Raw genomic sequence first — 72089 nt, 5'->3', positions numbered from 1 at the left:
AAAAACCATCATACAAGTAGTTTCGGATTACCAATGGTACGTGCACACAAGATACAAACTTTCGTAATTTTCATGTTCTAACATGACCCCCATAATATACATGGTGGAATGTACGAGTTTCTAGTTTCATCACTGCCCACTGAAAAGCCAAACTTCTGCACAGACATGTAATTTTTCACTGTCCTCCCCGCGTCACATTATCATCTTATCTCAGACATCTGTGATTTTTTTTCTTATGTAAAATAAATATACTAAGTAGGATCAGTGTTTGGCCCTTGTGTCAGTTTTTTATCAGCAGAGTTGATCAGTGATTTTTGTGTATGCAACAAATAAATTACAAAGCTTATCCTATTCATTGCAATATTAAAAATGGGCAGCACACACATTACACATGGATGGTCGGTTCTAAAGAAGCAGGATTCCCGATGCGGCCCTTAAAAAAGGATGACAAATATGCGCTTGGTTTCTCTTCCATCCTGATGAGCCTGAGAAGGGTTGTGTTGCTGCCTGATTAACTTCTAGCTCTGGATGAGATTGTTCTATTTCTTAAATACAATCTGACATTTGATAAAGCTGGCCATCAAGTGTCCTGGTGTATATCGATGTGCTTGACTGAATGGTTACCTCTCACTCATCTTAATGCTATGAGGGATTCACTTTATATACAAAAATAATTTTAGCATCTCATGGCATAGTAACGTACATGTTTTCTCACCTGATATCACAACCCGGGAGTATTTATGTGTTTGTGTGGCTGGACTTTTAGTGAATAATTTTAATTGCTAGATTAAAGGTTATATTTTAATAATCCCATATTTGCTATTCCTATATCATTTTCAGTTTTTCATATTTGAAAACTGAATTGCTATATTTAATTTTATTGGAACAAGACAAAATAACATAAATAACTGCAATCAATCGCTTCCTCTAACCATCTACACCTCTCAACTGGAATTTTGGACCACTCTTCGTTTGCAAACTGCTTTGAGGTCTGGGGTAGATTCGACTACTCTCCTTCATGTGATATTAACATTTATCAACAGTAACCGCAAACAAGGTACTAAGTTTCACAGTTGTCATGTTCTAACATGACCCTCAGAATTTTTGGGATGGAATTTACTGGTTTCTAGTTTCATCATCGTCAACTGGTAAAGTAACCTGCTACATAGACATGTCATTTCACTGTTCCTCCTGCTTCGTATCATCAACCAATCACAGACTAACTTTATACATGGACTATGTGACTTCACTCCTCTCATTCTGTGACATCATCATCATCATCCAGTTATAAACTAAAGCCTTATTCAATTTTTCAGTTATGTGGAAAAATGGACTGATTTTATCAATCTTTGGTCAACGTGTCAGTTTTTACTATTTATTATTATTATTATTATTATTATTTTTATTTATTATTATAGCGCCATTTATTCCATGGCGCTTTACATGTGAGAAGGGGTATACATAATAAAAACAAGTACAGTAATCTTGAACAATACAAGTCACAACTGGTACAGGAGGAGAGAGGACCCTGCCCGCGAAGGCTCACAATCTACAAGGGATGGGTGAGGATACAGTAGGTGAGGATAGAGCTGGTTTGGTCGATCGGTGGTTACTGCAGGTTGTAGGCTTGCCGGAAGAGGTAGGTCTTCAGGTTCTTTTTTAAGGTTTCGATGGTAGGTGAGAGTCTGATGTGTTGTGGTAGAGAGTTCCAGAGTAGGGGCGATGCGCAAGAGAAATTTTGTATGCGATTGTGGGAAGAGGAGATAAGAGGGGAGTAGAGAAGGAGGTCTTGTGAGGATCGGAGGTTGCGTGCAGGAAAGTATCGGGAGACGAGGTCACAGATGTATGGAGGAGACAGGTTGTGGATAACTTTGTACGTCATGGTTAGGGTTTTGTACTGGAGTCTCTGGGTAATGGGGAGCCAATGAAGGGATTGACAGAGGGTAGAGGCCGGGGAATAGCGGGGGGACAGGTGGGTTAGTCAGGCAGCTGAGTTTAGAATAGATTGGAGGGGTGTGAGAGTGTTAGAGGGGAGGCCACAGAGCAGGAGGTTACAGTAGTCGTGGCGGGAGATGATGAGGGCATGGACTAGGGTTTTTGCAGATTCTTGGTTTAGGAATGTACGGATCCATGAAATATTTTTGAGTTGAAGGTGGCAGGAAGTGGAAAGGGCTTGGATATGTGGTTTGAAGGAGGTTAATAAGTCATTGGTGACCTTAGCTAGGGCAGTTTCAGTGGAGTGGTGTGACCAGAAGCCTGAATGTTTCATCAATGATTTTCTTGTATGCAAAAAAACAAGCAAAAATGAGAGCTTCTTCTACCCATTACAGCACATGGATTACACACAGATGACATCCAGGCACTGTCCAAGATTTCCACTGATCCGTAGACTTGTAAGGGTAATCTTGATTTGTGACTTGGATCAAAAATGGATATGTCTGCATGATTTTTTTTACAAGCACACAGTCTTCAAAAAAACATAGATATGTGAACAACTTAATAAACTGTGGGTGACTTTTCTACCTGTGCTAAGATTTCAGATGCGAAACATGATAATTTCCACTTCAACCAAGAAGGGGACAACAGAGATTCTTCTCTGTAGGTGGTTCCTTTTTCTTCTCTAAGATGTTGCCCAATCACAACATTGCAGCGTCATATAGGGGGAAAAAAGCAAATGCCACCTGTAAAAGTGAAAGCAGAAATTTTCAGTGTGATCTGGTGAAATTGACCATGCTAAGAAACTCTTCACTACTGTCGCTTCCTGCTATTATAGCACCAGGAGAAGAGGAGAGTTGCAGCAGAGCATTGAAGATCATCATGGGAGCAGGCTGGGAGCTGCGTTTATCACAACTCTCTGTAACTATGACACATAATAGGGAATAAGAAGGTTGGTGTGCCCCCATACTTGTAGTGCATCCAGAGCATTGTATATGACAAATGCTGCTCCCAAGATGATCTTTTCTGCTCCACACTGCTGCCCTCCTTCTCTCGCTATATTCGCTGGAAGCAATCGGTGTGAGAAGTTGTCAGTGTGGTCAAGTGAATACATCAAGTCTCATTAGATCACACTGAAAATCATTGTTTTGACCTTCTCTTAGGCATTAAACTAAGAGTAGGGCATTAGCTTTTTTCTCCCTTGTATGAAGCTGCCTTCCTATAACTGGGCAAAATCAAAGAGAGGAAAACGTAAATACCCCTAGAAGAGAATCTCTGTTAACGCCCCTTTGGTTGAAGGGGAAATATGTATAGATCCATATCTCCATAATACAATGGAAGAAAAATTAATACTTTGTCAGCTCTTTTGCCCCCTTTTAGTGATATATACAGTTTAAGAGATAGTGAAAGGTCCTCTATGACGAAAAGCACACATATGCAACACGAATGATACCTGTCTGGTATATCAAGGACGCATTCTGTTTTTTTTCACTGACAGCACACAGAGCCATTATATTTTATGGGGCTGTTCACTTGTCTTCACGCTGACTAACTGACTGCATAAAAAAGGAGACATAGCCTATTATGGTCTGTTTCATGGGTGACTTTTACCCATTCAAGTGAAAAGATTCTGATAAAAATGGAACGGACAACACATGGATGTCATTCTTGTTGCATTCTAGTCGTCTGATTTTTACTGAATGTTTGCTAGGACAAGCTTAGGAATGCTTGTGTTATCCCAGGGCCCTCCCACCCTTTCTAACCTCAAACCCTGCGCCTTTTTCTCTAAAAAATTCTCTGACTGAGAGAAATTATGATGTCGACAACAAGGAATTGTTGGCGGTTAAGTTGGCCTTCGAAGAATGGAGGCATTTTTTGGAGGGGGCCTTCCATCCTTTTACGGTCATCACGGATGATAAAAATTTGGCCTATATCGAGTCCGCTAAAAGATTGACCCCCTGACAGGCTCGGTGGGCACTTTTTAAAATTCATTTTATCATTACTTTACGTTCCGACCAGGGTCTAAAAATGTAAAGGCGGATGCCTTATCCTGAATTTTTGATTCTGTGTCCCCTCCAGAACCTCCTTCTTCTATTCTTCAACCGGAAGTGGTTGTGGCAGAAGTCTCATCTGAGTTACAGAGAGAGATTCTGTAAGCACAAGTTCGAGCTTCCAGGAATAACCATCTCCCTGTAAATTGTTTGTACCCGAACATTTCCATCTCACACTCCTGCAGGAGTTTCATGATGTTGTGTTAAGTGCACACCCTGGGATTGCAGCTACTCGGGGGGCAGTGGCTAAGGATTTTTGGTGGCCCTCTATGGTTGCTGATATCAAAATGTTTGTGAGTACTTGTGGGGTTTGTGCTCGCTGTAAATGCGCTCAGTTCTGGAGAATTGGTGCCTTTGCCAATTCCGGATAAGCCATGGACGCATCGGTCCATGGACTTTATCACTAATCTTTCTCCTTCCAAAGGCAACTCAGTGGTATGGGTGGTGCTTGATAGGTTTTCTAATCAAGCCCATTTTGTACCGTTACCGGCTACTGAAACCGTGGCCCACTTATTTATACAGCACATAGTTCGGTTGCATGGGGTACTGATGAATGTGGTGTCGGACAGGGGTGTGCAATTTGTGGCCAGGTATTGGAGAACGTTTTGTAAGAAGTTGGGAGTCACGTTATCGCTCTCCTCTGCTCATTTTTTCCTTGCAGATTTGCAGCAGATTAAAATCTGCATAATGTCAATTCTTGCAGTGTACTTCACCTGTACTAATGAGGAAAAATACATAACAAAGGCATGGAAAAAAAATAAATATTTTATCCAACTTTTTTCCTGCCAACACATTAGGATATGCAGCAGAATTTTCTCCTGCAAATAGTGTTGAGCATTCCGATACCGCAAGTATCGGGTATTGGCCGATACTTGCGGTATCGGAATTCCGATACCGAGTTCCGATACTTTTGTGGTATCAGGAATCGGTATCGGAACCATATTAATGTGTAAAATAAAGAATTAACATAAAAAATATTGATATACTCACCTGTCCGGCGGCCCCTGCAACTTACCGAGGGAACCGGCAGCCTGCTTTGCTTAAAATGAGCGCGTTCAGGGCCTTCCATGATGTCACGGCTTCTGATTGGTCGCGTGCCGCTCATGTGACCGCCACGCGACCAATCACAAGCCGCGACGTCATTCTCAGGCCCTAAACTCCTCATTCTAGGAATTTAGGACCTGAGAATGACGTCGCGGCTTGTGATTGGTCGCGTGGCGGCCACATGAGCGGCACGCGACCAATCAGAAGCCGTGACGTCATGGAAGGCCCTGAACACGCTCATTTTAAGTAAAGCAGGCTGCCGGTTCCCTCGGTAAGTTGCAGGGGCCGCCGGACAGGTGAGTATATCAATATTTTTTATTTTAATTCTTTATTTTACACATTAATATGGATCCCAGGGCCTGAAGGAGAGTTTCCTTTCCTTCAGACCCTGGGAACCATCAGGATACCTTCCGATACTTGGTGTCCCATTGACTTGTATTGGTATCGGGTATCGGTATCGGCGATATCCGATACTTTTCGGGTATCGGCCAATACTATCCGATACCGATACTTTCAAGTATCGGACGGTATCGCTCAACACTACCTGCAAATCATGAAGTGTGCACATAGCCTTAGTCCCTGTCCTGTGTCCCCATCATTCACTATAATTACTTGATAGCATCATTATAAATTTGGGGGTGAGAAGATGCTATCAGGTGCTGAGCATCCTCCACCAACTCCCAATTCATTACAAGTCCCTGCCAGCGTCTTCTCTCACCTTTCAGTTCATTATGCAGGGTGGGCCATTTATATGGATACACCTAAATAAAATGGGAATGGTTGGTGATATCAACTTCCTGTTTGTGGCACATGAGTATATGGGAGGGGGAAAACTTTTTAAGATGGATGGTGACCATGGTGGCCATTTTGAAGTCGGACATTTTGGATCCAACTTTATTTTTTCCAATGGGAAGAGGGTCATGTGACACATCAAGCTTATTGAGAATTTCACAAGAAAAACAATGGTGTGCTTGGTTTTATCTTAACGTTATTCTTTCATGAGTTATTTACAAGTTTATGACCACTTATAAAATGTGTTCAAAGTGCTGCACATTGTGTTGGATTGTCATTGCAACCCTTTTCTCACACTCTTGACACACTGATAGCAACACTGCAGAAGAAATGCTAGCACATGCTTCCAGTATCCGTTGTTTCAGATGCTGCACATCTCGTATCTTCACGGCATAGACAATTGCCTTCAGATGTCCCCAAAGATAAAAGTTTAAGGGGGTCAGAAGGAGGCCTTGGTTAGTCATTCGACTGGCCCACGACGACCATTCCACTTTCCAGGAAACTGTTCATGTAGGAATTCTCGGACCTGACACCCATAATGTGGTGGTGCACCATCTTGCTGGAAAAACTCATGGAACTTGCCATCTTCAGTGCATAAAGAGGGCAACACATCATCATGTAGCAATTTCAGATATCCAGTGTCATTTGAGGTTTCCATGGATGAAGAATGGCCTCACTATCTTTGTACCCTTTATACCACACCATACCATCAATTTTTGTGTTCCAAGAGTCTGGGATGGATCTATCCACTGCGGGTTAGTGTCAGACCAATAGCGATGCATTTGTTTGTTAACTTCACCATTCACAAAAAGTTTGCCTCATCACTGAACATAATGTTCTGTTTAAACTGAAGGTCCTGTTCCAATTTTTGTTTTGCCCATTCTGCAAATTCAGCACGCCAATCTGGGTCATCCTCGTTGAGATGCTGCAGCAGCTGGATTTTGTAAGGGTGCAATTTGTGAGTATCTAATATCCACCGAAGGGATGTTTGACTGATGCCACTCTCCAGTGACATTTGGTGAGTGCTATGCTGTGGGCTCTTGCTGAATGAAGCTAGGACAGCAACTTTGATGTTTCTTCATTAGTGACAGTTTTCTTGACTCCACATTTTGGCAAATCCAACACTGAACCTGTTTCACGAAATTTGGCAAGCAGTTTGCTAACTGTAGCATGGGAGATGGGTGGTCTCGTAAGGTGTCTTGCATTGAAATCTGCTGCAATGACACGGGCACTGCGTTCACCAGACATCAACACAATTTCTATCTGCTCCTCACGTGTTAACCTCAGCGACATGTCAATGGCAGTAAACAAAGAGAAACTTGTAAATAACTCATAAAAGAATAAAGTTATGTTAAAACCAAGCACACCATTGTTTTTCTTGTGAAATTCTCAATAAGTTTGATTTGTCACATGACCCTCTTCCCATTGAGAAAAATAAAGTTGGATCCAAAATGGACGACTTCAAAATGGCCACCATAGTCACCACCCATCTTGAAAAGTTTTCCCCCTCCCATATACTCATGTGCCACAAACAGGAAGTTGATATCACCAACCATTCCCATTTTATTTAGGTGTATCCATATAAGTGGCCCACCCTGTAAAGGGTCCTATGCACCTTATCGCCTCCTCTCCCACTCCCCAATAAATTTTAAGTCCCCGATAGCATCACAATGAATTGTGAGATGGAGAAGGACACTATCAGGAGCTTTGCACTCTCCTCCACCACCCAATTCATATTACATCCAAATCTAACGTCCTCCTCCCCTGCCCCTGTTCATAAGTTTCTTGCAACGTATTTCACCCATACTAATGAGGAAAAATACGTAACAAAAGCATGTAAAAAAATGGAAAAAATAAATGTTTTTATCCAATTTTCTTCCTGCCAACACATTAGGATATGCAGCAGAATCCTCTCCTGCAAATCCTGAACTGTGCACATAGCCTTAGTCCCTGTCCTGTGTCCCTATCATTCACTATAATTACATAGTTACATAGTTACATAGTTATTAAGGTTGAAGGAAGACTGTAAGTCCATCTAGTTCAACCCATAGCCTAACCTAACATGCCCTAACATGTTGATCCAGGGGAAGGCAAAAAAACCCCATGTGGCAAAGAGTAACTCCACCATGGGGAAAAAAATTCCTTCCCGACTCCACATACGGCAATCAGACTAGTTCCCTGGATCAACGCCTTATCAAGGAATCTAATATATATACCCTGTAATATTATACTTTTCCAGAAAGGTATCCAGTCCCCTCTTAAATTGAAGCAATGAGTCACTCATTACAACATCATACGGCAGAGAGTTCCATAGTCTCACTGCTCTTACAGTAAAGAATCCGCGTCTGTTATTATGCTTAAACCTTCTTTCCTCCAGACGTAGAGGATGCCCCCTTGTCCCTGTCTCAGGTCTATGATTAAAAAGATCATCAGAAAGGTCTTTGTACTGTCCCCTCATATATTTATACATTAAAATAAGATCACCCCTTAGTCTTCGTTTTTCCAAACTAAATAGCCCCAAGTGTAATAACCTATCTTGGTATGGCAGACCCTCCAGTCCTCTAATAACCTTGGTCGCTCTTCTCTGCACCCGCTCCAGTTCAGCTATGTCTTTCTTATACACCGGAGACCAGAACTGTGCACAGTATTCTAAGTGTGGTCGAACTAGTGACTTGTATAGAGGTAAAATTATGTTCTCCTCATGAGCATCTATGCCTCTTTTAATACATCCCATTATTTTATTTGCCTTTGTAGCAGCTGCCTGACACTGGCCACTGAATATGAGTTTGTCATCCACCCATACACCCAGGTCTTTTTCATTGACGGTTTTGCCCAGAGTTTTAGAATTAAGCACATAGTTATACATCTTATTACTTCTACCCAAGTGCATGACCTTACATTTATCCCCATTAAAGCTCATTTGCCATTTATCAGCCCAAGCTTCTAGTTTACATAAATCATCCTGTAATATAAAATTGTCCTCCCCTGTATTGATTACCCTGCAGAGTTTAGTGTCATCTGCAAATATTGAAATTCTACTCTGAATGCCCCCTACAAGGTCATTAATAAATATGTTAAAAAGAAGAGGGCCCAATACTGACCCCTGTGGTACCCCACTGCTAACCGTGACCCAGTCCGAGTGTGCTCCATTAATAACCACCCTTTGTTTCCTATCCCTGAGCCAGCTCTCAACCCACTTACACATATTTTCCCCTATCCCCATTACTCTCATTTTATGTAACAACCTTTTGTGTGGCACCGTATCAAAAGCTTTGGAAAAGTTCATATATACTACGTCCACTGGGTTCCCTTGGTCCAGTCCGGAACTTACCTCTTCATAGAAGCTGATCAGCACTTGATAGCATCATTATGAATTTGGGGGTGAGAAGATGCTATCAGGTACTATGCATCCTCCGCCACCTCCCAATTCATTACAAGTCCTTGACAGCATCTTCGCCCACCTTTCAGTTCATTATAAAGGGTCCTATGCACCTTATCGCCTACTCTCCCACTCCCCAATAAATTTTAAGTCCCCGATAGCATCACAATGAATTGTGAGATGGAGGAGGACATTATCAGGGGCTTAGCACTCTCCTCCACCATTCAATTCATTTTACATCCAAATCTAACGTACTCCTCCCCTCCCCCTGTACGTAAGTCTATTATAAGTCCCCCTTCCTCCCATCCCAGTCCCACACCCCGCATTGTCCTCTCCCCCCGCATCCCATCATTGCCCTTTCCATCATTGCCTTCTCCACCACCCCCATCATTGCCCTCTCCATTACCCCATCATTGCCCTCTCCACCACCTCCATCATTGCCTTCTCCACCACCCCAATCATTGCTCTCCCCCATCAACTCCATTATTACCCTCTCCACCACCTCCATCATTACTCTCTCCACCACCTCCATCATTGTTCTCCCCCTCCACCCCATCATTGCCTTTTCCACCACCCATTATTGCCCTTTCCACCACTTCCTTCATTGTCTTTTCCCCACTACCCCCATCATTTCCCTTTCCACCACCTCTATCATTGCTTTCTCCCCCACCACCCCATCATTGCCCTTTCCATCACCTCCATCATTGCATTCTCCCCACCACCCCCATCACCTCTATTATTGCCCTCTCCATCACTTCTATCATTGCTTTCTCCCCCACCACCCATCATTGCCCTCTCCATCAACTCCATCATTGCCTTCTCCCCCACCACCCTCATCATTGCCCTTTCCACCACCTCCATCATTGCCTTCTCCCCCAACACCCCATCATTAACCTCTATATCACCTCCATCATTGCCCTCTCCATCACCTCCATCATTGCCTTCTCCCCCACCACCCCACCATTGCCCTCTCCATCACCTCCATCATTGCCTTCTCCCCCACGACCCCATCATTACCCTCCATATCACCTCCATCATTGCCCTCTCCATCACCTCCATCATTGCCTTCTCCAACACCACCCCATTATTGCCTTTTCCACCACCTCCATTATTGCCTTCTCCCCACCACCGCCATCATTGCCCTCTCCATCAATTCCATCACTGCCTTCTCCCCCACCATCCCAATCAATGCCCTCTCCATCACCTCCATCACTGCCTTCTCCCCCACCACCCCATCATTGCCCTCTCCATCACCTCCATCATTGCCTTCTCCCCACCACCTCCATCATTGCCCTCTTCATCAATTCCATCACTGCCTTCTCCCCCACCACCCCCATCATTGCCCATTCCACCACCTCCATCATTGTCTTCTCCCCCACCACCCCATCATTGCCCTCTATATCACCCCATCATTGCTCCCTCCACCACCTACACACTTACACACACACATCTCTCTGAAAGTTCCCCTGCAGACACACACACACCACTCACATCTCTGCATGTTCCCCAAAAGCTGCATACTCACCTCTCCGTATGTTCCGCGCAGCCTGCGGCAGCATTCTATCTAACACAGGTGCGTGCTGAATGCTTACGTCATCCAGCCACGCTGCTGTGTCAGACAGGAAGCACTGCCAGGAAGCAGAGGATGGATCCCTGCAGCTCTGCTGCCATTTTCTCCTCCTGTATGCAGGGGAGGTGCAGGGATCGCTCCCTGCCCCCTGCACATGAGGGCAATCTGGCCAGGGGCCACTCGGGGCCAGATAAACAGGCCAGATTGCCCTCAGTGTTAACCGCCCTGCAGGGGCCCCCTCCACTTCTGGGCCCAGGTGCATTCGCACTGGCTGCATATGTGGTATGTCTGCCCCTGTTCTACAGTCTCACCCACACACAGCATGATGCTCCCACATTCCCAACACATAGTATGATGCACCCACAGTTCCACACACTGTATAATGCCCCCACAGTTTGACCCACACAATAATGTCCCCCACAGTTCCACCTACACAGTTATGACTCCTCTCATTTTATGGAGTCTGGGCAATGCTCTGTTATATTTCACTGCACTGATACACTGTAGCAAAGTATTAGGACAGTTGGGAGATTTTTGCTTTGTGGAAGTCTAAAAGTAGATGTCAACATTTAAGGGCAATTCTGCCTAAAATACAGTCATCTAAACCTCCAGGTGGTGCAGTCACTTAGGGGTATGTCTACTTTAGGGAATTGGTGTGACAAACAACTGGGGTTCCTGGCATCATTAAAAAGTTGGCTTGATTACATTGCCTATTCAGCTAATCAAAAATTATATCCCCCAGTATGTCTTAACAGAGTCTGCTCCCTGTCACTCTTGGGAAACTACAACCTTGGCATTCCTTGACTATTATTCAGGGAATATTGGGAGTTATAGCTAGGAAACCACAGGTTGTTGCCCAATGACATGCACTAGTGCCAGGGGTTTCAAACACTCTGCCTTGGGGCACGTGAAGGAGTTTGTATGTTATCCAAAGGAGGAGCTTGTAGTATAGTTCTTCTGATTTGCTATGTCACTTACCCCATGTGCAGAGCATTGCAGTAACTTAAGTATCCATGGTTACAAACAATCATATAGTGACAGTTTGTTAGATGTTAGTGTTAGTAACCATGGATACCTAAGCTACTGCAATGCTCTGCTAATGGAGTAAGCGACATAGTGAATCAGAAGAACTATACTTAATTTTTAATTGTAGGTATTTGCTAATATTATTATTGTTACACCTACTACATATTGGGATAGGTTCATGGAGATGGGAATACCCCTTTAACCCCTTTTTTGAAGTTGGGAGTAATAATACGCCCATGTCGGAATGACCTCCTTTCATGTTGGCTCCGCGTTGAGCTCACATCTTTCCCGGCACATGCCAGCTGTTTTGAACAGCTGACATGTGCCTCTAACAGCCGCGGGTGGAATTGCAGAGTCATTACAGAGTAATCTATTTCACGTGTTTGTTTCTGTTTATGTTGATGATTATGGCTTACAGCCAATGAAAACCCAAAAGTCATTATCTCAGTAAATTAGAATAATTTATAACACCAGCTTGAAAAAATATTTAAAATCCAAAATGTATGTTCAGTAAATGCACTCAATACTTGGTCGGGGCTCCTTTGGCATCAATTACTGCATCAATGCAGTGTGGCATGGAGGCGATCAGCCTGTGGCACTGCTGAGGGGTTATGGAAGCCCAGGTTGCTTTGATAGCAGCCTTGAGCTCGTCTGTATTGTTGGGTCTGGTGTCTCATCTTCCTCTTGACAATACTCCATAGATTCTCTATGGGGTTAAGGTCAGGAGAGTTTGCTGCCAATCAAGCCCAGTGATACTGTTGTTTGTAAGCCAGGTATTGGTACTTTTGGCAGTGTGGACAGGTGCCTAGTCCTGTTGGAGAATAAAATTTCCATTTCCAAAAAACTGCCCACTAGACCTCAAGCAGCTTGGATTGTGTCTCTCCACTCTTCCTCCAGAATCTGGGACCTTGATTTCCAAATGAAATGAAAAATTTACTTTCATCTGAAAATAACACCTTGGACCATTGAGCACCAGTCCAGTTCTTTTCCTCCTTGGTCCAGATAAGACGCTTCTGGCGTTGTCTATTGGTCATGAGTGGCTTAACACAAAGAATGTGACACTTGTACCCCATGTCCTGGATATGTCTGTGTGTGGTGGCTCTTGAAGCCATAACTCCAGCAGCAGTCCACTCCTTGTGAATCTCCCCCAAATTTTTGAATGGCCTTTTCTTAACAATCCTTTCAAGGCTGCGGTTATCCCGGTTGCTTGTGCACCTTTTTCTACCATACTTTTTCCTTCCACTGAACTTTCCATTAATATGCTTGGATACAGCTCTCTGTGAACAGCCAGCTTCTTTAGCAATGACCTTTTGTGGCTTTCCCTCCTTGTGGAGTGTGTCAATGGCTGCCTCCTGGACATCAGTCAGCCATCTTCCCCACGATTGCGGAGCCTACTGAAACAGACTAAGGGACCTTTTTAAATGCTTAGGATGCCTTTGCAGATATTTTTTGTTAATTGTTCTAATTTACTGAGATAATGACTTGTGGGTTTTCATTGGCTTTAAGCCATAATCATCAACATTAACAGAAATAAACACTTGAAATAGATCACTCTGTGTGTAATGACTATATAATATATGCGTCTCACTTTTAAATAAAATTTTAAATAAATTCACTTTTTGATGATATTCTAATTTTGTGAGAAGCACCTGTAAAAACATAAATGGTATCACCAAAAACATTATCTCAGTGCGCAAGGAATACGACCCATCAACTTAAATATTTTTTCTACATGAGGTGATATTTACCTGGCCAAGATTGCGACCCTTGTATAATGTGGGAAAGTCTTAGGAAACGAGCGTAAGACACATAGAAATGTTGCTGCACATTTTTTCGACTGGAGCCTGCAAAGAGCAAAAACCACTAAATAATGTAAGACAAGAGTTATATAATGGCCAGAAATAGAGTTATTTCTTATGTATATACATGACAGCTGATTCCAAAAAAGTCACCTTAAAGTGCAATTACACTTTAATGATCTCACTGCCCTGCAGCTATCTGTATCCTGAATGTCAATCCTATATTGATGCAAATAGCAACTTGCATAGTGCTGTGCAAAAGTTTTAGGCAGATGTGGAAAAAATGCTGCAAAGTAAGACTGTTTAAAAAATAGAATTGTTAATAGTTTATTTTTCATCACAAAATGCAAAGTGAAAGAAAATAAAATAAAAATCTAATTGAAATCAACATTTGGTGACAGCCTTTTGCCTTCAAAACAGTATCAAATTTCCTAGATACGCTTGTACAAAGTCGGTTATTTTGTCGGAATATTGTCAGGTGTATGATTAACCAATTATACCAAACAGATGATTATGATCTTCATTTGAATATATAGATTGAATCAAGTAAATTAACAGAAACAGCTGCTTAGACTTAAAACTGGGTGAGAAATAGACAAACTCTACTATAAAGGTGAGGTTTCGGAAGACAGTTTAATGTCACAGGTCATACACCATGGCAAGACCGAGCACAGCTATATGACACAGGAATTATACTGCCTCAGCAATGTTTATACCAGGTAAATATTTTAAAGCAGACTCAGGTTTCCAGATGTGCCGTTCATGCTCTTGAGAAACCATCGAAAAACGCTCTACGTTGTGAACCAGAGACGTAGTGGTCAACCAAGTGCAGCAGATAAAAGATTCATCATGCTTCATTTCCTTCGCAATCAGAAGATGCCCAGCAGTGCCATCAGCTCAGAACTGGCAGTAATCAGTGGGACCCAGCTATACCCATCTAGTGTTCGTAGAAATCTGGATAGTTCAATTGGTGTTTGGGGGCAATTTTTAAAGACCATTTTGATGGCCAAAAGATGTAAAGGCCACTGATATCTGTTTTAAATGTGTCAAATCTTTAGTTCCAACTCTTTAAATATAGTAGCCATGGCTGAATGAGGGAGGCTATGTGTCATGTATACAACGCGTAGATGTTATGAGGAACATGGAGGCTGAATGCCTGCCCAACGAAACGGGCCCCAGCTTTGGTTGGTCATATCCTATTTTCTCATGGATGGTGTGAATCTCTGCACTTGAGCTTTTTCCAAAAGAGTGAAGATCAAACTGCCCAGCTGGAAGGTTAGCTGAGGCATAGCCTCAGAGATTGCAGGGGTAGCTTTTGTAACTTGGTCCTGGCACCTGAGGCCTTTCTGACACCAGCATTATAAATAGTACTTTGTCGTTGAAGAGCCAGGATGGGTGGTGACGGTGGAGGGTTTCCCTCTCTTCCATATATCCCACATCCTGCGTTCAAATAAAAAGTAAAAATGAAGTAAACATCTCAGTCATAAAATCTCTTCTGTTGAAATGTTCCTGATTGCACATTTATAATTTATTACAGTACAGAAGGTAAAATATGCGAAGAGATGACAATCAACCACCTTCTAAGATTTCATCTTTATTGGGATTCTGGACTCTTCCAGGACAAGGGATGACTGGGGTGATGGTGAACACCCAGACAAGCAAAGGTAAAGTGCTCCAGATACTTGATGTGTGCACTGTATGTGCAGCTGTGGGTGGGGAGAGGAGTGCCTGTCTGCAGAGGATGGGAGGTGTCCGGCTCCAAACTTATAAGCTCACACACGACATACCACACACTCATATTCACTACTCAGCCCGCAGCATCTCAGCTCGCCACTGACCCAGAAGCTCAGCAGCATGGGGCGCCAAAAGGAGCTTCTCAACCGCATGTCTGAAATGCTGCGCATCAGGAACAAGCTGCTCCGCCAGGCGCTGTCCGAATGTCTAGGCACCCTCATCCTAGTCGTAAGTCACTTATATACTTGTGCATTTCTAACCATTATTAGCATTATTACGTATTCATTTATTATCATTTTTGTTATTGCACACATTAATATTTTTTACTTTTATTGCTTTTAAGTTTATTTTATTATATTTTAGATCTATTTTTATGCTTTATATAGTTTTATTTTCTGCTATTATTGCATATTGTATGTAGGTATTATGTTTTATGCATTATTAGATTTTTTAATTATTATTATTATGAAATGTTGCCCCATTGGTTCCTTCTCCTAATGATCATATTAATGGTTCTAAAGATCCACTCTCTCTTCTATGGGGTTGAGACCTAATATTTATACAGTGAAACCTCTTCAAAAGACCACCTCTTTGAGGAAGACCACTCTCTCACCCTGACCAGATTTTCAGTTCCACCACATATTATGTATACTTTACATCTTCTTCGAGAAGATCACCCCCTCACCCAGACCAGATTTTCAGTTCCACCATATATTATGTATTCTGGACATCTTCTTTGAGACACATCAGAATCCCTCCATTTGATGTGGGCTCTGGACATCTGTCAAGACAGCAGTCTTCCCCATGATTGTGGAGCCTAACTGAAACAGACCTTTTAAACGCTTAGGAAGTCTTTGCAGGTGGTTTTTTTGTTAATTATCCTAATTTACTGAGATACGAATACTGGACATCTTCTTTGAGAAGACCACCCTCTCTCCCAGACCATATTTTCAGTTCCGCCATATATTGTGAATATTGGAGATCTTCTTTGAGAAGATCACCAGGACACCCAGACCAGATTTTAAGTTCCACTATATATTATGAATACTGGACATCTTCTTTGAAGAGACCACCCTGTCACCCAGACCAGATTTTCAGTTCCGCCATATATAATATTTACTGGACATCTTCATTGAGAAGACCACATCCCCACAAGCCCACTTTTTAATGCAATTTTTGGGTGGTCATCTCAAAGACATATGGGAAGGTGGTTGGAAAATGCATTAGACCGGACCATTATTTTTTACCAGGCTTCTTGATATTTGGTTGCTTTAACTCTTGGTGTCCCCCAGCTAAAAATGAAGCTGTTCTTACAGTTTACCTTTGGCACATCCGATCATTTGGTTTAAATATGCAAAAGACTAATGTCCTTTTTGGCAGTCCCCAAGTCAGGTGTATTGGCCATGTTGAATTTTTCTGCGGCTGAATGAGGGACGAGCGGTGCCAGAGGCGCCTGCCAGCTGTTTTACCTCTCATTGTATCTACACCACAGAACATAATGGCCGTGTTATTAGAGGGATTACAATTATTGGCCGGATGTTATCTAAAGTGATAGTGATTTCACCACATCGTGCCTTGTAATATTGGCGGTAGTGCGCACAGATCACTCTGCATTTTTTTACTTTGAAACTCTCAGTCCAAGCAGGATGTGTGAAATTGATACAGAAGTGCATGCTGAGACTTGTAGTTCGTCCACATCTACACGAAAGGGTCAGATGTGATAACTAAACATCACAACTTTTTTTTATGTGTGGTCTGCTACCTGTGGCTCTCCAGCTACTCAAAAACTACAACTCCCAGCATGTCCACCTGCGCTAGGAGTTGTAGCTACCCAATATATTGGAGTTATGTAGCAAACTGTACAAAGTGAGTCCCAAATAGAAATGTGGGAACAATTTCTTCTCTACAAAGTTTGCTACATTTCTGTTTGGGATCTACTATCTAGGGTAACTTTTCTACAACTGCAATCCCAAATGTTGGCATAGAGGCCAGCAGATTGCCCGCAGGGTGCCCCCGTACCCACAACGCTGCTGGGAGCTATTAACAGCAGTCTATAGACCGTGACTGACAATGGTGGCATAGATTCCTGCAGGGGGCGGCTCAGTGGGTAGCACTGTGGTCCGGGGGCCCTGTATTCATGTAGTGTGCATGTCCTCCTCGTGTCCTTCTGCCGCACTCCAAAAATAGACCCGTGGATTCCTATACAATGGTTCCTAGTCTGTGCATATGTGAGAGGTAATCCGTTCCCGGGGAGAAGAATGATACATTGCAGATTAGATTGTCAGCTCTTGGGGACAAAGACGATGCATTAGGAGAAATGGTGAGGTTGGATTGTGAATTCCTGGGGTCATCGATGGCTATAGTGATACCTTGTGTATGGTATGAATGTTAAATTGTGATCTCTTGGCTCAGGGATGGCGGGTGTGTAAGATATTAGGATTAGATAGTAAGCTTATCATTTGGGGCATGATGGGAGTGATACATTGTGCAAAATATAGAGATTAGATTGTAAACTGGGTGGGTCAGGGTTGATGAGAGTAATACATTGTGTGGGGTTAGATTGTGAGCTTGTGGGTCAGGGATGATGAGAGTAATACATTGTGTATGGTTAGATTGTGAGCTCCTGGGTCAGGGATGATGAGAGTAATACATTGTGTATGGTTAGATTGTGAGCTCCTGGGTCAGGGATGATGAGAGTAATACATTGTGTGGGGTTAGATTGTGAGCTCCTGGGTCAGGGATCATGAGAGTAATACATTGTGTGGGGTTAGATTGTGAGCTCCTGGGTCAGGGATGATGAGAGTAATACATTGTGTATGGTTAGATTGTGAGCTCCTGGGTCAGGGATCATGAGAGTAATACATTGTGTGGGGTTAGATTGTGAGCTCCTTGGGCTTATACTGTGACCTCTTTAGGTCTGGGATGATGGGTGTGATGCAGTAACATGTTATTTAGGCAGATACACAGTGTATTCTGCATGCCCCCAGCATGCAGCTCGCCCCCCAGGCTCGCACTTTATCCCTACGTCACCATATGTAGCCTATTCTACATCACAGGCTGCTGCGGTCATGTACTGTAGCATTAGCACAAAGGGCTCCCTGATGGGATAACACCAGTGATTTAAATGGGAACCCCGAGAGAATAAGTCTGCAGTGTTCTACAAAAAACCTCTCCGCCTCGAGACACGTGCGCCATTCACAACCAGGGCTGGACGCTGACCCCGCTGCATAAACAGGAAGCCACAAAAATAACATGATGATGGGGAAAGCATGACAGTGAGTATAACACCATGATGGGGAGAATAATCTCTGTATAACACCATGACTGGAGCAAATAATACTGTGCGTAACATTACAATGGGGGAGAATAATACTGAGCATAACACCGTGATAGGGGGAATAATACTGTGTGTAACACTACTAATAATACTGAGTATAACACTATGATGCAACGAGAGGTGGTGAGTTCTCCTTCAATGGAAGCCTTCCAACAGAGGCTGGTCAGACATCTGAGATGGTTTAGTGACTCCTGCTTTGAGCAGGGGTCGGACACGAGGACCCTGGAGGTCCTTTCCAACTCTATCATTCTATGATTCTATGGGGGGGGATAATACTCTATTTAATAACATGATGGTGGAGAATAATAGTGTGCATTAAACTATGATGGGGTAAAAAAAACCTGTATATCACACCATGATGGGGGGAGGAATAATACTGTTTATCACATATATCATTAATAGCAAGTGCGACTCATTCTGAAAATTTGGGCAGATGCTGCTGATTATTATGTGTAATTATATAAAGCAGTTCCTTTAAGCTCCGGAGGTTCATATATTGTATATTTGATATGCTGCTAATAGACCGCTCCCACCTGTTCTAAACAGATAAATGCAGGCCGGGCACCACCTGGTGTGGTCTCCGAGACATCAGCTGGTATGTAGTTTATCTACATGCCTATGAATACTTATAATCAGTAACAGAGGACTGTCACATACATCATTTAAGGTGCCATTCACATTTATGGGCATAGTGAAAATTTGGACATTAGTGGTCAACCATCCATTGAGCACTAAAAATGCATTTTGGCTATAATTAGGGTATGTGCCAACGATCCGGAACTGGCAGCGATTTGTAGGCAGCACATATCAGCAGCATCCAAAGCGCTGCCGTCTATTGGACGCAGGTGAATCCGCATGTGATCACTGAACCGTGCAGATTCACCGAGTCCAATACATTGTATAGGTGAGATTTATCTTGTGGAGACTCACGTCTCTGCAAGAGAAATTGGCATGCTGCAGTCTGGAGAGACGCGCCGCATGTCCATCTCCACGAGTGAGCCACGGTTGTCGGTGCATGCATACTGGATATGGGATTTCTTGAATTCCCATCCAATATGCTGTAACATCTGGACGCTATGGGTTGAACGCTGCACAAGTACACAGCGTCCAATCCTCAGCATTTACTGATCGTGTGCAAATACGGTTAGAATGCTATGGGCACATGGAATTTGATGCTTTGGGGCCCAGATCTGCTTCATCTGCTGTCATTATACTTAAGGTCTAGTTAGATTTCTGCTCTGCTAAAGGGGTATTCCAAAAAGAACAATGTGTTCATATAATATTGTACACATATATTTATTAATTTGTGCCTATATAACAATTTTTTTCTGCCTCGTTTTGCAAATGTCACCACCTAAGGATGCCCCTAGGACTCTATTTACCCTTCAGTTGCCATTGGAATCATCTTGCAGTTCCATGGGCCCAGGATGATCCCGCACAGTGTCCCTTAGCCACATCCTACCAGCATAGCTCTGAGATGTTCAGGGCCGTGGTTGGCGTATATGGATCGCCCCCATGGGGCCATGGACTACTCGGTACCGGGTCCTGCAGTTCACAGGGGGATGTCAAGGTGGCTGACACGGTCCGTGGCCCTGGGACGTCTGTGTAAAAGGGGAAAGGTCTTTAAGGGGAATGTTCGCGACGCCACCTGTGGTATTCGGTCAGGGTGACCAACGCTGCTTTAAGGGGTCCGCTGGGGTGATGTTATGGCAGCTAAATGGTATACCTTCCCACAGGGCTCTCCGGTGTGTGTCTGTCCCCAGGGCTCTCCGGTGTGTAGATGGTGGTATGGTGAGAGGCGCAGCGAAGAACGAGGACACAAGGTTGCATTCTCTTTACCTTTACTGAAGACTTCAGCATCCACAGTCCAGGACACCAGATCACAGGGCAGGCAGCGTTCGGCCGGTTTGGAGGCAAGTCCAGAGTTCCCTTGTCCAGGTGGAAACCAGTAGCTTTCCCTTGCGCTGCAGTGGTGTAGTCTCTTACTGCCTATGGCTTCACATAAGGGTCTCACAGATGTAATGTCTTTCTCTCTGTCCCCCATATAGGATAGGACAAACCTGTACAACTGGTGGCTTGAGGCTGTTTATAGGGACTCTAGCACACCCTGGCCTCCATGGGTTGCCACCATGCCTCCTGGGTGTAGGGCGGACAGGTAACTTGCAATTAGCTGTCCTGCCGGTCTCTGGAGAAAAGCATAAAGGTCCTTACTCCCTCGGTGTACCGGCTACCGGGCTTCTACGCCTCAGAAGGAGGCAGCCTGTGTAGGGCTGGTCCCCTTCTGGTATCATCTCCTTTGCTACGACTTCCTTCACACTCGCTGCAATACAGTTCTGCCTTTCAATGTCTGTTTCTAGGAGCTGCAGCTCTGAGGGCATGCACAGCTCCGTATCCTTTCTCCTTCATTCACTGACAGGATCCCACCCCTGTCAGGGACCAACTAACTGAGCTGAGCTCAGCCAGCAACTAACTTTCCCTACAGGCGACCAGTTTTACCTATGTGGGGAGTGACCTAATAAATAGGAGCAGAAGCTCCCCCTGGTGGTCTGGAGTGTCAAATGTGTTGCATGTTTGTGGTACCTGGATGCAGTTATCCTTCTTTGCCTCCAAACGTAATATCACTCTCCCCGGGAGGAAAGTGACACTACTGCGATGACCAGGACCCTGGGGCGCTGCACTCCCCCCCCCCCCCCCCCCCCACCGTTAAATCCAGTACTCCCAGACTGGGAAAAGAAAAACAACAGTTACAAGTTTGCAAAAAGACATGCAAATTTTTGAAATGCTATAAAACAAATTAATATAAACTGATGCTTCCCTTTATGGGAGGTGAGGACACTTGAACGTTGCAAAAACAAGTTTATAAAGGTTCATATGGTACTGTCTTTGGTCAGATGAAGCAAACAAGGTTCTACCCATGCCAGCAAAGTGGGCAGAACCAGGGTGCACCTTAGAGGTGCCAAACTATTTACAAGAAAAGTCTTTGGGTAAGCTTTGTCCATTACGGCAATGTCCATTTTTAAACCTGTAACAAAGATAAGCAAACAATTCAAACATGTAACATTTTTAATCCCTGTAATGAGCTGGGATTTGACCTTTGGCACTGAGGTAGTGCAAACAATACTCTAGTCACTTGTTAACTTTAAAACAGCAGCAATAATAACTTTCATGAAGCAGTCTCTTCAAAAGCTTCTCTTGTAAAACCAGTAGGAAGCACCTTTAAGAAGGTGCAAACTATTTACAAGACAGTTTGTGAATCATTCACCGTCCATGACTCCAATGTTCTTTAAATGGAAGGTAACTGTGCAAAACCCAGGATCCCTTTAAACGTGGGACCCCTTTAAGAAGAAACCCTGGTAGGCTTTATGAACTTGGAATGGTAGCAGCAAAGAGTTGATTTTTCAACTTTTAACTATTTACAGTCATTTTCAAACTTGCAAGCAAAACTGTTTATCTCCTTGGCCAGGGTAGCTCCTGATGGCTACTGTTTCCTGACTGGGCAAAGCTTTCTGCAAATGTCACAACAGGTGACTCAAATGGATTCAGTACAAAATCTGGGGTGTGATGGCTCTGCACATCTATTCTCTCATCAATGTGCAGCGTGGCACAGTCGATGGCCACAGTAACGTCAGTCACTGGAATAGGGTCAGTAGCTGGGGCAGGAGCAGTCGCTGGAGTGCGGTCGGTCACCAGGGCACGGTTGTTCCTCATACCTGCTTCAGATGCGGTCCCTCCGGTGTCGGTCTGCTCCACCTCCGCTGGGGTCTGGAACGCTGGTTGCAGGGCCTTGTGCTGCGACGTTGTCATCTCCGTTTGCAGCATCTCGCTTTCCGGCAGGGCCTTGCTTTCTGGCTTCGGAGCGCCGGAACTTCTTTCTTGCTCCGGACCAGACGAGGTTGCCGACGGACGTCTGGTGAGGCTCCCGATGGAGGTCTTCTTCCACCCGGCCACAGCTTCCAGCTCCTGGCGCACGAGCTGACAGGTGCGTTCTTCCTCTTCCTTCTGCAGGAAGTCCGGATTCATCGTCGGTGAAGGGTGCAGTTTTTGCAGGCCCTGGCTGGGAGAGTCCTCGTGCTCCATCCCACGCTCTGGGGTCCACTCACCTCCCTCCGTCATGTTGTTTTTCGGCACCTCCTCCTTCCTCACATCACAGTAAAGGCAGGGGGCAGCATATTTTTTGTGCCGCTCTGCTGGACCCACCCACGATGGCACGCCCTTCTTCTCCAGCACTCCTTGTGGCGCTGTAATGGCGGTTTTGGCGGCAATTTTGGCGGTCTTTTGCAATACAAAGTCTCTGAGCACAAAAACAGTTAAGCACAGTCTTTAAGGCGCACATGACCCGCTTTGCAGGCTTTAGTATATCCTGTTCGTGACGCCAAAGTTGGACCTAATAAATAGGAGCAGAAGCTCCCCCTGGTGGTCTGGAGTGTCAAATGTGTTGCATGTTTGTGGTACCTGGATGCAGTTATCCTTCTTTGCCTCCAAACGTAATATCACTCTCCCCGGGAGGAAAGCGACACTGCTGCGACGACCAGGACCCTGTGGCGCCGCATATATGTTGCCCTCGGCACTTTAAGTGGTCCCACCACTGCTAGTAAAAACAATCCGAGAGAAAATGACCAATTTTTTCAACAGGTGTCATCCTAGTAGCTTCTGCTTTTTTCTCTTCCATTCTTTGCCACTGAAGAGGCGCTCGCTTCCAAGTGAATAAAAAACCCTCTGAATACCCCAAGTGAAAAAATCTATTCTACACTATTGGGCAGAGTGCAGCCAAAGGGAAAAAAAAATTGGGCAGCACTCAGACGTCTCACCCAGATGTGTGAATGGAGCACTAAGACTAACTTCCCTAAGTTTTTATCAGTTTTTTTTTCTCAAACTTAACAGACTGTCAATCACCTCATGTACCAGCAAAACATTTGTTCGTCGAGAGAAATAATTTTTAAACTTGCTTAAATATCATTGTTCTCGGCAGCAAATAGTTCTGTTTAACCGTGCTGCCGAGAACAATGCTATTCTACGTACACCGAATGGTCATATTAAGGACTGTGCACATGATCTTGCGGTCGGCCGGTCTAAACAGGCGATTAAACAACTGTCAATTGGCTTCATTTAGGTTATTTAGGTGCCGTGATTGACCAGTGTAAATGCACCCTAGATTCAGGGACCTTACAGGAGACATGTTCTCTGGTGGAAATTGTCCTCATCCTTTTCTAATTGATCTGGTCCTGATGCCAGGGTAAGTTTTCACATCCACAGCTCGTCTCCACAAACGTCCCAACTAAGCAATGTCCCCTCTCCATTCTGTGCCCCTCTTCACACTGTACTCCCTCCATATTGTGTCCTCACACTGTCCCTAAATCTGTACACAGCTCTCGATTATCTCGTGCAAGAGAATCGCGCCAATTATGTACATAACAATCGACTCAAATTCTGACAACGTTTGATCCAAGTGTCATTCTACTGAGGTCAGATTCCTTCACATGAGAGAATCAGAGCACAGGTGAGGCTAAGACTGAGAAAGTAATTTCTCCATCTTCTCCATTGCCGGCGTCCACGGTAATTGGCTACACTCAGATGACATTGGTGCTGTCTGATGTTTCACATGTACCCATAGACTTGTATGGGTGAGCGTGATCCGAATATCGGAGCCACTAACAGCATGCCGATTCTGCATGAGAAAACAATGGCAGATCTGCACTGCCCCATAATATAACATTGGTGCTAAATCATCAGATAGCACTCAGGTGTGCACCCCCATGTACCCCATAGGCAGCTTGCACCCCCATGTACCAAATATATAGTCTGCACCCCCATGTACCCCACATATAGTCCTCACCACCATATACCACATATACAGGTCCTTCTCAAAAAATTAGCATATAGTGTTAAATTTCATTATTTACCATAATGTAATGATTACAATTAAACTTTCATATATTATAGATTCATTATCCACCAACTGAAATTTGTCAGGTCTTTTATTGTTTTAATACTGATGATTTTGGCATACAACTCCTGAAAACCCAAAAAACCTGTCTCAATAAATTAGCATATCAAGAAAAGGTTCTCTAAACGACCTATTACCCTAATCTTCTGAATCAACTAATTAACTCTAAACACATGCAAAAGATACCTGAGGCTTTTAAAAACTCCCTGCCTGGTTCATTACTCAAAACCCCCATCATGGGTAAGACTAGCGACCTGACAGATGTCAAGAAGGCCATCATTGACACCCTCAAGCAAGAGGGTAAGACCCAGAAAGAAATTTCTCAACAAATAAGCTGTTCCCAGAGTGCTGTATCAAGGCACCTCAATGGTAAGTCTGTTGGAAGGAAACAATGTGGCAGAAAACGCTGTACAACGAGAAGAGGTGACCGGACCCTGAGGAAGATTGTGGAGAAGGACCGATTCCAGACCTTGGGGAACCTGAGGAAGCAGTGGACTGAGTCTGGTGTGGAAACATCCAGAGCCACCGTGCACAGGCGTGTGCAGGAAATGGGCTACAGGTGCCGCATTCCCCAGGTAAAGCCACTTTTGAACCATAAACAGCGGCAGAAGCGCCTGACCTGGGCTACAGAGAAGCAGCACTGGACTGTTGCTAAGTGGTCCCAAGTACTTTTTTCTGATGAAAGCAAATTTTGCATGTCATTCGGAAATCAAGGTGCCAGAGTCTGGAGGAAGACTGGGGAGAAGGAAATGCCAAAATGCCTGAAGTCCAGTGTCAAGTACCCACAGTCAGTGATGGTGTGGGGTGCCATGTCAGCTGCTGGTGTTGGTCCACTGTGTTTCATCAAGGGCAGGGTCAATGCAGCTAGCTATCAGGAGATTTTGGAGCACTTCATGCTTCCATCAGCTGAAATGCTTTATGGAGATGAAGATTTCATTTTTCAGCACGACCTGGCACCTGCTCACAGTGCCAAAACCACTGGTAAATGGTTTACTGACCATGGTATTACTGTGCTCAATTGGCCTGCCAACTCTCCTGACCTGAACCCCATAGAGAATCTGTGGGATATTGTGAAGAGAAAGGTGAGAGACGCAAGACCCAACACTCTGGATGAGCTTAAGGCCGCTATTGAAGCATCCTGGGCCTCCATAACATCTCAGCAGTGTCACAGGCTGATTGCCTCCATGCCACGCCGCATTGAAGCAGTCATTTCTGCCAAAGGATTCCCGACCAAGTATTGAGTTCATAACTGAACATTATTATTTGATGGTTTTTTTGTTTGTTATTAAAAAACACTTTTATTTGATTGGACGGGTGAAATATGCTAATTTATTGAGACAGGTTTTTTTGGTTTTCAGGAGTTGTATGCCAAAATCATCAGTGTTAAAACAATAAAAGACCTGACAAATTTCAGTTGGTGGATAATGAATCTATAATATATGAAAGTTTAATTGTAATCATTACATTATGGTAAATAATGAAATTTAACACTATATGCTAATTTTTTGAGAAGGACCTGTATAGTCTGCACCCCAATGTACCCTACACACAGCTTGAACCCCCCAGGTATCCCATATATAGTCTGCACCCCCATGTGCCTCAAATACAGCTTGCACCCCACATACAGCTTGCACCCCTATGTACCCCACACACTACTGTGCAGTGACTCGCTGGCTCCTGCACAGAAGCAGTATGTAGACACTGCCATTAAAAGGGCGGATAAGGTAACAACGCAAGTGCATGGTGCATGGCGCATGCGTGGGATTACGGCACTGCAGCTGCATGTCACACGGTAGTGTGACATGCATGGGAGGGGATGGTATTGTAATGAAGAGAGGAGGCAGAGATTTCTTCCAGGCACTACACACCCTGCAGCCTGGAAGAAATCTATCTATATAATCGTCTAAGGGTCACTTTCGTATGTTTGTCTGTCTGTCTGTCACGGAAATCCCGCATCGCTGATTGGTCGCAGCCGTTAGGCCGCGACCAATCAGCGACGGGCACAGTCCGGCCGCAAATTCGCCCCTTCCTACTCTCTGTCAGTGCCCCCTCCAGTCAGCGCTCACACAGGGTTAATGGCTGCGTTGTGCAATATATTAAGTGGCTGGGCAATATACTACATTGCTGTGCTCTATACTACGTGGCCTGTGTTATATACTGTATGGGCTGTGTTATATATATACTACGTCTCTGTGCTCTATACTACGTGGCTGTGCTATATACTACGTGGCTGTGCAATACATTACGTGGCTGGGCAATATACTACGTGTCTGTGCTATATACTACAGGGGCTGTTCTATATACTACGTGGCTGGGCAATATACTACGTGGGCTGTGCTATACACTACGTGGGCTGTGTTATACACTGCGTGGGCTGTGCTATATATACTACGGAGGCTGTGCTATATACTACGTGGGCTGTGTTATATACTACGTGGGCTTTGTTAAATACGACGTGGGCTGTATGCTACTTGGCTGTGCTATATTTCTCTGCTGTATCTGTGCATCATGAATTGTGGTATGTGTTAAAGAGGGGGGCCCACTGAGACTCTTTCGCCCGGGGCCCTCAAAAACCTGGAGCAGGTCCTGGCTTCACTGATTGTTCATGGCTGGGCGTGACCAATCAGCGACAGGCGCAGTCCGGCCGCGAATTGGCGCGGAATTTGAACCACGCTTCGCTAATTGGTCGCGCCCGGCCGGCCGAATCCTGTGTATAAATTGCATTACTCTGAAAACTTCATAAATAAACTACATACATATTCTAGAATACCCGATGCGTTAGAATCTGGCCACCATCTCGTCATTAACATAATAGATTAAAAGTGCATTTCTCAACATCTACACCGCAGCTATGAGGCATACAAGTAAGACTAGTTTAACCATTCTGTTACCTGCATGCCCATAGTAATAGCGTAACAACATCCCAGGGGGTGACAGATTCCCTTTAAATTAGCTTGATGATAACTATAGATCAGACAGATGGGGCTAGTTTAGAGCACAGTGAGAGGGAAGGAGGGGTCTGCAGCACTGAGGAGAAGCAAGTGCTGCTGTAAAGTAGCTACGTGAAGTTGAATGCACAGAGTGGCAAATGAAGAAGAAAATCCCTACACAAATATACAAGAAAGAAGCTTCATGTTGGGCTTTAAGCATTTCAAGTGAGGTGGAAAGAACGAATTGCAGCCTTTCTGGAGATGAATGAGTTAACTAACACCTGAATGTAGTTTAAGATGAGATTTCACAAATCGTTTTGGACATGGCATATGAAGAACAGGTTCATTCCAGCTCATGTGCACTTTAAGAATTCCTCTTAGGGTCCAGATCTGTGCCAAAATCAACATCAGAGGACTGCCAGCAAAAGTGCGATTGAAGAACAAACTTTATGTTATAATTTGCATTTGACACAGGAAAAAACCTATAAGATGCACATAAAGAGTTGACTTGGGGTGTTAATACCTCCCGATATACAAAGCCCTGAGCCAGAGGAGCTGTAAACTGCATCCGCTACCTATACAGCTATGTGTATCAATTCCTTACTATTTTCAAGATCTCTGCTTCATATCACAAAATAAAAGACTTATTTGCATTCACAGACTGAGAATATGTCCTAGTACCTCTCACACAGCTGTAATTTTGTTACAATGTATAAGTGTAGTCAATTCTCTATGATCAGCACAAACCTCTCTCATGTTCTGGACTACAGCTATTACATGGCTGTCCCTGGGGTGTCACGTCCTCCTGGGAGATTTGGGGTTAGGCGATCATTACGTATTTGGAATCGCAGGTCTTCCATTTAGCCTTTGTGTTTTGTTCCTCGTATTAAATGGACTTTGTTTCCTTTGGCGCTGAAGAGGTTAATGACTCTTTGTATGCCAGTTAGAAATCTCACAGCTGCTCCTGACCTTCTCATTTTCTCACTCTATAAAACGTGGCCATTCCTTTTCATCCCAACCTGTGAGGGTATGTTTCCACGGGGCGCATTCCTTCAGTATTTGCTGCGGATTGGACGCTGCCTACAGCCGCAGTGTCCAATCCGCAGCTTCCAGATGTTACAGCATAGCGGAGGGGATTCTCTGAATTCCCATCTCTTCTATGCGTGCAAACACACAAGGTGGCAGACCTGCATAACTGGACATGCAGCGCGTCTTTATAGACCACAGCATATCTATTTATCTTGCAGAGACGCTCAGTCTCCGCAAGATAAATAACACAGTCTATGTATAGGATGTGGTGATTCCGCCTGTGTTCAATGAACACAGGCGGAATCACCGCGCGTACAAAAGGGGACAGCGCTTTGGGCAGAGCGGGGTATCCGCTGTGTCCAAAGCACTGGGATTCCGGACCGTTGACACATACCCTCAAAGTTCTACTTCCTGGCTTGCTGGAGTTGATGTGCTGAAGTTGCTGAGTTCATAGTTGCTGCTGAAGATTGTTGTCGGCTGTTTTTGAGTGTATGTTTTCTCCATAATCCTATCACCATTTGATTTGTACCTTCCTATCATTCCCTTTATTCCTCCCTACCCTTGACGAGTGTTTTTGTATGCAAGTTGCTTTTTCTTATCCCTGTTTGTCTTATGTGTTTATACACTAATGTATCTGGAGGGGGAGTGGGCAGCTAAAGGTACCGTCACACTAGGCGATGTCGCCAGCAATCCGTGACGTTGCAGCGACCTGGATGGCGATATCGCTGTATTTGACACGCAGCAGCGATCTGGATCCCGCTGTGAAATTGCTGGTCGCTGCTAGAAGGTCTGCACATTATTTGGTCGCTAGGTCGCCGTGTATCGCCGTGTTTGACAGCAAAAGCGACGATACCAGCGATATTTTACACTGGTAACCAGGGTAAACATCGGGTTACTAAGCGCAGGGCCGCGCTTAGTAACCCGATGTTTACCCTGGTTACCAGCGTAAAAGTTAAAAAAACAAACAGTACATACTCACCTGCGCGTCCCCCAGCCTCTGCTTCCTGACACTAAAGCGCCGGCCCTAAACTGAAAGTGAAAGCAACAGCGGTGACGTCACCGCTCTGCTGTTAGGGCCGGAGCTCAGTCAGCGTCAGGATGCAGAGGCTGGGGGACGCGCAGGTGAGCATGTACTGTTTGTTTTTTTAACTTTTACGCTGGTAACCAGGGTAAACATCGGGTTACTAAGCGCGGCCCTGCGCTTAGCAACCCGATGTTTACCCTGGTTACCCGGGGACCTCGGCATCGCTGGTCGCTGGAGAGCGGTCTGTGTGACAGCTCTCCAGCGACCACACAGCGACGCTGCAGCGATCGGCATTGCTGTCGCTATTGCTGCAGCGTCGCTTAGTGTGACGGTACCTTTAGGGCATATCAGGAGCATAGTAAGGTCGGAGACTCAGGCCTCTCTACCATCAAGAGTTCCCCTAGGACAGGAATAGTTACGGTCCCAGTTTCAGGGACAGTTTGAGGCCCCCGTTTTTACCGAAGACAGTCATAGTGTGACAATGACACAGTGTAACAGATCTGTATATGTTCTCTAGTCTGTATACATGTTACCCCACATAGTATCTGTATATGACCCTGATCCTGTAAGGTGGAGACATGAAGTTGAAATTATTAGGAATATTCCATGCCCTTTTTAGGGGTTTCACTTTGGAAACTGTTGCCACATTGGTCATCCCCCACTTTTCTGGATTTCGTATGGTTGAGTATCATGGAGTAAGTAGATCAAGGTCCCCACCAGTACACAGACTTAATTTGGATTTTGATCAGTGCTATATTGTTAGTTGACAATGTAAAGATGTCGAGCATCATACACATTACATTACATATGGTAAACAAAGGCACTGATACTAAATATTGCAAATGTGCAACATTTAAAGGAGCTTGGCCACTTTTCTGTTGCTGTTGCACCTTCAGTATATAATGTTTTAAACATTTCGGGTCATCTGCTTCAGTAGAAGAAACATTTTCCTCCTGTTTTCAAAGTAGAAGGAAACCCATCACCGGGATGAGCACTTACAGTTACCCGGCCTGATAAAGCTGGGACGATTGGATACGACACATACTCTAAACTGAGGCTGTATAATGATTTACTGCATGTGTTATTGTCATCAGCAGAGTCAACACACTAGGTGTTAGATATTTAAGTAAAGTATGTGTTGAAACTTTTGTTTGGGCCTAATTATGTGTATTTTTGGCTAGGGTTTCAATAAAAATATTGCACCATTTGTCTTCTACAGCTTCTATGAATCATAGTACATAGAAGACTGCAGAACGAGCTATCAGTAAATTTGCCAATGGGCTTGTTCTGACTGAAAGGCTTGTAACCATCATCTCTTCTCTCCAAAATGTTCTTATATATTACAACTCTGCCATCAAAAGGAGCCACAGACAAATTCACTTTTACCAAGACAGAAAGTCATCCCCAACCATTAGCATAGCTCGATCGCCAAAGTCTGACCACTGGGACTCTCCGTGATCCCATGAACATGGCTCTGTAGGGAATAGCTTAATATCTTGGAAAAACCCCATTAACTCATTCTACAGAATGCTATGTTCTATGATACATAGAGGATGCAGAATTAAAATTATACTTTTTCATGAAACTTATATTTTGCTAAAAATACATGCACTAAATAAAAAAAAAATCCCCCCCCCACTACTCCTACTTCTGGAAATATGGACACCAGTTTAACTCTTACTATTGTCCCTGTCTCCTGAATGGTTAGTTATGGTCCGAAAGTTAAAGCTGAGTGACATCTTGTATGACAGCCACTACGGCATCCAGATTTCCTCGACTATCACCCAAGATTCTCAGATTTAGCTAACAAATTGCTAAACAGAATTTGTCAGAACATGACGATACAGGAACTTTTATATACCGGGTAGGTCTTATTTTTGGGGGTAATGTTCTCCCTTGTGGACACATTTGGAAAGGTGAAGGTTCTAAAAGTATTGTTTTTATTTCATTTATGCACTTGTCTCGATTTTGCCACCTGGACCATAAACTTTTATCAAGATTCAGCTTTAAATGTTTGTAAATCGCCCTGGAAAAATGACAAGGGTCATGAGAACTTTATAGAGAAGCTTTGATGTGATCTGCTAGGACGTGGGTGTGATGGTCATGAAACGGTGAAGTTAGTAATGGCGAGGTGACAGTGCACAGTGACTCAGTGCTGTTTTTTTGGAAAAATGATCACAGTGCACAAATCTGTGAATTGAGCAATGAGAGGAAAGGGTGGAGGACACTTTGTCACTGAGGTGGGGGCACAACATTGCATAATAGTATGAGGTGGTGGGTGCAGCCTATAATTTAAGAGGAAGGGGGGAAGGTGGTGGGAAAAATGTGTTATAGAAAAGGCAAGAGGTGGAGGTCAATGACCAATTTTGACAGAAACCTGGTGTAAGAAATATTGCCATTCATAAGTCGACCATAGAAGCTGCAGTATCATTTTTGGCCACTGGAGGCATAGCTCTAAAAGTTCATAATTGCATGAATTTGATTGGTCAAGTCCAAAAGTCCTTTACTAAAGTCGAAAAGGTGGAGATTAAACGTATCTGTAAAATAAGATGCCAGGCCTGTGTCCAAAGTGGAAGAAATCCTAAATAAGAATATTTCCCCAAAAAACTCCCAAATCACAAGTAAATAGAAATCCTTGGCTTGTCCTCTTCTGACCTCTGCGATACCCAACTTTCCCGAAGTCCTGATATTAATATGTAGCAATGTTGCACAGCGATGCCAGCCTTGCCCACTTTCTTCTCCTATGTCACCGGTTTCATGCTGCATGCCATTCGTGTGTTATCTACCATTCTTTTGCAATGCAAGGAACAATTAAAAAAGATTAATAAATTCCAGTTTCTGTCTGGGCAGGAAGCCATGATATTTAATCTACTGATCGCTGTGTACACATTATAGGTGAAGAGTTTTAGGTTGATGAAAGCTCCTCTAAGTCACTGAGGAATTGGGAGAATCCCCGTTATACCAGTGTATGATTTATGTCCACCATTGCCATTAGCTATGGCCAGCGCAATGGGGAGCAGCGGGATGTCTTAGAAATTGGTGAAAAGAGACTCATCTATTCATCCCGAGTCATCCTAAGCGGATGTCCCACCATGCTGGAATATTTCCTACAGTAAAAGGCATTATTTTCTAAGACTTTTGAAAAAAATAAATATAAATTAAAAAAACCTCAGTGGTTGATACCTTTTAAAGGTCAACTGTGATGATGACGTCTTTGAAAAAATCTTCACCAATTTCTATTTTTTGTCATATATAAATTCTACTTCTCAGCTACGTAAATCTGCAGGCAATGCATATACTCCAGTCACATCCAGAGCTGCATTCACAGTTCTGCCATATCTATCTATTATCTAAAAAGAGAAAAGCAGCAGCAGGCAACAGTGTGTCTGGGTGCCGTGCCTCCAAGGTCCAACCAAACCTCTATATAAGAGACAAAAAATGGAGGCAGCAAATCAGTATAAGGTGAAAAAGTGCTTATTTATGGTAATAGCCCATAGTGGCGATGGTTCGGCTCAAGGACTGTGAGCCTTTCTCAAGCCGAAACATCGCCTCTATGGGCTATTACCATAAATAAGCACTTTTTCACCTTATACTGGTGTGCTGCCTCCATTTTTTGTTTCCTATCTATTATCTATCAATTATATATCTATCATCTATTAATCATCTATTATCATCTATCATCTTTTATCTATTATCTATCTATCTATTATCTATCTATCTATCTATCATCTATTTATCTATCATCTATCTATTATCTATTTATTATCTATGATCTATTATCTATCTACAGTATTATCTATCTATCATCTATTAATCATCTATTATCTATTGATCTATTATGTATCTATCTATTATCTATCTATTTTCTATTATCTATCTATTATTTATCTATCATCTATTTATTTATCTATTATCTATCTATGAGATTACCAAGAAATCGTCCAAAAATATTAATTGGCAATGGCACTTCAAAGCAATAATGACCACAAAATGCCCAACTGTGATTAGACAGTGGACATTAATGAAGAGAACCATAGAGTACAATAAAAAGATAAACTTTTATTACTATTCATTAAAAATACCAGTACAGATACAACTTAGACACAAAAATACCCGAGGGGATATCCGGAGCTAATAACAGACTGAATTTCAGGAGTTAATCACACATTCAGTGGCTGTACACATGCATATATTGCGGCATTTTCTCATACATGAACAAGGACCCTGTCAATATAGGTAGTGGTATAAAAACAAGGTCTAAACAATATCCCAAAGAATCAAGAGACCTAAAATCCTAATCATAAATGGCCCTACATAAAGAGTATAGCCCAATATGCATCGCTAAGTAACAATATCTACCGGATTTCAGAAGGTCATAAAGTAGAAATGAAAGGTCCGGTAGTTCCCCTGCGATCTGTCTATTTTCTATCATCTATCTATCTATCTATCTATCTATCTATCTATCACCTGTCTATTATCTATCTATCATCTATCTATCTATTATCATCTATCTATCTATCTATCTATCTATCTATCTATCTATCTATCTATCTATTATCTATCATTTATCTATCATCTATCTATTATCTATCTATCTATCTATCTATCTATCTATCTATCTATCTATCTATCTATCTATTACCTGTCTATTATCTATCTATCATCTATCTATCTATTATCTATCATTTATCTATCATCTATCTATTATCTATCTATCTATCTATCTATCATCTATCTATCTATCTATTATCTATCATTTATCTATCATCTATCTATTATCTATCATCTATCTATCTGTCTATTATCTATCTATCTATCTATCTATCTATCTATGTATCAATATCTATCTATCTATCTATCTATCTATCTATCTATTATCTATCATTTATCTATCATCTATCTATTTATCTATCTATCTATCTATCTATCTATCTATCTATCTATCTATCTATCATCTATCTATCTATGTATTATCTATTATCTATCTATCTATCTATCTATCTATCTATCTATCTATCGTATCTATCGTATCTATCGTATCTATCGTATCTATCGTATCTATCGTATCTATCTATCTATCTATCTATCTATGTATCCACTTATGGTCTGAAGCCTGAGGCTTGTTGTATGGTGTCTGAACTCCTCTGCAGCTATTGGCCTTTATCCTGTTAACCTGAGTGTATATATAGTTTAGTGCCTGGCATAACTGGGATGGCACAGTCACATTCCTTGTCTCAGGTTCCGTCACCCCGTACTAAGGGTATGCATCCCTAGACTTCAAGGAAGCAACATGCCCTCCAGCTTCTGTGTCAGTCTTTTAATGGACGTGGACTGATGGCTTTTGTTAAATTTAGAAGAAAAGTTTTAGACAATTGGAGGATGGAAAATCCAAATAACAAAACTAATTTGAAAGTTTTGACTCCTCCTTTGGTCTCCTTGGAGGATCTTAAGATAAGATTGATCTAAGGGCCCCTTCACACTGGTCGATTCTGCTACGATTACGACGCATTTGCGTCATATTCGACATCGCAGTACGAGCTCGTAGCCAGCGGTCACACTCTACGATGTTAACGCTTTTTCTGACGTAGTTGCGATGTGAACGTCACGCGTCGCAATCGTACGCTACCCTTCACACCGCCATAGTCCTACGACTCCGAGCGTGACGTATTACCAGCATGGGCGTGCTAAAACGTCACGCCCAATCAGGAGACAGGTATGCGGAAGCCCAACCCACGTAGTCGCATTACGAGCTCGTATGACCGCCGTCACATACTACGATTTCGACCGCCACAGCGAGACATTTACGACGAAAGAAAGTTCTGCTCTTTCTTTCACATCGTACGATGCTGGGCTGCGTCGCAGATCGTAACGCCATGTCACACTTTGCAACCTCGGAACGAGGACGGATAAACGTCACAAATCGAACGCTCGTTCAGACTTTGATTGCACAGTGTGAAGGGGCCCTTAGCCCATGGAAAGTCTCGCCCCCTTACACACTCTTTAGCTCATTGATATGGTTACTCATGATCAGATGGATTTTCTCAACATTATGCAATCCCTTGAAATCTATTTCATCCCAATATTATTCGTTAATGGAAGATAAAATATTATTGACAAATCCATAAATAAGTCAGAGGAAGTCCCTGGAGAGTGGAGGTTCTCGGTCAATGAGGATAAAGGAAGGAAAGGTTGAGGGGAGGAACTTGAGGTTTATGTCTTATACTCACTTTGAGCAGAGACGAGTGGCTTCTTTCCGAGGAATAAGAAACCAAAAGAAGCAAAAAAGTTTCACTGCCATTTAATTAATGGAACTCCATAACATTTTATGAAAGAACCAAGTGAATTGGAAGTATGACTTATACCTGTGGTCGGGTCAGGGCTGCCATTGGGCATTGCTGTCAGAGAGTACTGCTTCCGAAAAGATGAGCAACCTCATCCAACGAGGCTTAGTTCACAAGGAAAAAACCTCATAAACGCTAAAGAATTGATTCTCTATGGTGGCAGAGTTGATGGACCCACTGAACGGCGCTCACAGTTTTTGTGTATGTTTTTGGAATTTGCCATGACGTGAAATTTTCCACTCCTAAATATTGTATTGTCTACATGAGTCCATGTAGCGGTGCCACATCACACTCACCAAACAGTCCTCTGCACACATCATACAATGCAGTCTCAGCTTTCATATGGACTCATGCCCAACAGGATCCTCACTCAGCAAACAAGGACAGGATCCACAGCAGGCTGGCACTGACGGCTGGCTGCCAAGCCAAAAATATTCCACTCTCTATTTATCAAATTATAAAGAACTAATTGACCCCTTCAGGAAATAAAGTGACTTTGGGGTAATGTGTTTAAGAGATCATTAGCTGCAACATGTCACAAGTCTGTAAAGTTTCTCAAGTAGCCTTTGTTTGCTCAATCTATAGGTTTGTTATTTTCCATTGACTACACATTAGAGCACAATCGGGTCTATTGACTGACTGTGTTATGTGCTACTCACATGTACATTAGTCCAAGTGCTATACACTGGATGTCTGTGAATGGGCATAATAATTGGGGATTTGTTTACTGCCAGTGAACAAAACATGTATAAAGGGGTAAAGTCACAATATATACGATTATATGTAATATAATGTACTCCTATAATACTGTTAATTATGTACAAGTATATAACTACAATAATACTGTCCCTATTTGCAAGAGTATAACTACTATAATACTGCCCCCTATGTACAAGAATATAACTACTATAATACTGATCTTATATACAAGAATATAACTACTATAATACTGCCCCTATGTACAAGAATATAACTACTATAATACTGCCCCTATGTACAAGAATATAACTACTATAATACTGCCCCTATGTACAAGAATATAACTACTGTAATACTGCTCCTATGTACAAGAATATAACTACAATAATACTGATCCTATGTACAAGAATATAACTACTATAATACTGCCCCCATGTACAAGAACATAACTACTATAATACTGCCCCCTATGTACAAGAATATAACTAAAATAATACTGCCCCTATTTACAAGAATATAACTATTATAATACTGCCCCTATGTACAAGAATATAACTACTATAATACTTCCCCTATGTACAAGAATATAACTACTATAATACTGCCCCTATGTACAAGAATATAACTACTATAATTCTGCTCCTATTTACAAGAATATAACTACTATAATACTGCTCCTATGTACAAGAATATAACTACTATAATACTGCTCCTATGTACAAGAATATAACTACTATAATACTGCCCCTATGTACAAGAATATAACTACTATAATACTGCCCCTATGTACAAGAATATAACTACTATAATACTGCCCCCTATGTACAAGAATATAGCTACTATAACAATGCTCCTGTGTACAAGAATATAACTACTATAATACTGCTGCTATGTACAAGAATATAACTATAATAATACTGTTCCTATGTACAATAATATAACTACTATAATACTGCCTCTATGTACAAGACTATAACTACTATAATACTGCCCCTATGTACAAGAATATAACTACTATAATACTGCTCCTATGTACAAGAATATAACTACTATAATACTGCTCCTATGTACAAGAATATAACTACTATAACACTGCCCCCTATGTACAAGAATATAACTACTATAATACTGATCCTATGTACAAGAATATAACTACTATAATACTGCTCCTATGTACAAGAATATAACTACTATAATATTGCTCCTATGTACAAGAATAAAACTACTATAATACTGCCCCTATGTACAAGAATGTAACTACTATAATACTGCTCCTATCTACAAGAATACAACTACTATAATACTGCCCCTATGTACAAGAATATAACTACTATAATACTGCTCCTATGTACAAGAATAAAACTACTATAATACTGCTCCTATGTACAAGAATATAACTACTATAATACTGCCCCTATGTACAAGAATATAACTACTATAATACTGCCCCTATTTTACAAGAATATAACTACTATAATACTGCCCCATGTACAAGAATATAGCTACTATAATACTGCCGCTATGTACAAGAATATAACTACTATAATACTGCTCCTATATACTGGAATACAACTACTATAATACTGCCCCTATGTACAAGAATATAACTACTATAATACTGCTCCCCATGTACAAGAATATATCTACTATAATACTGCCCATATGTACAAGAATATAACTACTATAATACTGCTCCCTATGTACAAGAATATAACTACTATAACACTGCTCCTATGTACAAGAATATAACTACTATTAGGGCTTGTTCACACGTCGCTGATTTTGCTGCGGATTTTTCCGCAGCGGATTTTTCCGCAGCGGATTTTGAAAAACCGCAGTGCAAAACCGCTATGGTTTTCACTGCGGTTTTTTGTGTGGTTTCTACTGCGGATTCCACTGCGGTTTTCCAACTGCACTTTCCTATTGGTGCAGGTGGAAAACCGCTGCGGAATCCGCAGAAAGAATTGACATGGTACTTCTTTTTTTCCGCAGAAAATCCGCGCGGATTTTCCAGCGGAAAAAAGCAAAGTGGGCACAGCGGTTTTTGTTTTCCATAGGGTAACATTGTACTGTACCCTGCATGGAAAACGGCTGCGGATCCGCAGCTGCAAATCCGCTGCGGATCCGCAGCAAAAACCGCAAAGTGTGAACACAGCCTAATACTGCCCCCTATGTACAAGAATATAACTACTATAATACTGCCCCTATGTACAAGAATATAACTACTATAATACTGCTCCTATGTACAAGAATATAACTACTATAATACTGCCGCTATGTACAAGAATATAACTACTATAATACTGCTCCTATATACTGGAATACAACTACTATAATACTGCTCCTATGTACAGGAATATAACTACTATAATACTGCTCCTATGAACAAGAATATAACTACTATAATACTGCTCCTATGAACAAGAATATAACTACTATAATACTGCTCCTATGTACAAGAATATAACTACTATAATACTGCTCCTATGTACAAGAATATAACTACTATAATACTGCTACTATGTACAAGAATATAACTACTATAATACTGCCCCTCTATGTACAAGAATATAACTACTATAATACTGCCCCTATGTACAAGAATATAACTACTATAATACTGCCCCTATGTACAAGAATATAACTACTATAATACTGCTTCTATGTACAAGAATATAACTACTATAATACTGCCCCTCTATGTACAAGAATATAACTACTATAATACTGCTTCTATGTACAAGAATATAACTACTATAATACTGCCCCTCTATGTACAAGAATATAACTACTATAATACTGCCCCTATGTACAAGAATATAACTACTATAATACTGCTCCTATATACTGGAATACAACTACTATAATACTGCTCCTATGTACAACAATATAACTACTATAATACTGCTCCTATGAACAAGAATATAACTACTATAATACTGCTCCTATGAACAAGAATATAACTACTATAATACTGCTCCTATGTACAAGAATATAACTACTATAATACTGCTCCTATGTACAAGAATATAACTACTATAATACTGCTACTATGTACAAGAATATAACTACTATAATACTGCCCCTCTATGTACAAGAATATAACTACTATAATACTGCCCCTATGTACAAGAATATAACTACTATAATACGGCCCCTCTATGTACAAGAATATAACTACTATAATACTGCTTCTATGTACAAGAATATAACTACTATAATACTGCCCCTCTATGTACAAGAATATAACTACTATAATACTGCTCCTATGTACAAGAATATAACTACTATTAGGGCTTGTTCACACGTCGCTGATTTTGCTGCGGATTTTTCCGCAGCGGATTTTGAAAAACCGCAGTGCAAAACCGCTATGGTTTTCACTGCGGTTTTTTGTGTGGTTTCTACTGCGGATTCCACTGCGGTTTTCCAACTGCACTTTCCTATTGGTGCAGGTGGAAAACCGCTGCGGAATCCGCAGAAAGAATTGACATGGTACTTCTTTTTTTCCGCAGAAAATCCGCGCGGATTTTCCAGCGGAAAAAAGCAAAGTGGGCACAGCGGTTTTTGTTTTCCATAGGGTAACATTGTACTGTACCCTGCATGGAAAACGGCTGCGGATCCGCAGCTGCAAATCCGCTGCGGATCCGCAGCAAAAACCGCAAAGTGTGAACACAGCCTAATACTGCCCCCTATGTACAAGAATATAACTACTATAATACTGCCCCTATGTACAAGAATATAACTACTATAATACTGCTCCTATGTACAAGAATATAACTACTATAATACTGCCGCTATGTACAAGAATATAACTACTATAATACTGCTCCTATATACTGGAATACAACTACTATAATACTGCTCCTATGTACAAGAATATAACTACTATAATACTGCTCCTATGAACAAGAATATAACTACTATAATACTGCTCCTATGTACAAGAATATAACTACTATAATACTGCTCCTATGTACAAGAATATAACTACTATAATACTGCTACTATGTACAAGAATATAACTACTATAATACTGCCCCTCTATGTACAAGAATATAACTACTATAATACTGCCCCTATGTACAAGAATATAACTACTATAATACTGCTTCTATGTACAAGAATATAACTACTATAATACTGCCCCTCTATGTACAAGAATATAACTACTATAATACTGCTTCTATGTACAAGAATATAACTACTATAATACTGCCCCTCTATGTACAAGAATATAACTACTATAATACTGCCCCTATGTACAAGAATATAACTACTATAATACTGCTCCTATATACTGGAATACAACTACTATAATACTGCTCCTATGTACAAGAATATAACTACTATAATACTGCTCCTATGAACAAGAATATAACTACTATAATACTGCTCCTATGAACAAGAATATAACTACTATAATACTGCTCCTATGTACAAGAATATAACTACTATAATACTGCTCCTATGTACAAGAATATAACTACTATAATACTGCTCCTATGTACAAGAATATAACTACTATAATACTGCCCCTCTATGTACAAGAATATAACTACTATAATACTGCCCCTATGTACAAGAATATAACTACTATAATACTGCCCCTATGTACAAGAATATAACTACTATAATACTGCTTCTATGTACAAGAATATAACTACTATAATACTGCCCCTCTATGTACAAGAATATAACTACTATAATACTGCTTCTATGTACAAGAATATAACTACTATAATACTGCCCCTCTATGTACAAGAATATAACTACTATAATACTGCTCCTATGTACAAGACTATAACTACTATAATACTGCTCCTATGTACAAGAATATAACTACTATAATACTGCCCTCTATGTACAAGAATATAACTACTATAATACTGCCCCTATGTACAAGAATATAACTACTATAATACTGCTCCTATGTACAAGAATATAACTACTATAATACTGCCCCTATGTACAAGAATATAACTACTATAATACTGCTCCTATGTACAAGAATATAACTACTATAATACTGCTTCTATGTACAAGAATATAACTACTATAATACTGCCCATATGTACAAGAATATAACTATTATAATACTGCCTCTATGTACAAGACTATAACTACTATAATACTGCCTCTATGTACAAGAATATAACTACTATAATACTGCTCCTATGTACAAGAATATAACTACTATAATACTGCTACTATGTACAAGAATATAACTACTATAATACTGCCCCTCTATGTACAAGAATATAACTACTATAATACTGCCCCTATGTACAGGAATATAACTACTATAATACTGCCCCTATGTACAAGAATATAACTACTATAATACTGCTTCTATGTACAAGAATATAACTACTATAATACTGCCCCTCTATGTACAAGAATATAACTACTATAATACTGCTCCTATGTACAAGACTATAACTACTATAATACTGCTCCTATGTACAAGAATATAACTACTATAATACTGCCCTCTATGTACAAGAATATAACTACTATAATACTGCTCCTATGTACAAGAATATAACTACTATAATACTGCCCCTATGTACAAGAATATAACTACTATAATACTGCTCCTATGTACAAGAATATAACTACTATAATACTGCTCCTATGTACAAGAATATAACTACTATAATACTGCCCCTATGTACAAGAATATAACTACTATAATACTGCTCCTATGTACAAGAATATAACTACTATAATACTGCTCCTATGTACAAGAATATAACTACTATAATACTGCCCCTATGTACAAGAATATAACTACTATAATACTGCCCCTATGTACAAGAATATAACTACTATAATACTGCTCCTATGTACAAGAATATAACTACTATAATACTGCCCCTATGTACAAGAATATAACTACTATAATACTGCCCCTATGTACAAGAATATAACTACTATAATACAGCTCCTGTGTACAAGAATATAACTACTATAATACTGCACCTATGTACAAGAATATAACTACTATAATACTGCCCCTATGTACAAGAATATAACTACTATAATACTGCTTCTATGTACAAGAATATAACTACTATAATACTGCCCCTCTATGTACAAGAATATAACTACTATAATACTGCTTCTATGTACAAGAATATAACTACTATAATACTGCCCCTCTATGTACAAGAATATAACTACTATAATACTGCTCCTATGTACAAGACTATAACTACTATAATACTGCTCCTATGTACAAGAATATAACTACTATAATACTGCCCTCTATGTACAAGAATATAACTACTATAATACTGCCCCTATGTACAAGAATATAACTACTATAATACTGCTCCTATGTACAAGAATATAACTACTATAATACTGCCCCTATGTACAAGAATATAACTACTATAATACTGCTCCTATGTACAAGAATATAACTACTATAATACTGCTCCTATGTACAAGAATATAACTACTATAATACTGCCCATATGTACAAGAATATAACTATTATAATACTGCCTCTATGTACAAGACTATAACTACTATAATACTGCCTCTATGTACAAGAATATAACTACTATAATACTGCTCCTATGTACAAGAATATAACTACTATAATACTGCTACTATGTACAAGAATATAACTACTATAATACTGCCCCTCTATGTACAAGAATATAACTACTATAATACTGCCCCTATGTACAAGAATATAACTACTATAATACTGCCCCTATGTACAAGAATATAACTACTATAATACTGCTTCTATGTACAAGAATATAACTACTATAATACTGCCCCTCTATGTACAAGAATATAACTACTATAATACTGCTCCTATGTACAAGAATATAACTACTATAATACTGCTCCTATGTACAAGAATATAACTACTATAATACTGCCCCTATGTACAAGAATATAACTACTATAATACTGCTCCTATGTACAAGAATATGACTACTATAATATGGTCCCATAAACAAGGACATAACTAATTTGATCTCTTATTTGCAGGAATACAGGTGCTGTAGTACTCATTAATTATTAGTCATAGTTTTTGCTCCTATGTTTTTGGTTTCTTCACCACAGAAACATATTGCATTACAACCAATGTTCCGTTTTTCATTTCACAATAATATGTTTTTGAAGATAGCAGTTAACTGACAATTGTGTAAGTGGAAGCGTCTTCTTCTCCCCTATTATTCTGTGATGTCCACAGGATATGTGTGATGGGTTTATGAAGTGATGTGCTAAGCTGTAGACATTTATGGTGACAGGCATCACAGCTCATTGCTCTCAGTGAGGATCCCGTCACTCTCATGTATTTTATGAACACAATAAATAAAGTGATTGTAAATATAATCCGCGATCACTGTGAGTGCGAGCGATTAATGCAGAATGTTTCACAAGCTCAGCAACCAGTTCATGTTTACTGCAAGCATCTACTCAGCAGCGAAGCGAAGCCTGGGCTGGGAGCCATGTCTGGTTAGCAGGGGCTACGTTTGCTCTGGTAATTGCTGTTTTCATCACCATCATATCTCCAAAAGTCTTAATATTTGCATAAATTCATCAGAAAACTGAATCTTCTAAGCAGAACAGAGAGTTTCATAACAGGATTGTGCTGCTGTTGTAGAATGGTCACATCTTGTTTTCTCATAACGTTTATATGATAATTGATATTGCCTATGTAAATGTCTGAAATATGACGCTATTCTGCTGGTGCAGTCACTGTGTACATACATTACATTACTGATCCTGTACTGATCCTGTATTATACTCCAGAGCTGCACTCACTTTTGTGCTGGTGCAGTCACTGTGTACATACATTACATTACTGATCCTGAGTTACATCCTGTATTATACCCCAGAGCTGCACTCACTATTCTGCTGGTGCAGTCACTGTGTACATACATTACATTACTGATCCTGAGTTACATCCTGTATTATACCCCAGAGCTGCACTCACTATTCTGCTGGTGCAGTCACTGTGTACATACATTACATTACTGATCCTGAGTTACATCCTGTATTATACCCCAGAGCTGCACTCACTATTCTGCTGGTGCAGTCACTGTGTACATACATTACATTACTGATCCTGAGTTACATCCTGTACCCCAGAGCTGCACTCACTATTCTGCTGGTGCAGTCACTGTGTACATACATTACATTACTGATCCTGAGTTACATCCTGTATTATACCCCAGAGCTGCACTCACTATTCTGCTGGTGCAGTCACTGTGTACATACATTACATTACTGATCCTGAGTTACATCCTGTATTATACCCCAGAGCTGCACTCACTATTCTGCTGGTGCAGTCACTGTGTACATACATTACATTACTGATCCTGAGTTACATCCTGTATTATACCCCAGAGCTGCATTCACTATTCTGCTGGTGCAGTCACTGTGTACATACATTACATTACTGATCCTGAGTTACCTCCTGTATTATACCCCAGAGCTGCACTCACTATTCTGCTGGTGCAGTCACTGTGTACATACATTACATTACTGATCCTGTACTGATCCTGAGTTACATCCTGTATTATACTCCAGAGCTGCACTCACTATTCTGCTGGTGCAGTCACTGTGTACATACATTACATTACTGATCCTGAGTTACATCCCGTATTATACCCCGGAGCTGCACTCACTATTCTGCTGGTGCAGTCACTGTGTACATACATTACTGATCCTGAGTTACATCCTGTATTATACTCCAGAGCTGCACTCACTATTCTGCTGGTGCAGTCACTGTGTACATACATTACATTACTGATCCTGTACTGATCCTGAGTTACCTCCTGTATTATACTCCAGAGCTGCACTCACTATTCTGCTTTTGGAGTCACTGTATGACATGGCCTTTATTGTATGCAATTCAGGAATTTTGCTCTGTAATCTCCATTTTTTGTTTGGGGGGAGGGGTATTCTTCGTTTTGTGTGAGTGCAGAGGTTTTGTGTTTGGAGACATAGTAGTAATGGCCGGTCTCTTTCTGTCCTGCAGATGTTCGGCTGTGGCTCGGTGGCGCAGGTCGTCCTCAGTAAAGGTTCCCACGGTCAATTCTTGACGGTCAATCTGGCTTTTGGATTTGCTGTGATGCTCGGCATCCTCATCGCTGGACAAGTTTCAGGTACGAGCAATGTGTGAACCCCTCTTCCTCATAAGGTGCTGCCATTTTCTTTGCCCTGGCCTTGGCCTCTGTATTGTAGAGGGTCACATCCTTAGGTTACAATTTGGGGGCAGACGGCAGATAAATCTATAGAGGGGCTTCTGCTGCATAATGAAAACTTGTACAGCTTGTTTCTCACCACTTTCAAGACCTCTGCTTACTGTCAGTGACTGGAAACATCCAGACGTTCAGAATCTGTCCTGACCACAAAGCTGAGGGTTTGCTACAATTGTATCAAAACAAAGGAAACCTCTTTGTGCACATGATACTTTACATTTCACAGATCACAAGAGATCGTCAACTACACTGGATACGTTGTAGCCAATGCAAAGTATTAGGCTATGTTCACACACAGCTTCTTTTTTTTGGCAGCTTTTTTTTTTTTTTAGCTGCTTTCTATAGTTCCAGCAAAAGCTAAGATTTCTTAAATCTCATGCACACACTTTTATGTTTTCCCGATTGTTTTTGAGAATTGCAGCACGTGGATTTTTTCATAGTTTTTGTAACATTCTTCACTTATAGAAAGCAGTGAAAAAAAGAAATAGTGCAGAAAATGTGTTTGTAGCTTTTTTGGTGAATAAGACTAAGTTAATTAAACACATACTGCAGATAAATGGCGCAGGTAATCTGCACCCAAAAAAAGCTGGAAAAAAAGGCCGAGTAAAGAATGCAGCATTTTTACTGCCAAAAGAGCAGATTTTGGCTGCAGAAAAAGCCGCTGCGTGTGAACATAGCATTGGGTACATGCACATGTTGAGTGTTTGCAGCAGCATTTTTTTGCACTTTTTTTGTGTTTTTCTTTTTTTTTCTCCTTTCATTTAAATAGATAAAAAACGGCTTTTAGTATTTTTCCCTCTTTAAAAAAAAAAACAAGAAAAGAAAAGTAAAACAACAGAATTTTTGCCTCTTAAAATGATTTCTATTCGCTGACAGTAAGCAGACATCCTAACCATACAGAATGGAAGAAAATTACTTTAGAAAGAGGCAAAAATAATCATTATACAGTAACTAGTGATTCGACTTTCTTCAGGATATGGACACATTCAGGGACATTTTTTTACATTATTTTTACATTAGGTTCCATTTAAAAGTTTGCACTGTTTGGAATTTAAAGGCTTTTTTCCCCCCATTTCTATTCTATGTGTTGCATTTCTGTGGAATATCCAGTAAAGACATTTCACATTTCTCTGGATCATGGGAGCTGGATGGTTTTTCGTTTTCCACCTATTAAACGCAGTGACCCGTGCCCCCGGTGGAGAGTTACATGGACTTTTCCATATCTTGTTTATAACTCTTTTATCCACCTTTATCTGACCTGTGAATGAAGTGAACTCATAAATCAGCATAGAGGAAATAAAAAGAAATGGATAAAAAAAGTTACAAACTTTTGTCACTTTGTAACTTTTCTCATAACTAGCTCACTGACAGATTTTCAGTGCACTCATTCTGCAGCCAGCAATCTACAGGAAAACAAGGAGCTTAGTGAAAAAATGGGGCAACGTTTTTAATGCACATTTAATGCAACATTTTTTTAGCCCAAAATTCATGCATTTAAGTAAATAAAAAACAACCCCTTTTTAAAATGACTATTGTCTTAATGTGCGGGGGCAGCGGAAAGCGGAGACCCTAAGTATGAGCATCTCTTTCTGTGGCAGATGGATTACTACATTTTCCCTGAACCAACTGCAGTTTTTCCCAGGGATGGCAAGGGGTTTCAGAAACCCACTCCATGGCAACCTGCTCATTGTAAAACTTGTCCTTTAATCAGAGACCCTTTAATAAAATCAGTTGCCAGAATTACCAGAACATTAAAGGAGTTATCCAGGCTTGAAGTTCAAGTCCGCAGTCACTCAGTGACTTGTGAATCCATCAGCGCGCAGTGTGCACACTTCCAGGATTCTCCGGTGCCAGCGCCAGGAGCGGCTGAGCATATGATCACAAGTATGCGATTTGCATATATGCGGTCACATGCCGACTAGACGTGCGTGGCTTCACTCAATACAAGTGAAGTGAGAAAGGTAAGACACGACTAGTTGGAATGTGGCCGGAATATTGCAAATCGCCCTCTACCAGCATCGGAGAATCCTGACAGTGCACACAGTGAGGATTCACAAGTCTGCAGTCATATAGCGCTTGAGCTCCAAGCCTGGACAACCCCTTTAATACAGGATTAGGCTATAGAAACCTCAAGTTTATTCATGTATATGGAAAACAATGGTTAATACAATAAAGAGAATGTTAATGTTAGATGAAACGCTCCTTCAAGGAGATTTTTTTAGGTTTGTGTGCCTTTAATTCGCAGGTGAACTGTGTGAACCTAATGACTGATGTCAGACTATTGATCCTTACTAGCTGACCTTGTGTATTGACATTCTGCATAGAGAGCACAGACCCCGTCCTCTTTCCATTGGGCCTTACAATGCCATTGTCTTCTGCAGGTGGCCATTTGAATCCAGCCGTCACTTTTGCCTTGTGCTTAATGGCGAGAGAACCTTGGATCAAGCTCCCTGTGTACACCTTGGCACAGACTCTAGGAGCGTTCCTCGGAGCCGGCATCGTTTACGGCCTGTACTTTGGTAAGTCAAATGCAGGGCATTCTGGGTGTTGTAGTTTGTCAACAGGAAAGCCAAAAGGTGGAGAACATGGATTTAGGAGATGAGTTCGACATAAACATTAGATTATTGCCAGTTTTGGAAGAATTGGATGATTTTAGGCAATAGTCTCATGGTCAGAAGAGCCGAGTCTGGGAGACTAGGGGTGGATGAAATCGATCTGCTGATTGAATGAATATGGAATAATTTATACCCCCCACCATTCATTTGTCCTTTAAGGGCATCTAAGATCAAAATAAAGGTCTACCCATGATGACCTCTTCTATGAGCCAGAAGAATAAGCAATCACATATGTAAGTGCACTGATTCTAAAAGGAGTCAATCAGCACAAAATGACTGTTCAAACCAGCTGTTATATAATGTCCCCCATCTTATAATAATGTCCCCATCCTAAGCCCTTCCTGGTATAATGTCCCCCATCCTGCAATAATGTCCCCATCCTAGGCTCTTCCTTGTATAATGTCCCCATCCTGTAATAATGTCCCCATGCTAGGCTCTTCCTTGTATAATGTCCCCATCCTGTAATAATGTCCCCATCCTAGGCCCTTCCTAGCATAATGTCCCCATCCTGTAATAATGTCCCCATCCTAGGCTCTTCCTTGTATACTGTAATAATGTCCCCATCCTAGGTCCTTCCTGGAATAATGTCCCCCATCCTGCAATAATGTCCCTATCCTAGGCCCTTCCTGGTACAATGTCCCTATTCTGCAATAATGTCCCCATCCTAGGCTCTTCCTTTTATAATGTCCCCCATCCTATAGTAATGTCCCCATCCAAGGTCCTTCCTGGAATAATCTCCCCATCCTGTAATAATGTCCCCATCCTAGGCCCTTCCTGGTATAATGTCCCTATTCTGCAATAATGTCCCCATCCTAGGTCCTTTCTGGTATAATGTCCCCATCCTGTAATAATGTCCCTCATTCTGCACCCTCTGTGACAGCGATGGTTACGGCCCTGTTCTCACCTACTCTTTCTTGTCTACCATCACCCTCCCCTGACTCCTGTAAAGCCAGAACTGTCAATCAAGGAAGAAGAAAGTGCAGAAATACAATAAAGCAGGTACGAAGATGCACCGGACTGCGCGGCCACGCCATGGGGCATCAAGCACCCATGCTTGGTTTGAACAGTCGTTTTGTGCTGACAGCCTCGCTTTAATGGGTGAGGTGTGTTGCTTCAGACACCTGGGTGGCATCACTAAAACAAATTGCCAATGGTTTAAGCAATGGGATCTACAAATACTTCAATTCTATGCATTAATTGGACAAATTAGACACAAATCTGCTAAAATTAGAGGAAGGTAGAAGATAAAGTCTATAAGGTCACTTTGTATCATTGCGTAAATGGCAGTTCCCCAGAGTTTCCACTTTAGATGCAGGCTGTATATACTGCCATCGTTGTGGTTCCATTAGTAGAATACAGAATCTAGTAACATTTTCACATTTCACTTGCTGCTATTCAGATGGCACCACACACCGCGTATTCGGGAGAAGTTTATATAACGAGCGTATCTGAGTATGGTGTAATGGATGTAATTACATATCGCTACAATGTTACATGAACGATTATAAGGACTATTCTCCTACACAACTGACACATTTCCACCCTTCTCCATCCCAAATATGACAACTATGAAATATATCATAAGCGGCTTGTTCAGGTTTTCCCACTTCTAAGCTTATAATTTTCCTGCCAAATACAGCAGGTTCCACCCAAGACTGAGCCTTGTCCCACGAGTGATATATGCTTCAGAAGTTAAAAAATAAAATAAAGTCATTAGGAAATTGCAGGAAGCGCTAATTATCTGGGCGCAGCGCTCACTGTTTAATGTCGGATCATTCTTTGTTAGGGGCCCAATTGGATGATAAACCAGAAAGAAACAGGTTCCACCAGCAACAGCTCGTTATAAATAGCTGGATCTCAACCAAGGAACTAATATACAAATGGCAACAATGTTATTAAGTGTCATTGTGTGAATTCTCTGTTTAAATTGGAAACAATTGAATAATTATAAGGCCGGAAACAATTACCGGTAACCCATCCAAATACCAGGCTACGGTGAGAATCAAGACAAAATGTAAAAGAGTCCGATGGGCCCCGGTGCAATATTCGTACCTGGGCCCACACCTGCATGTTGGTCAGATGTATGGGCCCTTGTAGCATTTGAGATCCTATAAAGACATACTTGTTTGCCTCCCCATGTAATATTGTCCCCCATCCTGGCTCCTTCTTGGAATAATCTCCCCTATTCATGGCCCCATGCTATAATATTTTTCCTCAACCTGAGCCCCTTCCTGGTATAATGTCGACCCTCCTGGTATAATGTCCCCAATCGGGTATAATGTCCCCATTCTGGAATATTGTCCCCCATCATGGTATAATATCCCCAGTTCTGACATAATGTCCCACATGCTTATATAATTTCTCCCATCCTGGTATAATGTCCCAATTCTGGCAAAATATCCCCCACGCTAGTATAATGTCTCCATTCTGGTATAATGTCCCCCATGCTGGTATAATGTCCCCCATGCTAGTATAGTGACTCCAGTCTGGTACAATGTCCCCCATGCTAGTATAATGTCCCCATTCTGGTATAATGTCCCCATCCTAGTAAAATGTCCCCCATGCTGGTGTAATATCCCCTATCCTGGTATAATGTCCCCCATGCTGATCCCCTTTAGTTCTTCTCCAGAACATTTTAAAAAGAGACAAATAATACCACTCACCTTCCCCCGCTTCCATGCCATGCTGGGTCCTCTTCTGTAGCTAGTGCAGGAGCCGACAGCTAACTTCGGTGTGCCAGTATGAGCAGCGCATGACTTTTCTGCCATGTGTCACTAGCAATCCGATGCCTGCAGCATGTCTCTGATTGGCTAGCGGCATGTATTGCAGTGTATGGACTCAGCGGGTCTCTGCTTCCCTATACATTTCACCTGAATGTGCATCCAAGTATGCACATCTAGGTAAAATTGGCGTTGACGGGCCCCCCTCCCGCACTGACCAAGTCATGGTTGCACCCTCTGCGTCCGCAGTCGTTACGCCCCTTCTCATCCATTTCTGATTGTGTAATGGCAGCTTTCACATATGCTTTGTGTTTCAGTTCTTCACCATGTTTAAAATAGAACTATTAATCTATGGGACTCCTTGCGCAACGCGCTGTTATGATTCTCCATTGCTGGCACAGGAAATGGGCGGCCATATTCCTTCTAGACTTTATACAGCCTTGCTCAATTCACTTACGTTGAGCGAGGCCGCGCATGTCTAGTCTGCATGTGACCGCTTGTATACAAATTGCACCCGTGCCAGCCACTCATGGCGAATCCTCACAGCGGGCAGTTCATGAGATGTGAGGAGTCACAAGTCTGCAGTCACACAGAGTGACTGCCGACATGTAGCCTAAAGTCGGATAACCCATGTAAGGGTATATTGACAAGTGGTAACTTTTTTGCAGACATTTTTACAACTGTCCCATCTATCTCATAGGAGCTTGCATATTGCATGTGCTTTCCCACAAAACAGTTCCAGTTAACAAATAGAACACATTTTCAGTAGCATGAGTAAATGAGTATTGCTCCATTTTTTTATTTTTGTAAACTAATGTGTACATTTTTTTTTAAACAGTCCCCCACCTCTGCCTTAGACAACCCCTTTAATTCTACGGTCATATCTATAGTACAGATTTTGCTTTGTGTTTGCCTTGATATTTTCTTATCAAGCAGTAGATAACATTTTCACTTTCCAATATTTCAGATGCCATCTGGGCTTTTGCAAATGACAGTCTCTATGTGACCGGTGACAACGGCACAGCCGGCATTTTCGCCACTTACCCTACGGATCATCTCACGCTGCTAAATGGCTTCTTTGATCAGGTAACACAATTTCTCTCTTTTCAGGGATTTGCTGAACCTGGTTTGTTATTCAGAGGTCCAGAAGTGAGTGCAGGGCTAGTAAGGGTTGTCATAGGGACACCAACACAGAAAGTTTTTTTAATACTGAGCCTAATGGTAGCTCGGCATGGGGAAAATATATTTTAAAGGGTGTTTGCATCTTTTGACATGTCATTGAGACATGAAAGAAGATGGTCTGCTGGCTGCAACTGACGATGAAAGAACGCACATAACAGACCTATTAAGTTATGTAGCAAAACCAAAGAAATGAGGCGGAGTATAAGTAGGTATAAATGCAATGTATAGGAACATGTTCACACTGTGGCTATTCCACAGGCAAAACCTGAGAAAAAAACCCAAAAATGGTCATATACCCTCATCCAATGATCTTCATGATCCAAAAAACATAAAAGTCATCCCATTGCGACAAGGTGTCAACCGTCCTCAATATAGATGGGGGCAGAGCAGGAGCCAGGCCCAACTGTTCAGACATCTGCCCATGGGAAGCTATATAGATGTAATGCCTAGCTTACTACTACCAGGACAACCAAAGTGTTCGGCCCCCATAAAATAATAAAGCCTATACTCACCTCCCATTCCGGCACTCACTCTCTCTGGGCTCTCGTGTGGTTGTTGTGACACGTGACGCCGACCCCAATCAGCGCTGGCGTCACTGTCCCCGCCTTCGGACAAATCGAACATGAAGAGGAAGTCCGGGCTGCAGCTGATCACGGACTTCCTCTTCCTGCTCAATTCGATAGGAGGCGAGGACAGTGACACCAGCACTGATTGGGTGCCGGCGTCACGTGTCCCAACAACAGGACGGGAGCCCCGGGAGAGCGAGTGTCGACATAGCAGGAACAGTGCTGGCACAGGAGGTGAGTATAGGCTTTATTATTTTATGGGGCCATGCAAGGGGTATAAGAAGAAGTTGTCCAGGTAGTGGACAACTTCTTTAAGTTATATAGGCTCACAATCAGCATAACTATAGTGTCACATGGTTAAGCATCAAGAACCTCCACCATTGCTATTTTTCTCTTACCAAAATTAATTGCTGTCAATAAGTGATATGCTGTATGTTATTTTTTTTGACAACCCCTTCACCTTTAAGTTCCTTTTGATGATTATCTGAGTGATTGGTCCTGTTTTGCCTGTTGCAAAATGATATGCACTGTACACATATTTGTCTCAGATCAGTAGCTCTCAGCGACCTGATCCAGTCCTGTTGAGTCCTATCTCTTGACCTCCTACGACCTTGAAACATGTCTCCGTAATTAAAGATCAGTCCTCACATGTCTTAAAAATTCGACCTTGACAACACACCAGATGCTTCTTCCCTGCTTCAGCTTCAATGAGTTCTTTGTTCAACTTCAAGAAAACAAACTTTCATTAAACCGTTAAGACTCCGGACTCTCCATGTCTCTGGTTAAAGAGAACGTCTCCCAAGAAAAATCTACTCTCTTCAAACAATGTGATAAAATTATTTTTACGAAAAGCTCGGCAAACACTAGTGGTGCCACCATTACAGACCCCACATCTGCTTTTCCCATGGTCAATATTATTTTGGTTGGAGATATAATGGTGACCATATTGGTTGCCATTGGTTGATTTTTAAATTTCCTGAATATTGTTTCCTATTATTTTTAATTTTAATATTCTAAAAACATTTTCATTTTTTTTTTCAGTTTATCGGCACTGCAGCTTTGGTCGTCTGTGTCTTGGCTATTGTTGACCCCTACAACAACCCTATCCCTCGTGGGCTTGAAGCCTTCACCGTTGGATTTGTTGTTCTTGTCATTGGATTGTCTATGGGCTTCAACTCTGGTTATGCCGTCAACCCTGCTAGGGACTTTGGACCACGTCTCTTCACCGCCTTGGCTGGCTGGGGCACAGACGTCTTTACGTAAGTGTTGGAAGTTTTTTCCTATGACAATAATAACATTAGTACCATACCTAATTCTTCTCACCAAAAAAAACCCAAATGCGCAGACGCTGGGGTGCACTATACCCTTATTTCTCAGCGCTGAAGAACAAGGCCCCTTAATTTCCACCGTTAAAAGGCTTATCTGCAGTCGTTAAGGGGCTAAACCTCTTACAGTCAATACAGACCCTAGACCACCTAAATTTAACATCCGCCTAGACCCTATAAATACACAATGTAGACCCCTCAATAATACACACCCTCAAACCAGACTCTCTAAATATAGCCTCCAGACTAGATCACAAAGTAAGCCCAAACTTGTAAAAAGTGCTATCTTTCCACCTCCTCGGTCTCAGGATCAGTGACATTGACTTCAGTAGAGTCATTGACCTCAGGACACCATCTAATGGGGACTCTTGTAATTTTCCATTTGCACATTAAGTTATCATATTATATTCTTTATATACAACACATTAATAAAATCACTTTGTTTCCATAGTGCTGGCGGACAGTGGTGGTGGGTTCCCATCGTTTCACCTTTACTGGGAGCCGTTGCTGGAGTTATGGTCTACCAACTAATGATTGGCTGCCATATTGAGCCTGCACCAGCGTCTACAGAACAAGAAAATGTCAAGTTGGCCAACGTCAAACACAAAGAGAGGATCTAAAGAGGCAGCCACTAGAGGACTAAATATCATGGCTGCCACCAGCCAAGAACAAAATAATGGACGACCTCTGTGTGTCTTACACATTAGATATTCCTTGTATACCATTAGCAAATTGTCAGATGTGCAAAAATGTCTTCCCCTATTGAGCAAATCCGTCTTCCCTTACCATGCGCTGTACATAAAGCATATATGGACTGTGGCATTGAGCTATGTAAGAGCGCTGGCTGTATAAAGTCTCGTTAGACAATATTTTTGTCACTTTACAAGGGCAGGTACCAAGTGATCCCTATGGCTACTATGGAGTCTTTGGAGAGAAGGAAAGAGTTGTGTCCATCAACGTCTCTCTTTCCATTCTCCGTAATCAAATAGGGAGGAAAGATGTCCATGTGTCCAGGTTGCCCGGGATTGAGGAAGTTTGGCAGGACCTAGCATGAGGTTGGAGGACTCTTCCCCTATTGTCCATTCCTCATTATAACAGTGAATGCAGCTCGGAGCTTATAACTAAGTATTTACTCTTTCTGACTTGGATCAATGTCATTTTGTAATAGTTTTTTACAAGTAAAAACCATTTGAACAAATATTAGAATGATATGCATATAAAAATGTCATCTATTCTTAGAAGTCCAATAGGTGTTCCTTATACAGTGATCGGCCACCTTCTCTGTATAACATATATACAGGCTTGGACTGGCCCACAGGGGAACAGGAGAATCCTCCGGTAGGCCGCTGTGAAAAAGTGCTAATGAGTAGTGCTGTTACACACGAGTCACAATTTGCAGAAAAAAGGTATAATCTAATCATTCATTAAACAAGCTAGCCAAATTAGCTTTATATAGAAGTAAAAGTAAATGTGTATGGTTGTTTCTGCATGTAGCTGACCAGTGGGCCCCAAGAATCGATGTTACTGTGTCATGGCTGTACTGGATGCATATGCAATGGGTAAATCTACTGACTGCAATGTATGTGCGGCCCCAATGGGCATTTCTGTAATACTATGAGCCAGGCCGGACCATTGACTGCAATGACATATAAACTGGAAGCCACTATGGTGCATTACTGTGCTGTATCACTTACTATCCATTCATCAGACAATGCTTGTGGGGGGTTTTCTATGATGATTTTCTTTTTTAAGAAGAGGTTGTGATTGCTTTAATATCACGCTAATGATGACGGCTGTAAGCTTTGTACATATACCTTGTTGCAATTGCTTGTGCATTGAATATATTTTACGTGCCATTAAATACAATATTGTTATAGAAAATATGAGATGTGCGTCCCTTTCATTCTTTGCACATTGTGTCCATACGTTGGCTCTGGTTTGACCATTTTTGCATGCGTGTATATTCAACACGAACCATTAATGGACATTACATGAACGCTCCGGTCCTGAGTGCCGGCGGCAGTGCCGGGTATTGATGCAAGTTTCTCGCATTGAACTCGCAAGTGTGACCCCGGCCTTACAGAGGGTTACCACTTTCGGAAAACCCATGTCCCACAGCTGCAGTTTTTACTCACCCTTCTGAGGTCAAGCGGTGAGTCTCCACGACTCCTTCATGTCTGTTATTATCTGCAGCACTGACGTAATGTCGACAGCGCTGCAGCCAATCAGTGAGCTCAGCTGCTCTGACTGACTATGGCACAAGTCGCTCAGCTCCCTGATCGGCTGCAGCACTTTCTATAAGAACTCAGCGCTGCAAACAATAACACATACAGTAAACTGTGTCTGGGGGACAGACTTTTTTTGGAGACCAGAAAATCAATTCAACACAAGTTTTTGAAAATCTTTTTCCCAAGTTTATTCAGTTTCGTGTGGATTTGTTCAAATGCACATATGCATAGACAACATGGAGAGGAGGTCATGGTTTGGCCATACTAGGGCACTTCTACCAAGATTTCACATACTAAAGCACCATGATAGTGAAGAACCACTTCTGAACTTCTCCTAGTTAGACTGGTCTTGATCCAGTTGATCTCCATTGTGGTTTGATTTGTTCTTGAATCTTGATTGTAATAAAATCTGGAGGAAAGATGAAGAGTCCAATAGGGTCTTATCCGGATTAAAAAAGGAACAGAGGCGGAGAAAATGCTCACTTGGGGGGGGGGGGGGGGTGTTGTAAAAGTCACAACCCCTATGTTAGCGTGAACTGATATAGGCTGCTGCAGATCCGCAATGTATATCATATACAGACGAAGGCGGAAGCCGAAACGCGCGTCGGGGTGGATGCCACACGGATACAGGAACCTCTAACTGTAAGTTTGCACTACTTTATAGAGCATCGCTGATGCTATCTACCACTTTGGCATGTATATAGTTTACTTTATGTCACTTGCCCCTGCTGCACGTGCATCTTATAAGGACATAGACATGATCTAATTGCTATTATGCATTAACATGAGCGAGCTTTATGGATACTTCTATGCACTTGCACCTTAACCCCTGTACTCTGCATTATTCTTATGATACATAACTATCTTGTGCAATATACTTAAACCTGTATTCAGAGGAGTTTGATACTCAAACATCTGGTTACCTAACTTGGTGTGTGCCCCTTGTTTTTTTTTTTTTACTGTTTTTAACTAATGTGATTTGTTATCCTTGTATATTATTATTTATTTATATAGCACTATTAATTCCATGGTGCTGTACATGAGAAAAGGGGATACATACAGGGTTATAGATATCGCTTACAGTAAACAAATTTACAGTGACAGACTGGTACAGAGGGGAGAGGACAGTGTCCTTGTGGACTTACATTCTACGGGATAATGGGGAAGAGACAAGAGGACGGGGGTGCGGCTGCTCTGGAAGTGATGAGGCGGCAGCTCTGGCGGTGGTGAGGCGGCAGCTCTGGTGGTGGTGAGGCGGCAGCTCCGGCGGTGGTGAGGCGGCAGCTCTGGTGGTGGTGAGGCGGCAGCTCTGGCGGTGGTGAGGCGGCAGCTCGGGTGGTGGTGAGGCGGCAGCTCCGGTGGTGGTGAGGCGGCAGCTCTGGTGGTGGTGAGGCGGCAGCTCTGGCGGTGGTGAGGCGGCAGCTCTGGTGGTGGTGAGGCGGCAGCTCCGGCGGGGGTGAGGCGGCAGCTCCGGCGGTGGTGAGGCCGCAGCTCTGGTGGTGGTGAGGCCGCAGCTCTGGTGGTGGTGAGGCAGCAGAATGGTTATTGTAGGCTGTAGGCTTCCCTGAAGAGATGGGTTTTCAGGTTCCTTCTGAAGAATCCGAGGGTGGTGGATAATCGGACGTGTTGAGGTGTGGAATTCCAGAGGATGGAGGATATTTGGGAGAAATCTTGGAGGCGGTTGTGTGAGGAAGAATAAGTGTGGAGGAGAGTAGGAGGTCTTGGGAGGATCGAAGATTACGCGAGGGAAAGTAGTGGCCGATTAGTTCAGAGATATAGGGAGGGGACAGGTTGTGGATGGCTTTGTAGATCAGTATTAGTAGTTTGAACTGGATTCGTTGGGGAATTGGAAGCCAGTGGAGGGATTTGCAGAGGGGAGAAACAGGGGAGTAGCGAGGAGAGAGGTGGATTAGCCGGGCAGCAGCGTTGAGGATAGACTGGAGTGGTGCAAGATAGTTAGCAGGGAGGCCACAGAGGAGGGTGCTGCAGTAATCGAGGCGGGAGATGATAAGGGCATGCACAAGAGTTTTAGTAGATTGTGGGCTGAGGAAGGGACGGATTCTGGCAATATTTTTGAGTTGGAGGCGACAGGAGGGGGCAAGAGTTTGGACGTGCGGTTTGAAGGACAGGGCAGAGTCAAGAGTTACCCTGAGGCAGCGGATTTCAGGTGCGGCAGAGAGCGTGATGCCGTTTACCATAATAGATAGATCAGGTAGGGGGGATACGCGAGATGGGGGAAAGATGATGAGTTCGGTTTTGTCTGCATTGCGTTTTAGGGAGCGAGAATACTATATTTATTTTAGTATTTTTCAGTGTGAGGGGAACGCAGCACTCTGCCTAGTTACTCTTGGGGTCGGTAAAAAACGTTGATACTTAGTCTAAGGCCGGGGTCACACTTGCGACTTCAATGCGAGAAACTCGCGCATCAATACTGGCACTGCTGCCGGCACTCGGGAACGGACTGTGTTGCTGCATGTATTTCTATGCAGCTAAACTCTCAAGTCCCGAGTGCTGGCGGCAAGTGTGACACCGGCCTAATATTGTATTGTGTTGGTTTGCAGGGGTCCTCCTGATGGAGATATAGAATACAGAGCCTATGAAGGGACTGCATAGATCCATATCATCATCCCACTCATGAACAGCCCATGGATAAATACTAAAATACTAAAATCAATACCAATATAGCTTCATCTCTTTATCGTGGTATATACTACAGAACTCTACAAGGACTGCTTAGGCTGGAGTCACACTTGGCGTAAGACAATACGCCACGTATTATACGTCCGTACTACGGCCGTAATACGGAGAAATGTTCCCAAAATATTGATCCGTAGTCAGGGTGTTTCAGCGTATTTTGCGCATGGCATCCTCCGTATGTAATCCGTATGGCATCCGTACTGCGAGATTTTCGCGCAGGCTTGCAAAACCGACATCTAATGGATTTATGTGCTCAAATGTTAGGGAAAACATATATACAGTATATATATATATATATATATATATATATATATATGTCATTGAGACACATATATATATATTCTGTATTTAGATTTCATTCAGCGCGATATCTGTGAAAAGCCGGTAATTCAATTGCCGGCTTTTCATTTCTCCTGCACAAACCCGACAGGATATGAGACATGGTTTACATATAGTAAACCATCTCATATCCCCTTTTTTTTGCATATTCCACACTACTAATGTTAGTAGTGTGTATGTGCAAAATTTCAGCGCTGTAGCTGCTGAAATAAAGGGTTAAATGGCGGAAAAAATTGGCGTGGGCTCCCGCGCAATTTTCTCCGCCAGAATGGTAAAGCCAGTGACTGAGGGCAGATATTAATAGCTTAGAGAGGGTCCATGGCTATTGGCCCCCCTGGCTACAAACATCTGCCCCCAGCCACCCCAGAAAAGGCACATCTGGAAGATGCGCCTATTCTGGCACTTGGTCACTCTCTTCCCACTCCCTGTAGCGGTGGGATATGGGGTAATGAAGGGTTAATGCCACCTTGCTATTGGAAGGTGACATTAAGCCAGATTAATAATGGAGAGGCGTCAATTATGACACCTATCCATTATTAATCCAATTGTTTGAAAGGGTTAAAAAACACACACACACACATGATTTAAAAGTATTTTAATGAAATAAACACAGCGGTTGTTTAAATAATTTATTGCTCTCTCAATCCATTTCCAGGCCCTCGCTTGGCAAAATAATAAACTTTTGTTTATTATAAAGTTTGGAGTGGTTGGAGTGACTGTGGAAAGTTTGAGGGGTGGAGATGAAGCTGGAGTGGAGCCTGGGTGGAGTCTCAAAGGGGCTTGAACATTTTGCCAGTATGGGGCCCTGAAATAAAATTTCTGGTGGCAGCCCTGAGTACAAGACTTGGTAAGGTTGGCTCCATACAACTTTCCCTTTATATACTGTAAATGAAGGTAAAAGAAAACTGCTATGTGGTCCAAGGTGATGATTTCAGAATGTGTCCCTCCATCTTTGATCTAAGGATGACAGTTTAAGGCCAGAGTCACACTACCGAACAACACAGCGTCGGCCGAGTGCTATGCGATAAAGCATCACAGCACTCGGCTCAGTGTTACTTTATGGGGCAGCTCAGATCTGCGATTATTTTCCCATGCTGAATTGGCAGCATGCTGTGATTGGCACTGAGACTCAGCTCACTCAGACCCATATAAGTCTATGGGTGCAAGTGACACAACACACTGCACTCGGATATAACCAGAGTGCGGTGGGATATATGCCGATGCAGGCAGCGGAGGAGATGGAGGACTTATTTTCCCCATCTTCTGCATTGACTCTGTATGAGTAGATCAGACTGCACTCGGGTGACTTTCCAGTGCAGTGCGATGTTTCACAAGTGGAGTGCTCACCAGGGCTTAGGGGATACTCGGGCCAGGTCCGGTGGTCAGTAAAAGGGGTAGTCACGGTGGCAGCGTCCCGGTCCGTGGCCCTGGGAGTCCAAATTAAAGGGAAAGACTTTAAAGGGGTTTTTAGGAATAAGAATGTTCGTGACGCCACCTGTGGTATTTGGTCAGGGATGACCGACGTTGCTTAAAGGGGTCCTCTGGGGGTGATGGCACTGCAGCAAGATGGTATGGCTTCCCACAGGTGAAGCTGGGTCCCCAGGGCTTCCGGTGTAGTAGGAAAGATGATGTGGTGCCAGAAAGAACAAGGACACAGAGTTGCAGTCTCTTTACCAGTTTACTGGTGGTTTATGGCCACAGTCCAGGGTACCAGCAACAGGTTACGGTGGGGTCTGGAAATGATTAGAATTCCCCTTGCCAGGTCAGATTGGGAGCCTTCCACTCTGCACTGTACTATAGTCCCTTGTTGCCTATAGCTTCTTTCAAGATCCTCTCTCACTCTCTGTCCTGGGATGGTACCCGCATGGTAGGCAACGCGAGTCATTTTACAGGTGTCTCTAAGATGACTCCGGGCTCTGTATGTTGCTATACCTCAGGGATGTGGGCAAGTAACTTTCAATCTCCTGCCCTCCGGTTTCTGCAATGGGACATACAGTCCCACACAGCCTCGGGCTCCCGGTGCCCGATCTCTGCGCTTCAGCGTGGAGGGAGCCCAGTCGCAGCTCTCCTCCAGCTCCTCACTTCTCCTCCGCTCCTTCCTCCTTCACTGTCTCACACAATCTAATCTAACTCCTTCTCCAAGCCAGAATGTATCTCTAGGGAAGCTCCCCTGAAACCGGGTCTAGAGCTCCCCCTTCTGGCCTGGAGTCAGAACATGTTGCATGTACAGGTTACCTGTCAAACGGATCCTCCTCGTTTCCAGGCATGGCTTCACCCTCCCCAAGGGGCAGCCAATACCACTGTGGTACCTGAACTCCTGGGGTGCCACACACACACCCACAGATCTGTATGGGTGCGTGTGATCAGAGTGTCGAAGCCACACGCAACATGCTGCGATTGCTTTCTCATGCATAGCACTCGGCCGTGTTATACGTTCATGTGAGAGAGCCTTAATGGAGAGAAATTAGTAGCAGTAATCGCCACCCTAAAGCAGTTCTCTAGTAATGACACAAGAACCAGTCTTGTGGGTGGAGAGTTTTTGTTTGAAAGCACAATGTGTGAGAACAGGGAACATGTTGGCAGATTAATGACCTTTTTTCAGATGCTAGAAAAACACAGGAGCAGAGCCATAAATTATTGGGTTGTGCTGGTTCTAATGCTTCATCACCTCTCCGAATCATTATGGATTGTTTGGCTGATTGTCATTTGTAGTAATCGTTCTCTGGAAAATCTCTCCACAATGGAATACTGCAAACCATCGGGACGTCACAGGGGCTTTAATAGGTGAATTAAGAAGATAATTAAACACCGTTCAATAAAATCTGTTTACTGGAGATCATCCTTGTCAACATCCGGATTCCAACTACAGAAGGTGACTGATGTTATGTAACTATGAGTAGGCGTCTGTCAAGAGCACGTACATATATTGGTGCCATTATCTTCACAATTGCATTTTTATGGTCCTATCCATCAAGGGAAACAGGGTAAGTGTTAGCTGAGGATAATCTTGGCATTATATAGGTAAGATTCATGTGTTCTTCATTGCTAGAACAACCTTATGACTGCAGATCCTATAAACTAGTGGAGCCACAATACATATAAGCAAATATTTTACATTTTATTCTGGTACCTTAATAGATCCACCAATATGATGCATGAGACTCACCAGATAGAGCAAGGTAATGCATTGATTAAGATCATCATTACTGATGGAAGTTAATGCCAAAATTCTTCTCCGGTGTTCAGCACCGCTCTGACCCTCTTCTGAGTCACATGACGGCTCTTCCAACTCGTCGACTCGCACTAGGGTCTATGTGTGAGCCAGAAGTGGCTGTTACAATATAAGCCTATGGAGCCTCAGAACAAGATGCCATAGACTTACATTGCAAGGCCAGGTTCACACGTTCAGTATTTGGTCAGTATTTTACATCAGTATTTGAAATCTCCTAAATCAGTAGTGGAATAGTGAGAGGAAAAGTACAATAGAAACACGTCACCACTTCTGCATATATCTCCCACTCCTGGTTTTGGTTTACAAATACTGATGTAAAATGCTGACCAAATACTGAATATGTGAACGTGGCCTAAGAGTGACTTTAGGCTCAAGCATAAAGCACAGTGTGATCAAGCTGGTCAGAATCACGATCAAGTATCTCAGAAGACCAGAACAGCTCTAGAAACTAGAGAAGATGCAATTCATTTGTACATTCACACACACACTGACATTACACTACACTGACATTACACTACACTGACATTTAACAGGTTTAGGGTAAAAAATTAATCAGAGTGCTTCTTTAAATTGACTTCTCTACCTCCCAAACTAACTCTCACCTAACTCTCACCAACAACTTAGGGTGCTTTATGGGAAAAATCCAAATCACAGATTGAGAGATACTGGTAAACTAAAGTATTTAATCACTTAAAGTGAATCTATGAGATCAAATTTCAGTAGACACATGTTTGAATCTGATCAAGAGAATGACCAGAAGGATTCATGCAAAGGTGGATTTACAAAATATTAACAAAATAATAAGAATTAAAATTTAGATCTTTAGGACCAAAACAGTAACAATGCAGTGGCATGAAAAGAATTTGGCACCCCAGGAGTTCGGGTACCACACTAGTGTTGCCTTCCTCTCGGGGAGGCTAGTGCTATGCCTGGAAACAAGAGGGATCTCTTTGACAGCTAAATCACACACATAACACCTATTGAATCCAGGCCAGGAGGGGGAGCTCAAAACCCGGTTTCAGGGCAGCTTCCCTAAATAAAGATCCTGGTCTGGATGAGGAGTCAGACAGTCTGAGAGAGACAGTGGACAGAGACAGTTGGTCCCAGGAGACCAGTTTAGTCTGGAGCATACAGTGAAGGGAAAGGAGCACAGAGGAGAGAATAGGGCTCAAGGAGGCTGCGAGTGGGCCTCCGAGGAGCCATAGCGCAGAGACCGGGTACCAGGAGCAGTTCCTGCACCTGTGATGCCAACAGGTGCAGGAACTGACAAAATACATAGCTGCACTAGCCAGGACCATGCAGTCACTACAGGAAATCCCAAAGGAGAAGATCAAGCTGGCTTCCAGACCAGAGGATGTCCCCTGGCAACGACAGAAGAGGATTCCGCAGACCGGAGGAAGAGACGACGACCGCTATCATCCGGATGGATGACCCATCTGCCACCGCTGCAACCAGGCAGGATATATTGCAAGGTACTGTCATTTAAACGAACGACCCCTGGGGCAGAGGGCCAATTCCCAGGAATAGGACGACCAGGCCCACAAAACTGGCGAGCAAGTACGTCTGAGGACGACATGTCCTCCCCATTGTGATTGACTGCATCCCGATGAACGCTTTGTTGGACATCGGCTCTCAGGCTACAACTATGCCTTACATTCTCTATAAACATTATTAGACTGGCACAGACATTACCCGTGGCCCAGATAGTGATTTAACAATAGTAGCCAGTAATGGTCAGCCTTTGCCACAGGTGGGTTACAAGGAGGTCACCATTAAGGTGGGGTGGGTAGAATTGAATGCCCAAGGAATGGTGATTGTTGATATTGACCGACGTGAATATAACCCTATGACCATTGGTACTAATGTTATTGAAAATTGTCTTGCCGAAGTTATTGTCTTGTTATAACAGGTGGCCGAAACTGCTGGTCCAGTGAGCAGAGAGTCCTGCAAAAAGAAATCAGAGCCCTGGTACAGAGACAGCAGGTAGAATTGTCTGGTGGAGAAATTGGCAGAGTCACAGTAATCCGATCCAGTGAGTGATCCAATCCCCATTGCAATACCCCCCAGGAGTGAAATGTTAATATGGTGTTGGGCAGCAATAGGCCTAAGAGGTAAAGATTAACAGGCCCTGGTAGAACCTGTGTATTCAGACAGTAGGCCCACAATCCTGACAGCCAGAGGGGTGGTTGAAGTCTGCAAGGGGAGGGTACCAGTTTGTGTTCTTAACTGTGGAGAGAAGGAGGTTCACTTAACCAGATATGCCACACTTGCCAAACTGTTTACTGTTGATAATAATGTAATACAGGCAACAGAACCCTTGGTCCCGTCCAACCAGGCGGAGGACAATGGCTCTGCAGGACAGATGGAGGATTGGCGTCAGAAATTACACGTGGGCACTGATTCTTAACCTTCACATCAAAAACAAGGGGCTTACCGGGTAGGCCATGAGTATGAACGGGTATTCAGCAAACACACACTAGATTTTGGGCAGGTAAAAGGGGTTCAACATCATATCCCCACGGGAAGTCATCCACCCATTAAAGAGAGGTACCGGCCAGTACCACCAGCTCACTACCAGTGTGCCAAAAGTATGCTACGAGAGATGAAGGAGGCTGGGGTAATCATAGATAGTTGTAGCCCCTGGGCAGCTCCACTAGTCCTCGTCAGGAAAAAGGATGGCACAATGAGAATTTGTGTTGATTATAGGCAGATAAACCGCATTACACATAAGGATGCATACCCGTTGCCAAGAATAGAAGAATCATTGGCTGCTCTAAAATCTGCTAACTACTTTTCTACTTTGGATCTCACTAGTGGGTACTGGCAGGTTCCCGTGGCAGAGGCGGATAAGGAAAAGACCGCCTTCACAATACCAATGGGCCTCTCTGAATTCAATTACATGCCGTTCGGACTGTGCAACGCACCAGGAACATTCCAGAGGATGATGAAGTGCTGTCTCGGGCACAAGAATTTCAAAATCGTCTTGTTGTACCTGGACGATGTTATCGTCTTCTCCAAGATTATGAGGACCACCTGAAACACCTGGCCGAGGTATTTGAAGCTCTGTCCAACTTTGACCTTTTGAAATCCAAAGTGCAGTACCTGGGCTATGTGGTAAGCTCTGAAGGAGTGGCACCAGATCCTGACAAGGTCACCGTGATCAGAAACTGGCCAAAACCCAGTAACATCCATGAAGTCTGGCAGTTCCTCGGGTTGGAAGGCTACTACAGAAGATTTATTAAAGACTTCACCAAGATAGCCGCATCACTGCAAGAACTCTTAGTTGGCCAATCTAAAAAAAACAAGGGTAAGAATACCCTGTTTGACTGGAACGATAGGCTGGAGGGATCCTTTGCCCGGTTGAAGTTGGCTCTCACGGGAGATGAGATACTGGCCTACCCAGAATATGACCAACTGTTTGTGTTGTACACGATGCCAGCAACGTGGGATTGGGAGCAGTACTGTCCCAGGTACAGAAAGGCAAAGAAAGGGTAATTGCATACAACAGCAGGAAGCTTCATCCCATGGAAAGGAACCCCAAAAATTACAGTTCCTTTAACCCCTTCATGACCCAGCTTATTTTGGCCTTAATGACCTTGCCATTTTTTGCAATTCTGACCAGTGTCCCTTTATGAGGTAATAACTCAGGAACGCTTCAACGGATCCTTGCGGTTCTGAGATTGTTTTTTCGTGACATATTGGGCTTCATGTTAGTGGTAAATTTAGGTCGATAATTTCTGAGTTTATTTGTGAAAAAAACGGAAATTTGGCAAAAATTTTGAAAATTTTGCAATTTTCACATTTTGAATTTTTATTCTGTTAAACCAGAGAGTTATGTGACACAAAATAGTTAATAAATAACATTTTCCACATGTCTACTTTACATCAGCACAATTTTGGAAACAAATTTTTTTTTTGCTAGGAAGTTATAAGGGTTAAAATTTGACCAGTGATTTCTCATTTTTACAACAAAATTTACAAAACCATTTTTTTTAGGGACCACCTCACATTTGAAGTCAGTTTGAGGGTTCTATATGGCTGAAAATACCCAAAAGTGACACCATTCTAAAAACTGCACCCCTCAAGGTGCTCAAAACCACATTCAAGAAGTTTATTAACCCTTCAGGTGTTTCACAGCAGCAGAAGCAACAAGGAGGGGAAAAATTAACATTTAACTTTTTAGTCACAAAAATGATCTTTTCGCAACAATTTTTTTATTTTCCCAAGGGTAAAAGGAGAAACTGGACCACGAATGTTGTTGTCCAATTTGTCCTGAGTATGCTGATACCTCATATGTGGGGGTAAACCACTGTTTGGGCGCACGGCAGGGCTCGGAAGGGAAGGAGCGCCATTTGACTTTTTGAATGAAAAATTGGCTCCAATCTTTAGCGGACACCATGTCGCGTTTGGAGAGCCCCCGTGTGCCTAAACATTGGAGCTCCCCCACAAGTGACCCCATTTTGGAAACTAGACCCCCCAAGGAACTTATCTAGAAGCATAGTGAGCACTTTAAACCCCCAGGTGCTTCACAAATTAATCCGTAAAAATGAAAAAGTACTTTTTTTTCACACAAATTTTCTTTTAGCCTCAATTTTTTCATTTTCACATGGGCAACAGAATAAAATGGATCCTAAAATTTGTTGGGCAATTTCTCCTGAGTACGCCAATACCTCATATGTGGGCGTAAACTACTGTTTGGGCACATGGTAAGGCTCGGAAGGGAAGGAGCGCCATTTGACTTTTTGAATGAAAAATTATCTCCATTGTTAGCGGACACCATGTCAGGTTTGGAGAGCCCCTGTGTGCCTAAACATTGGAGCTCCCCCACAAGTCACCCCATTTTGGAAACTAGACCCCCCAAGGAACTTATCTAGATGCATAGTGAGCACTTTAAACCCTCAGGTGCTTCACAAATTGATCCGTAAAAATGAAAAAGTACTTTTTTTTCAGACAAAATTTCTTTTAGCCTCAATTTTTTCATTTTCACATGGGCAACAGGATAAAATGGATCCTAAAATTTGTTGGGCAATTTCTCCTGAGTACGCTGATACCTCATATGTGGGGGTAAACCACTGTTTGGGTGCACGGCAAGGCTTGGAAGGGAAGGCGCGCCATTTGACTTTTTGAATGGAAAATTAGCTCCAATCGTTAGCGGACACCATGTCGCGTTTGGAGAGCCCCTGTGTGCCTAAACATTGGAGCTCCCGCACAAGTGACCCCATTTCGGAAACTAGACCTCCCAAGGAACTAATCTAGATGTGTGGTGAGCACTTTGAACCCCCAGGTGCTTCACAGAAGTTTATAACGCAGAGCCATGAAAATAAAAAAATATTTTTCTTTCCTCAAAAATGATTTTTAGCCCGGAGTTTTTTATTTTCCCAAGGATAATAGGAGAAATTGGACACCAAATGTTGTTGTCCAGTTTGTCCTGAGTACGATGATACCCCATATGTGGGTGTAAACCACTGTTTGGGCGCACGGCAGGGCTCGGAAGGGAAGGCACGCCATTTGGCTTTTTGAATGGAAAATTAGCTTCAATCATTAGCGGACACCATGTCGCGTTTGGAGAGCCCCTGTGTGCCTAAACATTGGAGCTCCCGCACAAGTGACCCCATTTCGGAAACTAGACCTCCCAAGAAACTAATCTAGATGTGTGGTGAGCACTTTGAACCCTCAAGTGCTTCACAGAAGTTTATAACGCAGAGCCATGAAAATAAAAAAATTTTTTTCTTTCCTCAAAAATGATTTTTTAACCCACAATTTTTTATTTTCCCAAGGGTAACAGGAGAAATTGGACCCCAAAAGTTGTTGTGCAGTTTCTCCTGAGTACGCTGATACCCCATATGTGGGGGTAAACCACTGTTTTGGCACACGTCGGGGAGCGGAAGGGAAGTAGTGACGTTTTGAAATGCAGACTTTAATGGAATGCTCTGCGGGCGTCACGTTGCGTTTGCAGAGCCCCTGATGTGCCTAAACAGTAGGAACTCCCCACAATTGACCCCACTTTGGAAACTAGACCCCCAAGGGAACTTATCTAGATGTGTGGTGAGCACTTTGAACCCCCAAGTGCTTCACAGAAGTTTATAACGCAGAGCCGTGAAAATAAAAAATGTGTTTTCTTTCCTCAAAAATATTTTTTTAGCCCAGAATTTTTTAATTTTCCCAAGGGTAACAGGAAAAATTTGACCCCAAAAGTTGTTGTCCAGTTTCTCCTGAGTACGCTGATACCCCATATGTGGGGGTAAACCACTGTTTGGGCACATGGCGGGGCTCGGAAGGGAAGTAGTGATGATTTGGAATGCAGACTTTGATGGAATGGTCTGCGGGAATCATGTTACGTTTGCAGAGCCCCTGATGTGCCTAAACAGTAGAAACCCCCCACAATTGACCCCATTTTGGAAACTAGACCCCCCAAGGAACTTATCTAGATGTGTGGTGAGCACGTTCAACCCCCAAGTGCTTCACAGAAGTTTACAACGCAGAGCCGTGAAAATAAAAAATAATTTTTCTTTCCTCAAAAAAGATGTTTTAGCAAGCAATTGTTTATTTTCACAAGGGTAACAGGAGAAATTGGACCTCAATATTTGTTGCCCAGTTTGTTGTGAGTACGCTGATACCTCATATGTGGGGGTAAACCACTGTTTGGGTGCACGTCAGGGCTCGGAAGGGAAGTAGTGACATTTGAAATGCAGACTTTGATGGAATGGTCTGCGGGCGTCACGTTGCATTTGCAGAGCCCCTGATGTGCCTAAACAGTAGAAACACCCCACAAGTGACCCAATTTTGGAAACTAGACCCCAAAAGGATCTTATCTAGATGTGTGGTGAGCACTTTCAACCCCCAAGTGTTTCACATAAGTTTATAACGTAGAGCCGTGAAAATAAAAAATAATTGTTCTTTCCTCAAAATTATGTTTTAGCAAGTAATTTTTTATTTTTGCAAGGGTAACAGGAGAAATTGGACCCCAATAGTTGTTGCCCAGTTTGTCCTGAGTACGCTGGTATCCCATATGTGGGGGTAAACCACTGTTTGGGAGCACGTCGGGGCTTGGAAGGGAGGGCGCACCATTTGACTTTTTGAACGCAAGATTGGCTGGAATCAATGGTGGCGCCATGTTGCGTTTGGAGACCCCTGATGTGCCTAAACAGTGGAAACCCCTCAATTCTAACTTCAACACTAACCCCAACACACCCCTAACCCTAATCCCAACTGTAGCCATAACCCTTATCACAACCCTAACCCCAACACACCCCTAACCACAACCCTAACCCCAACACACCCGTAACCCTAAATCCAACCCTAATCCTAACCCTAATCCCAACCCTACCCACAACTGTAACCCCAACACAACCCTAACCCTATCCTTAACCCTAACCACAAGCCTAATCTTAACCCTATTTCCAACCCTAGCCCTAATTCCAACCCTAAGGGTACCGTCTCACATAACGATTTACCAACGATCACGACCAGCGATACGACCTGGCCGTGATCGTTGGAAAGTCATTGTGTGGTCGCTGGGGAGCTGTCACACAGACCGCTCTCCAGCGACCAACGATGCCAAGGTCCCGGGTAACCAGGGTAAACATCGGGTTACTAAGCGCAGGGCCGCGCTTAGTAACCCGATGTTTACCGTGGTTACCAGCGTAAAAGTAAAAAAAAAAAACGTACATACTCATATTTCGGTGTCCTTCAGGTCCCTTGCCGTCTGCTTCCCGCTCTGACTGAGTGCCGCCTTACAGTGAGAGCAGAGCGCAGCGGTGACGTCACTGCTGTGCTGTGCTCTCACTTTCCGGCCGGCAGACAGTCAGAGCGGGAAGCAGACGGCAAGGGACCTGAAGGACACCGAAATGTGAGTATGTACGTTTTTTGTTTTTTTTTACTTTTACGCTGGTAACCACGGTAAACATCGGGTTACTAAGCGCGGCCCTGCGCTTAGTAACCCGATGTTTACCCTGGTTACAAGTGAACGCATCGCTGGATAGCTGTCACACACAACGATCCAGCGATGACAGTGGGAGATCCAGCGACAAAAGAAAGTTCCAAACGATCTGCTACGACGTACGATTCTCAGCAGGGTCCCTGATCGCTGCTGTGTGTCAGACACAGCGATATCGTATGGATATCGCTGGAACATCACGGATCGTACCGTCGTAGCGATCAAAGTGCCACTGTGAGACGGTACCCTAACTCTAATTCCAACCCTAACCCTAAGGCTATGTGCCCACTTTGCGGATTCGTGTGAGATTTTTCCGCACCATTTTTGAAAAATCCACAGGTAAAAGGCACTGCGTTTTACCTACGGATTTACAGCGGATTTCCAGTGCTTTTTGTGCGGATTTCACCTGCGGATTCCTATTGAGGAACAGGTGTAAAACGCTGCGGAATTGACATGCTGCGGAAAATACACAGCGTTTCCGCACGGTATTTTCCGCACCATGGGCACAGCGGATTTGGTTTTCCATAGGTGTACATGGTACTGTAAACCTGATGGAAAACTGCTACGAATTCGCAGCGGCCAATCCGCTGCGGATCCGCGGCCAATCCGCTGCGGATCCGCGGCAATCCGCTGCGGATTCGCAGCCAAATCCGCACTGTGTGCACATGCCCTAACCCTACCCCTAACCCTACCCCTAATTCTAACCCTAATTCTAACCCTAGTTCTAACCCTAACCCTAGCAGAAAAAAAAATATATATATATTTTATTTATTTTTATTATTGTCCCTATGGGGGTGATAAAGGGGGGTCATTTACTATTTTTTTTATTTTGATCACTGTGATAGGCTATATCGCAGTGATCAAAATACATCTGAAACGAATCTGCCAGCTGGCAGATTCGGCGGGCGCAGTGCGCATGCGCCCGCCATATTGGAAGATGGCGGCGCCCACGGAGAAGCCGGACGGACACCGGGAGGCCCGGTAAGTATGTAGGGGGGTGATCGGATCACGGGGGGGGGACCGGAGCACAGGGAGGGGGCACCGGAGCACGGGGGGAGCGGACAGGAGGACGGAGGAGTGGACAGGACGACTTAGGGGGGCGGACCACGTAACGGAGCACTGGGGGTGCTATCGGTGGGGTGGGGTGGGGTCAGATTAGGTTTTCCAGCCATGGCCGATGATATTGCAGCATCGGCCATGGCTGGATTGTAATATTTCACCGTTTTTTGGGGTGAAATATTACAAATCGCTCTGATTGGCAGTTTCATTTTCAACAGCCAATCAGAGCGGTCGTAGCCACGAGGGGGTGAAGCCACCCCCCCCTGGGCTGAAGCACCACTCCCCCTGTTCCTGCAGATCGGGTGAAATTGGAGTTAACCCTT

At 42.7% G+C, this 72089-nt stretch overlaps 1 protein-coding gene across 1 annotated transcript; it reads left to right on the top strand.

Moving 5' to 3' along the window:
* The first annotated feature begins 15262 nt into the window (after nucleotides 1-15262).
* On the top strand, nucleotides 15263-56161 carry LOC143805226 (aquaporin-3). Its single transcript, XM_077284248.1, has 6 exons — nucleotides 15263-15558; nucleotides 45645-45771; nucleotides 48249-48386; nucleotides 52170-52288; nucleotides 53992-54209; nucleotides 54727-56161. Exons 1-6 carry the CDS (start codon nucleotides 15451-15453, stop codon nucleotides 54893-54895), a joined length of 879 nt encoding a protein of 292 aa, XP_077140363.1. The 5' UTR covers nucleotides 15263-15450; the 3' UTR covers nucleotides 54896-56161.
* The last annotated feature ends 15928 nt before the right edge of the window (nucleotides 56162-72089 follow it).

Source organism: Ranitomeya variabilis, chromosome 1 (assembly GCF_051348905.1).
Source record: "Ranitomeya variabilis isolate aRanVar5 chromosome 1, aRanVar5.hap1, whole genome shotgun sequence".
NCBI classification, from domain to species: domain Eukaryota; kingdom Metazoa; phylum Chordata; class Amphibia; order Anura; family Dendrobatidae; genus Ranitomeya; species Ranitomeya variabilis.
The sequence above is the reverse complement of the archived record's forward strand: the minus strand, read 5'-3'. Positions and strand labels throughout refer to the sequence as shown.

What these genes read in the sequence shown, in the direction of transcription:
- LOC143805226 (XM_077284248.1), top strand. Translation starts at nt 15,451, where the DNA reads ATGGGGCGCCAAAAGGAGCTTCTCAACCGCATGTCTGAAATGCTGCGC. An exon ending in TAGGCACCCTCATCCTAGTC is followed by an intron (nt 15,559 to 45,644) that starts GTAAGTCACTTA and finishes TCTGTCCTGCAG; the next exon opens with ATGTTCGGCTGTGGCTCGGT. An exon ending in TGGGGCACAGACGTCTTTAC is followed by an intron (nt 54,210 to 54,726) that starts GTAAGTGTTGGA and finishes TTGTTTCCATAG; the next exon opens with TGCTGGCGGACAGTGGTGGT.